Source organism: Empidonax traillii, unplaced genomic scaffold (genome assembly GCF_003031625.1).
Source record: "Empidonax traillii isolate 1590-97213 ecotype Southwest subspecies unplaced genomic scaffold, ASM303162v1 scaffold400:size839614, whole genome shotgun sequence".
In the NCBI taxonomy this organism is placed as follows: domain Eukaryota; kingdom Metazoa; phylum Chordata; class Aves; order Passeriformes; family Tyrannidae; genus Empidonax; species Empidonax traillii.
The window spans coordinates 698,084-759,031 of NW_020955593.1; the positions used below are offsets into that span (position 1 = coordinate 698,084).

At 44.8% G+C, this 60,948-nt stretch overlaps 2 protein-coding genes across 12 annotated transcripts in view; both read right to left on the reverse strand.

Annotated features, from left to right (window-relative positions):
* The window catches only part of YEATS2 (YEATS domain containing 2), a 68,528-nt gene extending 40,293 nt beyond the window's left edge, over nucleotides 1-28,235 (reverse strand). For 5 of the 7 annotated variants that reach the window (XR_003572354.1, XM_027893656.1, XM_027893657.1 and 2 more), the window contains exons 1-17: nucleotides 28,196-28,235; nucleotides 27,318-27,430; nucleotides 24,205-24,302; nucleotides 24,008-24,100; nucleotides 21,084-21,326; nucleotides 18,815-18,930; nucleotides 17,468-17,629; nucleotides 15,683-15,794; nucleotides 14,190-14,234; nucleotides 12,996-13,182; nucleotides 11,099-11,338; nucleotides 9,088-9,246; nucleotides 6,715-6,818; nucleotides 4,255-4,362; nucleotides 3,041-3,211; nucleotides 1,600-1,858; nucleotides 661-822 (exon numbers count right to left, since the gene is read on the reverse strand). Coding sequence is in view for 6 of the 7 variants with exons in the window: in XM_027893656.1 (XP_027749457.1) it covers nucleotides 661-822; nucleotides 1,600-1,858; nucleotides 3,041-3,211; nucleotides 4,255-4,362; nucleotides 6,715-6,818; nucleotides 9,088-9,246; nucleotides 11,099-11,338; nucleotides 12,996-13,182; nucleotides 14,190-14,234; nucleotides 15,683-15,794; nucleotides 17,468-17,629; nucleotides 18,815-18,930; nucleotides 21,084-21,326; nucleotides 24,008-24,100; nucleotides 24,205-24,302; nucleotides 27,318-27,417 (2,359 nt within the window). In the remaining variant the exon portion in view is untranslated. The remainder of the gene's footprint in view (nucleotides 1-660; nucleotides 823-1,599; nucleotides 1,859-3,040; nucleotides 3,212-4,254; nucleotides 4,363-6,714; nucleotides 6,819-9,087; nucleotides 9,247-11,098; nucleotides 11,339-12,995; nucleotides 13,183-14,189; nucleotides 14,235-15,682; nucleotides 15,795-17,467; nucleotides 17,630-18,814; nucleotides 18,931-21,083; nucleotides 21,327-24,007; nucleotides 24,101-24,204; nucleotides 24,303-27,317; nucleotides 27,431-28,195) is intronic. The other 2 variants (XM_027893658.1, XM_027893659.1) reach the window with 2 other exon arrangements.
* A 5,096-nt stretch (nucleotides 28,236-33,331) lies between these two features.
* Nucleotides 33,332-59,124, reverse strand: KLHL24 (kelch like family member 24). Of its 5 annotated transcripts, none has more exons than XM_027893664.1 (8): nucleotides 53,607-53,695; nucleotides 53,408-53,503; nucleotides 45,591-46,578; nucleotides 40,525-40,709; nucleotides 39,436-39,554; nucleotides 38,196-38,384; nucleotides 37,601-37,789; nucleotides 33,332-36,450 (listed from the first exon to the last, which is right to left on the reverse strand). In XM_027893664.1, the coding sequence occupies exons 3-8, from the start codon at nucleotides 46,508-46,510 to the stop codon at nucleotides 36,250-36,252; spliced, it is 1,803 nt and encodes a 600-aa protein (XP_027749465.1). In that variant the 5' UTR covers nucleotides 46,511-46,578; nucleotides 53,408-53,503; nucleotides 53,607-53,695; the 3' UTR covers nucleotides 33,332-36,249. The 5 variants fall into 5 exon arrangements, with proteins under 5 accessions (XP_027749465.1, XP_027749462.1, XP_027749463.1 ...); XM_027893661.1 differs by lacking the exons at nucleotides 53,408-53,503; nucleotides 53,607-53,695 and adding exons at nucleotides 50,053-50,146; nucleotides 53,002-53,219; XM_027893662.1 differs by lacking the exons at nucleotides 53,408-53,503; nucleotides 53,607-53,695 and adding exons at nucleotides 50,053-50,146; nucleotides 52,060-52,142.
* Nucleotides 59,125-60,948: the final 1,824 nt, after the last annotated feature.

Genomic DNA, 60,948 nt, shown 5'->3' on the forward strand with positions numbered 1-60,948 from the left:
AGCTGGACTGATCCAGCTGCCTCTCTAAATCTCAACCAAAGAGGCTCCCACCACAAGCCCAAAAATATCTACAGCAAGAATATCTGCTTCTTCAGTGACTCTATCGTTGGGTTGCTGATATTTCCAACCCTATATAAGAAACTGAACAATACCTGAGGGAGGCCAAATCAGAACTTGGAGCAAAAAAAATTACATCCAATCCATCTCTCATCCCAAACCCAGTCCCAAGAAGAGCATGGAGGAGAAGCTTCATGATCAATCTTTTCATCTACAGAGTCCAGAGTTTTCCTTCCCTACAGCAACACCTCATTATAAACAAAGCACTGCCCCTCAGAACTATTTCAGCATGTTATTCTCCAGTATTTCACAGCGAGTTTGATTCACAAGCATATTAACAAAAAAAATGTTTCTGCTTTGAGAACACTGCATGAAAAGCAGTTTCATCAAAAACAAAACCCACTTGTGAGATCTCAGCCTTAAAAAACACCTCATATGGGTTGTTGTGAACAAAGAAACCCCATCCCATTACTGACTGTTGTGAACAAAGAAACCCCATCCCATTACTGACTTCTACAGGATGCTTTATAGCAAAAATGCCAAACATATTAATCATGCAGTGATTACATTATTTAACTCATTACATTTCCCTGCAAGACTAACTAGCATTATTTGTGGCTCGCAGGATGGCTCCTTGGGGTATCAGAAGCAGTTTTCCTTTCCCAGAAGGATTCTTGCTGTTGGTGGTGAGATACAGCTTGGTGCCTGGTGGTAAGTTTGCCAAGTTTGCCAGGTTGGTGGCTGGTAACTGCAGTGTAGCCATCACTAGAAAGAAAGAATAAAAGAAATAAAACTGCTGCTTGCAGAAAGTAGGAAGCACTGAAATCTGCACAGGATGAAAGTACTCGGAGTGACACGCAGCTAGCCTTTGATAATCTCTACTTAGCTGGCCTAACCTCAGATTAACTTCACCACTGAAGTACAGAGAATTTTTTTAATAAGTCTGGAGAAAAATCTCTCTGTGTACAGCACCACTTATGGCTGCAGGCCAAAGCAGCACAGCCATGGGGTCTATAAGCTTCCTCCAGCCCCAGGCACCACATAGCACCTCTCCAACAGTCCAGAGCCCCAGCTGGCATGCTCAGCTAGAGCCAGCTGTGTGCAGACACAGGCAGAGTGCTTCTGCCCATGCTCCTGTACCCGTAAGCACTGGGTAAGATGTGAAAATGCAATAGGGACAATCTGGCTCTTGTTGGTTGGATTTATGGGGAGCCCTTTGAGCAGCTAAGGACGATAATGCCAGGCAAAAATGTACCTGGCTCCATGAAAGTCTACTGGGTCTCCAGCACATTCCCCCACGTATCTATCTGATCTCCACTCAAAGAGCACTGCATGTTTTAAAGCACTTGTGCTCCCTCTTCCCTATTACAGATAGTAAGTTAACATTTTCTTTAATCTCAGTCAGGCTGAACTTTCCTACAGAGCTCTCTACTCATTTTGAAGTCTTTCAACCACACATAGTTATTTTGCAGTTGAATACATCATTACAGACCCTCAAAGTCTACCCATCACAAGCTATTAAAAGGAGTAAAATTACTCTACCTGAGCCTTGAGATGTACTTTTCTGAGCACCTGTGGAAGAAACCTGTGCCTTTGTTATAGTCTGCACAGGCTGAGCAACAATTGTCCCTCCACCTCCACTCACGATGGCTTTGGCTACACCTTGAGTCACAACCTGCTTCGAACCAACAGCCTTTGCTACTGAAGAGCCAGACTTTGCCACAAGGATCTGGCCACCACTTATAGCCACCGCTTGTTTCACCGTCGACTGCAACGCAGACCCAACCGGGACACCAACAACCTGCAACAAACAAGGGTTGGGTGACGTGCTGCTGGCATGTGAATCCTGGTGCACGACCTCCATCTCCAGATATTTCAGGACACTTCATACATGTCTGGTCACGAACAGAAGCGCGTCATTCAGAAACAAAATTAAGTCGGCAAGGGGCCAATCCCAAGTAAAACGATAAACTCTTAAACACAATCAGGATTTCAGAGCACCCACAAAAGATTAAGTTGATTCAAATTACAGGGCACTTCCTCTTTTTCTGATATATAAGCAATGGCTTAGTTCCAGCTGAAGATAAAGCATGCCTTGGCAAATTACAGAGATGTAGAAATTCAGTTTCAACACGTTCATGGGAACAGATTCCCTGGGAAAAGTATGGCCTCAAAGCAGAATCCACAAAGTACTTCAGTTTTATGTGTTGACAGTAACTGCAGGGAAACATGAGTTTGCATACCTGCTCAAATAGGCAAATAAGGCAGAAAAAAGGACAAAGAACTGTTACAAATGCAAATAAGTACTTATGCAAACGTGAAAGTTCTGTATGTAATCTTTCATTCTTGGCACATCACTTGACTCTATCCACAATGGAAGCAGGCAAGAATGGAGACTATTTCTGACACATCTGTCATCTTGTCACTGCAGTGTGCCTTCTCAGAAGCTGTGTCACTCCTGACATAGCACGACTGCACTGGCACGACTCCTACAATAAAACACTGGAGTTGCCTCTCAAGTAGGACCGATTTCACCTAATGCTAATTCTGGCTCAGTCTCCACCTTGCTCCCTATTTTTCCTGTTCTCTTGTGTCACAGGCCTGCATTCTTAGGAAAGAGAATTTATCTTCTGTTCCAGAAAGACCTGGATGAGTTTCAGCAAGAGCTGATGATGGTAGTCAGCTTTCTGGGCTGACAGTTCAAAAGCACCTCTGCCACACTGTTGCAATGGGTTGGACAGAAGCATTTCCTTGTGTACATTTCCCTGTACACAAGGAAATGCAACAGTGCAGGCCCAGCCTGCTCCCTTCCCAAGAACTACATGGAAGCACAGTACCAGCCACTCTGTGCACACAGGGAAACCAGTTAACCGCAGTGCTGCCAACAGGAGCAACACGAACCCCTTGGGAGAAGCACCAAGCGTTGCAATAAAACCATAAGACAGAGCTCATGCCACTCCAGAGATGCCCGAGTGCCTCATACCTTAGACTGTACTGTCCCCTCGCCCGTGCTCACGACCGGCTTCTGTGGAGACAGGGCCAGCATGTGGCTGCCCTTGACCGTGACGTACTGCGGCACCGAGGGCTGCGCCGCGCCCGTCCCCACCGCCTGCGGCTGCTGCGGCACCTCCCCGGGCTCCTGCTTTATTATCACCTGGTAAACAGGAGAAAACAGCAGTAAGAGAAGCAAACACCTTAAATCACTGAAGAGCATTTCTGGGACAGCCCGTCAGCAGGGAAGGGCGGGCGACAGTCGTGGTTCTCACCATCACGTGGACTCGAACTCAGGGCTGCTCCCAACACACAAGCGTGTGGGGTGGTGCCTGCACTTACAAAGCATCCCACATTTGAGATGTGCTCATAGAAATCAGAGAAATTGCTAACAATATTATAGCTACTAGCCATACTGACAAGGGACTTGGCCAGACCTGACTTCTTCAGATCCTGCATCTCAGCATGAAACCACAACTCATTAAAGTTTCAAATCTATAAGCAATTTCCTGTTCAGAGTGTGTTCTGACCCTGAATTTTTTATTTCTATCTTGCAAAATTATAAGTGATATCATAGCTATAGATATTGTAAATCATTATAGCTGACATTATTCTCTAGTGTATATGTGTTATGTTTCTCTGGGATAGGCCCTACATCTCATCCCTAAGGCCAGCAATTCAAAAGAGGATGTTTTTGGGCGATGTTTGTGTTAGATTGCTACAGGCACTGTAACCAGTAGGAAACATTCTTTCACCTTTTACTTGGATCACCTAATATTGCCAGAAACAACTTTAAATTCTAGATAGTAGCATTTAAGGAAGCATAATCAGAAGTGGCCATGTCTGAGATTTAGAAATCACTGTACTAATTTTTAAGAAGCTTCTGACAGATCTACTACAGTTTACAGATCTACATATCCCAGCAAAACAGCTTTTAAAATATCAGCCTCAATACAATAGCAATTCAAAGGAAAAACAGAAAAGATGAAAGAGGCAATAACAGGAAAGACCACAGGTACAGCAGAGTCACAGGGAAAGAAAAGAATACATGACACATTTCTGAGAGGTGCTAGAGAGCTCTTGTCAGCAAGACACACTGGTTCCAGTACATTCTACAGGCACTGGAGTTATGTGGTTTGTGGCACAAGTCAGCATGAAATGAAACTATTGGGCTCCTTTTCCCAGCACAAAAGCCAGGAGAAATACCTTTGTAAAAGCTCCAAGTCCTCCAGTGACCGATTTGGGGCTTTGCACTTTGGAATGACTCCCAATGGGACAAAGGGGTGGCATGGTGGCAAAAAGAGAATCCTCCTGCTGTGAATAGGAAGACAGGGTACAAAAATCAGTGAAAATACAAGAAAAAAACCAACTGACTGCTAATAAAGGGCAGCATGGACCATATAGGCAGGCTAAATTACCTGTGCAAATGAGATATTTCCAAAATCAACACTTAAGTAAAAGGAGTCTAATTTACTTAACACAACCTACAAGCTAAATTTTATTTGGAACGTTACATTTCCAACAGCAGTACCTGTTTCTTACCATATCACACACTCAGTGGTATCCTGTGAAAGGACTGAGTCAATGGGCACAAATTGAAATACAGGAAATTATAAGAAAAATGGTGGTGGTGGCAATCAAACAAAGTAACAGGCTGCCCAGAGAGGCTGTGGACTCTCCAGCCTTGGAGATACTCAAAACCAAACTGGACATGTTCTCAAGCAACCTGCTCTATCTGACACTGCTTTGAGCAGGGGAGTTGAACTGGATGATCTCCAGAGGTCCCTGCCAACCATAGACGTTCTGTGATTCCATACACAATCTCAGAGAGAGAAGACAATGAAAGAAGAAACAAGTTATGGAGGGGAAAAATATTCTCTCAGATGAATTTATGCTCTGCGCTAACTGGGATGATGCAATGGCACGTCGTCTTTCCAGGCAGTGCTCTCCTGGAAACAACAAACTTGTGTGACTAAATAGAGCTTTAAAAAAAATTTCCACACCTGCAAAATCACGCACATGGCACTTCTGAGGCTGGTAGAGAAGTCAAATGCATTAGAGGAAGTTTGTTACAGTATAATTGTTCTCTTTTACAACCAATGTGAACTCCAAAGCCATTGTTTCACAATCATTTCGCCCATCCTTGGGTTGGATCATGACCAGAAATCAAGCCCTCACATTCCAACCTAATACTCTTGACATCTTCCTTATACTGACAGACATGGCTGAAAACACATTAATTGTCAAGCAGATTGGTTGTCTGCTCTGGTTCATCCCTGCTTGCCACCAGCTGTGCACAACTGGTAGCAGACAGAGACAGGTGTGAAGAGAAGGCTAGAGGCACAACCAGTCCTCCCAACAGCAGCTGTATATCAGGCATTTTAGACTGGATGAAGAAATGGAGCCCTTTAAAGAAACCATAAAGTTACAGCTTTTCATCAGTCAGAAGACAAACAGGAATGTATTTTGGTTTATAGAAGTACGGTTTTTATGTATTTTTAAAAACATTTAATATTTAAATATATTAATGTTATTTTAATTTATTATTTATTTACTATGGATTATTTATTAATAATTTCATTAATTTAAGTATTTTAAATAAATGTTTTGACTTTGTCCTGGAAATACAGAATTCAAGCGTTACTAATAACATGTGCCTACTTTGACTCACTGAAAACCTTTCAGAAAGAACTGTCCCAAATCAGTGAAAAATAAAGACCAATGAATGATTTTCAACACAGTTAAGTGAAATCCACCTGAGCAGACAGGCTTTTAAAAAGCTGACTAGCTGGCTGCACACCTGACACTTAAAATGCAACTGCAAACTGAAACTGCTCCAGACAACAATCGTCTTTTCCCCTAACAGAGATTGGAAGAATCTCAGTTCCAAATGTAAAGTGATTTGCTCTCTGCAGGCTGACTGGCAAACCTTCCCCCAACCACATCCTGCATTAATATTGAGGCTTGGAGACAGGGAAACGCTCCTGTTTTGAGCAGCACACCCACCAGCTGCTTTCAGAGCCTTGCTGACACCACTTCCCTGCCAGAAATATCATTCCTAGCACAAGATGTGGGAGAGATTTTATGGTGAGACAGTTCAGCTCTGTACCTTTTGGGCTTTGCAGATCAGAAGCATGAACTGTATTTATCGCTGTTCGTTTACACATCCAAATGTTACTCCACTGTTTACACAAACATTTTTCTGAAAGCAGGCAGTTGTAAAACCACTAAATGAGCTATTTTCAGGCTGCCAGGAGCAGCTGCTGTACAAAAATAACGAACAGAGTGAAGGTTTTGAGGCAGGCACCTCTGGTTTAATCACACTGTCACTAACCGAGTGAAGAAGATCAAAGTCAGCTACAGCCTTTTTGAAAGATAAGACGTTTTGGGAGCTATGCCCTCCATGGGTTTCTTTGTAGAAAAGCAAAAGAGCAGTGCCTTTAACAGATGTGTAGGCAATTCTAATTAGAGCTGCATGAAGTGACACTATCATCTTGTATAACCACCATGTTCTCATATGGCTCCATCTGTTAGACACAGGAAACCTTCACATGAAATGACAGCCAAAGGAACTCCTCTGAAATGCAGAATTTCTCATGTTAAAAAGCCCTATTTAATAGGAAGCTGGACTTCAAACGGGAAGGACGCACCTAAGGAGAACATTACCTTGACAGCTGAGGAAACAAAACTGCTCCCATGGGTCTTTGACACAGGAGATCCAGTCCCATGAGAGGCCTGGCAGACACTGCTCAGTTTGCTGGTCGGGCTCCCTGTGCACCAGGAAATAAAGCAAATGTCAGGTGAGGGCCAGGGAGTGTTGCTGCTGCACACACAAAACCTCCTCTGGCAAGAAACACAGCACTGCATTTTGACTGTACTGTCCATCAGTGGGTACATGAGTGGGAGCCAGCACAGGCACAAAACAAATCCACTACCAAATTTCCACCTGCAGAATCCGTGCCCCAGAGAAGGTACTCTCCGCCCAGAGCTCTGTGTGATGCAAGTAAAAGGTCAGGCACCCTCCTGCGTGGCTGATGATATTTGCTACAGGTGCAAACCTGTGAAATTAGGGCAGTGAGTGAGCCACTAGTCAAAACTTGCTGCTGCAGATGTGAAGTCCTGTGCTGCCCAGAAGCCCTCTGAACCTACACTAGCCTTAGACACTGTCATGGAGGAAGGCTTGGAGTGGGAAGGGAAAGGAAGGCCAGAAAAGGAGGGACACAAAGTGAGGAGTAACAAGTGGAAGGGAGAGAGTGAGTAGGATAAAGGAAGAAACAGAAATTAGGAATGAAGTCATAGGGTCTTCAGCGGAAGACTGCTCTTGCTAATCTGACAAATGGATACATGTGCCACCGCAGCCTGATGACTCCTAAGACGGATGGGGGTTCAGTAGTAAACTTACCCTGCATTTCTAGAGTGTGTACACAACACTGCAGCTCAGCAGTTTTGTTAGTGCTGCTGTTGGGTTGGTCAGTTAGTTTTGTTTGTTCGAGAGACACCAAAGTCATGGATTACATTAAAGAAAATTAATATTAGTCTCTCATACAGTTGTACTACAATCTGCACTTAAGTCTAGAAGTAAATGAGCAGCCATTTCTGAAAACCCTGGCTTCGGGAAGGCTGGCTTTCATAGAGCATGAAGATCTCACCTCTCTTTTTAAATATGATCTGCAGCCTTACCAGAAACATCACAGAGACTTTGTCTGAGGAAAACACACCACGGCCAATCCAGCCTGGCTGCTGCTGCTGCCAAAAAGCCAGTTCCATACACCCTCTTGCTCCCTCACACAGGGGCTAGTGATGAGGCTCTCTGGCAAAAAAAACCTGGCAGGCCAGTCTGTACTTACATTACATTACTGTGGTGGCACCTTTAATGGCACCAAGACTTGTATGCCCAAACCATCTGGTGCATCTACAGATGTTATCCTCTGTGTACAAACCTCTACCAGAAGAGCTCAGAAGTTACCCAAACCACAACAAACCACTCAGGCAGAGTACACAGTCAGACTGGAGGTAAAGAAACAGAAAAGAAAAAAGGCAGAACTCCCCCCCAACCAACCAAAAAAACCCAATTAATCAAACCCTACCAGTGAAACAGCTTCGGTATTACCAAGAATGCCATAAAACACACTTAAAGAAATGCAAATATGACTATGCTCCCCCTACCAATTTTCTCTGTGATGAAGTTAAAATGAACATGACAACTGAGTTCCCTCAGATAAAGGGAGGGACTGTCACTAAAAGCAGAATTTTTGCGCTTTCCAACCCCACCCAGCACACAGTTTGTGTTACATGGATGCTGCACTTCCTCACAAGGTTCCAGGCATCCTTCTGAGATGTTGGGAAGCACACACATACACAAACAAGTGTGTTTAAAAATAGCAATTCCGGGCCAAAAATCACAACAAATAAATGACTTCAGAGGGACCTTCAGCCCTGACACAAAGATTGATTCTGATGCCCATCACCTGTGTCCTGCAGTTCAGTCCTCCCCCAACCCCAGCCTTTTGTCACCACTGAGGGAATCCAGTTAGAGGAGTCCAAACTGGCTGGAACTGAACCAGATAGAAGCTGAGAGCAGTAACAAACAGCCATGGTGTGCTCATGGTAAGCACTTCAACACACCCATTGCACCCCACACTGGGACCTACAACTGATCTGCCAGGCATGTTTTTTGCCCACCTCCATGACACAGTTTCACCCAGTCACCCTGTGTGCTGTTTCTGCCTAAATCTGGGCACCACTGTCTACATCACTTTCTCCTCCTCCTTTTTCGCCAGTGAAGAGCAGGCTCTCTTTGAAGAGATGTCTGTGATTTTCTATTTGGCTGTGCTGCTTCCTAAAGGAAGTCATGCTCAAGTCTGAGATACGCTTAACCATGTCACACAGGCCAGCTGTGCAAACCAACCACGCCTTCCTCTTTCTCTGCAGAGTACTTTTCCACCTTCACAAGCTGGAATACTGCTGTTACACCGATCACTTTAAAGGGAGAATAAACTGGAGTGCTAAACCACTGCCTTCTATGATCACACTACACACCTGTGCTTGTGGCTGCTGCTCCAACCATCTGTCCAGGCTTGTCCACAATAATATACGGATTATTAATGACTGAACTAGCAGAGCCTTGCTTCATGTGCACCGGAGTGGACGTTGGGGTACGAGGTAGCGGAGATGGACTAGGGGTCGATATTGGAGAACCTTAAGAAAAAAAGTCCAATGCTTCTAGCTTGTAAATGTTGTAAGGACACAAAAGCACGGCAATAGTAGTACTTTTTAAAATGGCTTAGAAAAGGAACATTTTTTGGAGGATGCATTTCCCAGCCTGAGCAAGATCACAGGACTTGGAGAAGGAAAGAGGAGACAGAAGGAAAGGAAAAGGCATCTAAAGCACTATGGCTCATACCTACCCTGGATATGCTCTGCCTACCAGGACAAGCAGGGTTCAAAGGGAACTTGAGAAGCCATCTGGTCCACCCCTGAATCCTGAGGGTTATTACCTACATCATTCTCACTGCCAAGACCAGTGTACCCAAGGAGATGCAGGAAGAGAGTTGAGCTCTCCTTCCCTCATGCAGCCCACGGTACAGGCGCTCCGAGCCTTTTGGGAACTGAGAGGCTCACGTCAAAAGGCTGTGTGACACAGCAGCCAGCAGTCAGGCATCAGCACTCTAGTCCCTCCACTGCTCTCACTACAGCAGAAAACTTTGAAATTAAACTGCAAAATGTGCAGCTTCTGGGTAACAGGGCCAGGAGAGAGAAAGACTAGAGAGGAAAAAAGCTGCATAGAGGGGTAAACAAGAAATACAGAGAAAAGGACAGGCAAGGACGTGATCAGAGAATAGAGACAGCAGCAAGCACCAAGCTTTGACTGCCTAATCTACTTTCTTGGTAGTGATTGACAAATAAAAGAGAACATAAATGTTCATTAAATACAATTCCCATAGCTTCTAAACTGTTTTAAAATCTGAAAGGGGTAGCACTTCTCAGCAGACAGCAGAACCTCAGAAAAATATTCAGCAGAGAAACATTTAAATAGCAAAGATCAAGAGACAATAGTTCAAGGATAGAATGGCCCCTGCAATTCTTGCTTTCTGGGAAGCCTTGGGAAAAGAGGATCAAGAGAAGAGCTTATAAAGAAAGGAAGCACCACTTGGCATAGGTTCAAATGTAGGTCAATCTGAATACAGTTTTAAGATGTCAAAGACCAATACTGAAATTTAGTTTAAAAACAAACAAACAAGCTAAACATATTTTAAGAAAATTATCTGGGAGCAGATCATCAGAAATCACATATGCTGATAACTGGTTCTTCATTCTCTCTACCCTGAAGATCAGAAAATGAAGAGATGCATCAGGTCATCTTTCAGCTTCATAGCAAGGGCCATGGTGACCTGCACATTAATACTTTCTGATGTAAAACATCATCCCGTGGATGACACCATGCCCAGGCAGGGAAGGGACCACAGGTGAAATGAGCAAAACAGCACCTTGACCACGTTTGGTTCAGAAGCTGTCACACTGCTCCCTGCAGTCAGCTGGCAATTCAATCCAACACAGTGTGGACTTTTGGAAAAGGAAGACTGTCTCAGGAGATATGGCAAGCACAGGAGGGCTACTTGAGTCTACAAGTTTAAAACTATTTGCCCAATATTCAGGGAAAAAAAATTGTTAATCCATCCCAGTTTTCTGAAAGCAGGAGGGAGAAGAATGGCTTCTTCCTGCATAAAAATACTATACATGGAAGATGTGTCCTTGCCTGGGCCTTTCTGAGGGTAGAAGTCCAGCTCAAGAGCATCTATTTCATACTTAAAGCATCCACGAACAGGGAAAGAACAGCTCTTATCCTGTTTTTAATCTGCTGCAAAACATTTCACACTTGTATTTTTTTTCCTTGAGCATTAAGAAATGTTTAGCTCCTCATTCTAGAGTTTCCTACTGCCTGATGTTCAAAGATTGGCAGAAAATCAGGGGAAGGACACAAAACAAGTGCAACTGGTTCACTCTCTTGTTTTCCAGGGGGAAGCACTCAGGGAAGTAAACTAACATTCACCTGATACAATCTTGCAACTCATGGTGATAGGCTGGAAGGATTTTCCTGGTGACTCTGCAGGGCTCGGACTCTGACCTTGAGGCACTATTTTACAGCTAGCTGCAATGGGTTGAAAGGCTGAATTTCCATGAGAGCCAAAGGCAACTTTCTGTGTGGCTAACTTGGTGGGAGTCCGCTCTATCGAAGATGGCAGGGAATAAAACGCGGCATGTCTTTCGGTTTCAGCATTCCCAGAGAATCCTGATCAAAACAGGGAAAAGAACAGAAATAGTTCTTAGGCTGACACATCTAATTCCTTACTGTGCTCCTCTACAAAAACAAAACCAGGTAGGACAAACACGTTCTTGAAGGAAGGAAAGAAAAGGAACTGGTGAGAAGCACTGAACTAGGATAAAGTGGGAAAAGGGGATTCCTCCTGTGCACTGAACTTGTTGGAACAGAAGAATAAAGTGACAGCATACACAGCCTGTTGAGCTGTGGCCACTTCTTACACATCTTCTCGGAATGACCCTTCCACTGACCAAAAGCTGCTGGTAGTTTCAAGTGTCCTGGGTTAGGGCTCCACAGGACTAAGGCTGGATCTCCTTCACAGAGAATCTCACAGTGCATATTTTAGAGTAGGAGCACAAGGAGACCACCTACTGCCTTTTGAGCTGGGTTAAGGAATCCACCTTATTTGATGTAGGAGATAATCAACCTGGAACTGCCGAGAGAAGCCACTGTGCGTTACTGTAAGGAGGAGGCAAGTTTCCTTCCTTCCTGTTGGCTGTAGCACTACTCACCTAAAGGCACTGCAAATCTTCCTGTTTGAATAAAAAACCCTGTGCATTTAAAATTTGGTTGTGTTTGCCCTTTTTTTTTGGCCACAAGAAAAACAACACATTTAAACAGCAGACTCTTCTCGCTGAACCCAAACACCAGCAGTGGCATCACGGTACCTACCAGGAAATACACCATGCAAGGCACCAGCTCACAGCCATTCCTTGGGAACAGGAATGTTGGGATAAATGAAGAGAAGCATCAGGCCATGCTGCATCTCGCCTGTATTTTGAAATGTAAAGTTTCTCACACTAAGGAGTGCAAACTGTAACAGACACTCTGGTTTCTCAGCCCTGGTAGCCAAGGTCTGTCATGCAAGCCCTGACACCACGTGCTTCAGAAAATAAAGCTAAATGCCAACTAAGGTCCAGCTTTTCCTGCTTCACACAAACTACAAATCACAGCTGGGTGCCCAGGGCCAGCACCAGCTTGTTTCAGGCAATCCAAAGAATCCTAAGCCATCAATTGCTGCCCCACCACAATGGGCACTGCATTTCCTGATCTTACATATGAAGGTGAGAATGAGACCCTGACATGACATCATCCCCCAGACAAACATACACCACTCTTTCACACTTTCTTCAACACTACAGTAACTACAGCTATGTAGGGATTTTTGTTCCCCCATAGTCATCTCATGTTAGGCACCAACACATACAACTGAACACCTCACTAGACCAATTCCTTAAATGTATATATAATCTCTGAGACATTCAGAAAGCTAAAAACCTCCTTGAAAACAGTCTGCTAAGAAAAAAACCCATGTGCTATTCAACTACTTTATTTCCAAGTGCATCTGCTGTTGCTCCACATTCATTATATTTAGCAACACAGAGCCCCCAGAACAAGCCTCAGATTAAAAAAACAAACAAAAAAAAAAACCAACAAAATCCCCAAACTCAAATAATCTGCAACAATTTCCGATTTATATTTCAGAGCACATTTAGGAAACATTCATCTGGGATGAGAAAGGAGCAGGAAGCACTGGCAAGCTTTAAGGCATAAGAGCAATAAAGAAGGGATCCAGAAGAGCTGAAGTTCCAAGAACTCACACTTCACTGATACCCATTTGCTCTACCTTTGTCCACAGAAGCATCCGGGCTGGAGTCCCGCTGCTGTTTAATTGGTGAGGAAGCTTTGACTGGTGCTGGAATACTCAGTGGTAGTGATAAAGATGTAGGAACATCAGAAAGTTCAGACTCTGAAGACTGGGAGAAGAGATACTCCTCCCCAAGGGAATGTCTGTGTAGCTCCACATCCACTACCTTCCAAAAATAGGAGAAAAGACATTAGTACTTGTGGCTAGGTAAAAATATAAAAAGTGAAACCAGCTATGCCTTTTTATTTCCCTTTTTCTTTCCCCCACCTCTGCATTCATTTCAGGGACAGTTCCCAAAGGTCCAGCAGCACCTGAGCTAGGACAAAAATCTTGCAACATTTAGTCCTCAGACTAAATGTAAAACAGTACATCCTCAGTCCATGGGGAAATCTGAACAGTGAACACTGATTCCAGGATTACAGAGCCCAGCTCCAAGCATCCCACTAAGGAAAGGGCTGCACACCCCTGCAGGGACAGGCACAAAACTGCAGCTTGCCTTTTCTGGCTTTTTTGATAAGGCCTTGAGAAACACCACATGATCTACTCTCCGAAAGTGTTCTTTAATCACAGTAGACATGTCACATTAATGTTTTCACCACAGACTGAAAAGCTGAAGTAATGCAATTTCGCTATATAAATTTCCAGTACAACAAGGGCAGAACAATATCAAGACAACTTTGGGAATATAGCAAACTATGGGTTATTAATTCACTTATTTATTTTAAGAGTTCATTTTCCATTAAGGTATGAAGCTTGACAGACAGAGAAACTTAGAAGTACTTAATATACTGCAAAATTTCAGCAGGAAAGTTGAGTGATCCCTTTAAATTAAACTCTTTATGTGTGAGCTCTGCAGCACATCAGAATACAAATCATAACATTGGGTACCAAAAGCTTCAAAAAGAAATACAAATTAAAACTATAGTACAAAGCTCTTTCTGAAAGAAGAGCTGAAACAGTCTCCTCTGAACCAGGAAGGGGAAAAAATTATTATTGTCATGAGTAGTGACAAGGTGTCACAATCATTTCATCCAACAAGAGAGCAAAATCTACACTCTAGAAACTGCAAAATCCAATGGGTCTGACTCTGTGCTTAGTCCTATGTACCTGTTCTTTCTAAACATCCTTAAGGCACTCAAAGTACAACCTCCATCTCACGACCCTCAGACTCACCGTTTCTGCACCGAGTGTCTGCAGGCCTGTGTAGGTCCTGTCCAGCTGGGTAAAACAATACAATATATTAACCAGGGCAAAGCAACATATTAGGTAGAATTTACAACACAAATTGTTTGAAAGGAGTTCAAACTGTGTAAGTTGAGCAGCAGCACATCCAGTTTCTTGAGGCCACAGGGTCAGAAATCTGCATGCTGTGTTAAGTGCGCCTCTTCTGCAAAAAAAGCCAACCATGACCCAAAGCCCACACTAAAATAGGAAGGAGCAAAAAAGCTGAAGGAAAGGAGATTGTTGAGGAAATATTACTCCAATCTAAGAGGAGTCCTCAAGCAGTGTCCCTTTTTATTCCTCATCTCAATATAATGAAATAATAATGAGAAAAACTCAGAGATTGAAACTGACCAAGACGAAAGTTGTGTTTATAGTTTTTGATTAAAAACCATTCACAGAGTATCAGCTGACAAAGAGGCATGACACCCCAGAGGCATCTATTAAGACACCTATAGAGAACAGCTGGGTTTGACAAGCTGCCAGCCACAAGCAAGGCCTCAGCTCACCCATATCCACTCACAGCAGCCACAGGCTCAGATGAACAGCAAAGGTTTGCTGATTTGAGCTCGTGTGCCAAGGACTGTCTCAGTTTTCTTCTCTAGGCTGGACCTCTTTCCTGCCCATCACAGTGTTACCAATTTCTCCCCAAGTTATATCTCCCCAAATGTATTTTACTCATCATCTCCATTAAATGTCCTTAAGTTGCAGGGGAATATTTTCAACCTCCTCTACTGTCTATATTTGGAGTTGCAACGAGGTAACTACATTAGCATGAAATTCATTAATGGAGGCAGAGTTTAAATAAAAGTAATGCTGCTAAAAGAAACAGGAGACTAAACCAGCTCAGGACTTAAGTCTGCTAATGCCAGGGACTACTAATTAAGAGGAAAACAAGAGCAATGGCCTAGTTTTCCAGGACTGCTGCATACTAGAAATCCTACTGAGTGCTGCAGGAGTGAGGGGGTTGGAAAAGAAAGCTCTTTTCAAAAGGAACACGGACCAAATGGGGAATCTCAGCCCTCCCTGCCCACTCTAACAGAGATAATCACCAGCTGATATGTGCAAGTGCTGAAGAAACAGAACAGACACAGCAGTCACTTTAACAACAGAAAGACAGCCCTGCAGCCCTGTCAGGTTTCAGCCAGTGAGAGCAGGATAAAAAAATCTCAAACTGTAGGAAAAAAAAAGCAGGTAAATGCTTTGCTGCTCTCAGCAGAAACAACTCCAGCTGCTGCAAGGCTGGGTTCCCTGGCTACTGCATTGAATCCAATACAGCCAAGGTAAGAGGCTTTCCTGGATCTTTTCTGATTCTCCAGCTCAACTATTCATAATCAGCAGGACACACGCAAAGAGGCAGAAACACACATGCAAGCAGAGCCTCTTCCAGGTTATGCAGGAGAGCTCATTTAAATGCCTTTCTATAAAGTATTTTGTTCAAATACCTTCAAATTGTGTATGATATCAATCCTCTTGTTCTGGCTATCCTTGAAGTGTATCTGCACTCTCACTGGAAATTCTCCCCAGCCTCTCCTGGTCAGGTGAAACGGAGGTTCTCTGAAAAAAAATGGTGATTACATTTTGATGCAGAAGTGGTATAGATTTCATCTCCCTCTTTTTCAGAAAGCCCAAGATTGTTTTTCTAGCAGACAACTACAGCTATCTTCAGGCCTGCTATTCACCACAAAGAGAATGCAATCACAGCAATGAGAATTTTATGGCTTTGGACAGCTGAAAACATGCTTTAACTTTACACAAGGGGACAGGGAAGAAAATGGTAAAAAGTTGTTGGATGAGAGGCACGGGAAACAAGTGTCTTATTTTAAAAAGAAAAAAAGGTTGTGTTATATTCTATGTCAAATGAAAAATACTCCCTTCCAAAAACCCCAAGCCAGCTCCTAGGACACAGCTGCAAGGTGAGCTTTCAGTGCAGCATTTTGCAATCACTTCTTCCTGTTCCCCATCAGGCAGAGAAGACACATGCTTCATATAACACCCAGAGAACAACATATAGAGAGAACAAGGTAAAATTAACCACTGTCATTCTCCCAGCTGAAAAAGAGGTGTGTATTTATAGGTAACATTTACTGTTACTTTGTATTTCAGCTTGTTATTGTAAATCCCAAATGTAGTTTTGCAACAAAGCAAAACGGGAGAGGTTTATAGGTTGTTTTTAGTCCAGAACATAAATGTTCAGGAAGATGACTGGGACTCTGACAACAGAAATCAATTAACCAGACAGGATTAAACCATAGGACAAACAGCACTGACATCAGATACCAGAAACTGAGAAAAAGCACAAAAAGACAGCAGTCAAGTGTTATCTGGTTACACACGGAACACAAACGAGTTTGCTATGTCCTGCTATCACAGAATCAGCCAGGTCGGAAAAGACCTCTGAGATCATCAAGTCCAACCCTTGATCCAACCCCGCTGTGGTTCCCAGACCATGGCACTGATGCCACATCCAGTCTCATCTTAAACCTCCAGGGATGGAGGTGAATCCACTACCTCCCTGGGCAGGCCATTCCAATGGCTGATTACTCTCCCTGTAAAAAATTTCTTCCTGATATCCAACCTAAACCTCCCCTGGCACAGCTTAAGACCAAGCCCTCTTGTCCTACTGCTGGTTCCTGAGAGAAGAGACCGACCCCCACCTGGCTACAACCTCCTCTCAGGCAGTTGTAGAGTGATGAGGTCACCCCTGAGCCTCCTCTTCTCCAGGCTCAACACCCCCAGCTCCCTCAGCCTCTGCTCACAGCACTTGTGCTCCAGTCCCTTCCCCAGCCTCGTTGCTCTTCTCTGGACCCGCTCCAGCCCCTCAATGTCCTTCCTGAACTGAGGGGTCCACAGCTGGACACAGCACTCCAGGGGTGGCCTCACCAGCGCTGAGTGCAGGGGCAGAATCACTTCCCTGCTCCTGCTGCCACACTGTTCCTGATACAGGTCAGGATGCACAAACCCACAGGAATAACGTGAAATGCAACTACTGAATGATTTTTCTCAGAAAGAAATTAAAACAAAAAAATCAAAGCTGTTTGGCCCATTTTCTACAGAAAAACTTGTTTATTTTTACTACTATTTTGGAGTAAGCCCAATCAAGCTAGAGGTTAAATACAGACACGGAATACTAAACCAGGAAAAGAAGTTGCTAACTTTCCAAGAAAGTCAGCACTATAAGCCTGGCAAGCATAAAGACTGGAATAGTGACTGGAATTATTCCTTATTACCTCACTTCTACGAGGTCATTAGGTTTGTAACTGGGATGGAGGAAGAACCAAACTTTCTTGACAAAATGATTTATGCTGGGTTCTCTCCGAGAGCCTCGGACGTACACCATCCATTTATGGGTTGACTGATCATTTTCTTCTCTCTTGTCAGGGGGAATGTACCTGGCAAAGAAAGGAAAAAACAAACACAAGATAAAAATCCCAAATAGACACATACTGCAAAAAGCATTTCAGGAAAAGTTTAGGCAAAAAAATTGGGGGTAGTAAAATGCCTGTGGGGACTTTGTTCCCTGTACTGTTCTGTTTGTTCGTCCTTACTCTGACAGTTCATCCAGGAGCAGATACAGGTCCCAAAATCTGCTCTACTCTTCTAACACATTTACTCTATTTTAATGCACAATGGCCATGTGAAATTCACCCATTTAAACATTTGGTTCTTAATTGGGAAGACTTAATTTTAACATTCTACCACAGTCGGATTCCTTTTCCCATCCTATTCTGAGATATCAGGAAGCAAAACCACAGCAGAAAACATCAACAACTCTGCTACCATAAATACAATTTATACAATAAAAACAATTCTTCTCAGGAATTTCTAAGAAACTTCAGAATCAATTCTTAGTTCTGGCTACAGCCTTAGGTAGATTTTCATGATGCAAGTCTAAGACTAGGCTTTGTCACCAAATGTCTGAAACTTTCTACACAAGACTGACTTGAGTAGTGCCAGGGTGAAGGAGAGTTAAAACCTGGAATTGTCCATAGTTTCCTAAAATTAACGCCTTTCTTCACTAATTTTCTCAAAGTTCAAAAGTTATGTATATTTACCTGTCAATTTTTTAAAAAATATAAATAAAAACTGTAAAAATTAATTTATTTAGATTATTTTGGGCTGTCACAATTTTCCTCATTCTGGTGGTTTGGTGCATTGGGTTGTTTTTTTTCTGTTTAAAAAAAACCCACACTGTCCCTAGGGACACACTGAATTAGCCAACCAATTCAATTAACCAACACACTGAATTAGGACAACTTGCTTTTCCAAATTTTCATGGGAAAGCTTTGGACTTCTAACTGATCAAAAAAGGCTGAAATACTTCCCTTGAGACAAACAGATCTTAAGAACTCCCTATATATACAGACATAAATAAAACAACTACTAAAACACCTGATCTTCCCACAACAAAAACCCTCATGCAGACGCTTGAGGAGAGCTGCCTCGGCTGCAGTGTTTATTCAAGGGCAACACCTCATGTTGTGACAGCCTAGCAGTTTTATTTGCATCCTAGTTTTAACCTCCTGTTCCATTTAATCCTGAAACAAAGGACCATCCCTCAAGCTCTGGATACTAACTTGGAAACGTTGCCAACCACAATCGTTTTCTTCACATAAAGCCGTGAAGTTTCATCATTTGACAGTCCGGCATTTCGTTGTCCTGGTTTTTGAGAGCTTGAAACACCCGAACTGTCCTGAGGGTAGGGGAAGAAAAAAAAGGCAAACAAAAACCCAAACATTCCTCTTAAACATCATTTTGTTTGGTGCTAGAAATGTAAGGTGCTGTTAGGAAAAAAAAAAAACAACAGACCTGCATAAATGACAGACCAACAACAGATCATCCCTAAAAATACCTGAATTGCTGTCCAGGCACATTTAAGCAACTCAGGCATGGAACAGTTCTATCCTACCTAGCCAGGAGTGCACAGCATGGCTTAACTGAGCAGACACTGTGCGACATCACACAGATCTGAGCCATGAGTTCAGCTTGGCTTTCCAAAGCACTACCACTGCACTATCTGGAAGAAACTGGCACTGCTAGAATGGCATCATGTTGGTCATTAATCAGAAAAAAAAAAAATAAAAAAAGGTAAATCTCCCACAAGTGGGTGATGCAAATCTAAATCTTTCTCATTCCCAGACTCTGTTGTTGCTTCATGGTGAAGAGTCAAGGCTGGGCCTGAGACAGCAATTCAGTTCCAGCTCAGCAGGGGCAGCAGCAGCCACGCCACGTCACTGACATCCAAGTAAACCTGCAAATCCACCACAATCCTTGGGGCACAATACAACCAGTAATCCCGTAACACAACCTCAGCTATTACACCATGGTCAAGGCTCCCTGATATGACAATGATATGACAATGATGTACAGTGCCAACACAAGTGGAACTGCTGTTTGCACGGGAATGAGAGGCTTTTCTACAGCTCTCGGACAAAGTGGGTGTCTGGAGAATAAGGGACTGCCAACCTCTAGTGACCAACACAGCTGGTGCCGCAGCTTCCTGGAGCATACTCCACTGAGCTCTCCCCAGACAAGGGGCAGCGTGGGGAGCAGTGGATTCACCAGGAACCATTAGCCCTCCTCTGTCAAGCCAGTGATGCCCCAAAGTGGAGCAAGGAGCCAGGGAAGGCTGGGAAGGCTCCTGCTACTTAACACTCCTTCAGTCACCTCTGGGCCACAGCCTGCAGGCCGAAGATGTAGCAATATGCTACACCCAAGCAATGGAACTGCTCCATCAATGCTCTCAGTGCAAGGAACTACTTCTGTTGCTCTAGTGGTTTACAATGTAGGTGGGTCCATGTTCCATGTGATGTATCTGCCTTCTGGCACAGACCCCAGGCAGGGTTTCAGCAAACTGCAGCCCTGTTATCGGGTCTCACGCTGTTCAGTGGAGGCAGAATCACTGCTCTTTCTGCCCTGTATTACTACAACTTGCTCACCTGCAGAATGCAGCCATATTCATGAGATATAGGGGCTGTACTCCTCTCAGGCCTGACTGCTTAAATGAGGAAAGGAAATTGAAGAGTTTCACCTCACCTGCTAAGGCACATTTCACCTGCTAAGGCACATTTCACCTCCAGACAGTGAGTCAGCCTACTCAGTGGAGCTACCTGCAGTCAGCAGGTGAAGCATTTATATGGCTGCACAGAGAGCCATAGAGGGAATGGATCCAGGTCAAAATAACCCAGAAAAGAGCATGAGGGAAAAACAGCAGGTATCTTTAACCTGGGTCAGTCTGGTACAGTTGAGCAAACAGTGATATTATGATGCAAAACAGCAAGCAGCACCATAAAGTGAAAACCAACTCCAACTATGCACCCAGGCTCTACCAGCTCATGTTCCCAGGGTGAGCTACTCCACTGGTCTTACTGTTTTCACTAGAGGCTGCTGAGGAGGCAAAACCCCTGCAGTGGATCAACTGCTCTTGCAGTCCAGCACTACTTCCTAAAAACACTGCTGAGAATGACACATCTTGCTCTTTCCTCCAGGCTCTACCCTCCTGACCTGACTTCCATCCCTACAGCAAAGCCCTTTGCTCAGGCTGTAAAGCGCCTCCTAGCCCAGAGGCTACAACCAGACAGCAGAGCTGTGCTGACACCACTCTCCCTGTGGCCTACAGAGCTCACTGCTGGGCAGGGCTGAGTTAAAAGGAGTTACCCACATCACAGACACTTCAGTTGGCCTTACAGCAAAGCCAGGCTGAGGGAGTGGGAGCAAGCAGTTGGAGAGGGCAAGAAACAGATCTTCAGCAAGGTGGGTGAAAACATGAAGAGCTCCTGGTGCCAGCACCGAGTCCACAGAGCACACACCTCCAACAACTCGACCACCACTCGAGTTTTACTTTACCCGGCCAGCATTTCTGCTCTGTCTCTGGTCCAGGCTGTTTGCCAGCCGCTCCTCTGCATCCAAGTTGCCATTGTCTTTGTCCAGGAGAAAGTCATTGTGCTGAGAGAGCGAGTCGCTCTCGGAGTGGTTGGCAGAGGGAGTGTCTGAGCCCTGGTTAGCTGGAGATGAGGATCTCGAGGGCGATTCCAAGAACTTCTTGATTGAAGGGTGATTAAGAATTGTTGCGTCACATGACCTGGTGCCCTGCAGGAAAGAGGCAGATCTGGTCACTATACCCCTGAAGCCTGGATAAAAAAGGAGCTGCACCAGAAAAGAAAAAGTCAATGTATGAAGAAAGAGCAAATATTTAATCAGCTGCCCTGCAGGAAAAACACATGCTGCAGAAGATAAAAGCTTAAAATGGTTCTATACAAACAGCACCACAAATTGAATCTGTTCCCTTAGGCCTTTTGACCTCAGAAACCCATCAGGATTTGGAAAGGAGGACTGTAGCCTGCCCAAATACCTAAAAAGCTCCTTTGTAACATCATCTCTTACCATGCACACACCTCCAGTCTTACACCACACACAGGATGGCCACAGCTGCCCAGCTCTGGCAGGCAGTCAGGGTACTCAGTGCATCAGACTCTACAGCTTTGATACTCACTGGCAGTCTTGTCAACACCTGTGAGGCAAGCTACACATATGAGCACCCTGTCTGCTCCCAAGACTTAACAGAGGATAACTAATAATGTTCTTAGACAAGCTTGCAAACTTTCCTCAAAAAGGACATCTTAGAGCTAATCTTAGATCCTCCTAAACCTGCAAGGGGGAGCACAGGGCGGGCAAGTGTTTATAACTCTTTTTTTTTTTTTCTCTTCCCTAGTATGACAAAGGCCCCTTTTTTTATTCCTGAACTTGCTTTTAACCTCAGAAGTAGAAGGAAAACACCCATCACTCAAAGCAAGAGTCCCTCAGCCACTTCTTGTCCCAGCCACCAGTCCTCCCTGTCACCTTTGTTTGATGATGAACCAAGTCAGCAGAAACACCCCTCTGTCAGACAGACAGCCTTGTTCCTGTTCCTGAAGCCACAGACATACCAGAGTGACAATGACAACTTTTCTAACAGGTAGTACCAGCTTAAAGAGGTTTCTTCCCTGCCCAAACCACTTGGATCAGCCAAGCTGGCACAATTATTCATGGGGAAGGGGCAGGTCACAAAAGAAGACAAATTAAGAAACTAACTTGGGATTTATTTGTTGCTTTGCTTATTATTGTTTTGTAATTTTTATTCTTTTCCTTTGCAGGTTTATTTTTAATCCATGTGAATTCCCTGATCCAAAATTCTGCCAACAAGATGGAGAGGGTGGTAGGGGATAGACACCAGCACCACTATGGAGTGGCAGAACTGCCTTCAAGAGGTGGCAGTAGGAGTGGAATTAAACATTGTCCCACCTTGGCCTTTAAAGGATCATTTGAGAACATTCTTTCCAATTGTCCCTCACACACACAAGTGAAGCAATTACCAACTCTCAGTTATGAGAGTTATATCCATATCCACAATTAAAAACGGACAACAAAGAAAACTGAAACCAGCAACAATTTCAAAAAAAGAAAGAAGTGTTTTAGCCTGCCTGCAAATCAGGACTTTTAGAAAAAATTAGGAATGCAATTGAAGATACAGCTATTCTAGCCATAACATCATAAATACTACTGGAAAACAAAATAAAGCAAGGAGGTGACAGTAAGTTTTGTGAATACTTCAAAACAGTTGCCAAATTTGTTATTTCCAGCAAATGTGAAATTCAGCAGGGAAAAAAACCAAACACCCTGCATGGCAGAACAAGGAACAGTACAGCTCATGCAGACACATGATGGCACTGGATAAAGGCACTTTCAAAGATCAGAACTTAGCTCACATTCTTCAGCTGCCCACACAAAAATCGAGGCGGGTAGAGGGATCTCCAAGCCTCCCAATGCTTCCACAACCTTTTCCAATTCCAGTTGCTCAACCCAAGTTCATCGAGAGAAAAACAAGCTGAACTTTTTTCTTTTTACCCCACTCCAAGCCCTGTGGAAATCACAATAGGGAAACCAGGAGCAGCACTGAGAGCCACTGCTTGGAAGAGAAATTCTTATGGGACTACAGTAAAACTCATGTTTGCAGCATCCATCTGCAACTTCCAAAAATCAATTTGGATCTTTACTGGAAGTCAGAACGACTCCCTGAACTGAAAAGATGGTAATGATATCCTACACTGTGAAGGGACTACATGTCATTTGGGAGCCTGCACAAGTCATGAACATGCTGCAATCAGCAGTCATTAAGGGCAGAGTGCTCAGAACTGTGGTTTAACTAAGAAAGTTTGAGGTTCTTTTAATCTTGTGAATTTTTAATCTCCCTATGATTTATCTCCTGCTCTGCTGCTGCCATCAGTCTGTTCACCAACCCTTGGTTGCCAGGTTAAAGGGAGGATAGTTTCATGGCACTGCCCAACTCTCTAAAAATCTTAAAATCTTTTTTTTTTCCCTTTCCTGAAAAGTTCCAAAACCCATCTGCTTCCACTCTCCTCCTGTGGGATGGGAAAGCATATTCCCCATTTTTCAGGTCTTTGCAAGGTCAAACCGTGCAGTGTCTGACAAGAAAGGTGTGGTCATGCAAGAACCGATGAAAAAAAAAAAGCAGAGTATTTTAGAAATCAGAAGCAGGGGATGCTGAAGGACTTCTCAACTGCTCCCTGAAGACTCCTGTTTGCCAGGTTCCTGAGGCCCAGCCGGTGGTGCACAGCTCTCCTCTCCCACTGGCACCCCACTCGCAGTTTGCATTCCCCCATTTGGCTAAACCACATCTCAAAACCAAACACCAGCTGAATAGCCAGGGAACTCCACACACCTTCCTTGGCAAATATTCTCTCAAGTCTTATTGTTCCCAGAGTAACTTTTACCTCTCCAGCTTTAAGGAGACCGGCGGACGCGTAATAGTTGGCGACAATACAGGCACGCAGCTTGTCCATCATCCTTCTTGCTTCAATCAGGCGCTACCAAAAGAAGAGGGAACGTACAGTAAAAATAACCCCTGCAGCCATCCCCCAACCCCCAGACAACAGCATCTTAGATACTGATGGGAACAAAACCTTTATACCTGATCTATAATTTCAATTTCATGTTCTTTACTCTTCATTTCGACAGCAAACTGTTCTTTTATAATAGTCTCAATCTTCTGCACGGTAACATCTCGAGCTGCACGAGGCCGCACATGGAAAATAAAGAGGAATGAAGTATTTACATTTCTATTTTTGAGGCTCTGTTTGCAAACAGAAAGATCAGAGATCACTACGGAGTGAGAAGCGAAGCGATAATAAGTTCAGCACATACACACAAAAAGGGAAAGATGATTTTCCTGCAAAACAAAGTTATTTGCCTTAACAAAAACCACATGCATCTTTAAAAGCTGGCTTATGTGGAGAGCTAGTTTTTCCTTTTTAGGTCTGAGATGACAAATAACAGAAAAAGGGAAGAACAGGACCAGTTCGTTTACTTCTGTCTCAGTAAAGTTGTAAACAGTTAGAGGAAAACTCCAAACTGCTCCGGCCAAGCGCAGTTAGAGCTGTGATTGCGCAGGAACGAGCTGGAACACCAGGGACATTTCTCTGCTCTCCTTGGCCAGATTCACATCCAGGAAATTTACACCACATCACGCAGCAATAATGAGGCAAACGCATACTTTATATGTTCAGCACTGGCACGGAGTGCAGCCTCCTCTGGAGTGCCTACAAACCATTTATTACTCACAAAGGAAACTATATTCTCAAAAGCTGGCCTACCTCTTACAAAATCCCCTTCCAGCACAGCAGTCAAAAAAATTTAGCCTTTCAGCAGGAGTTTACTGACCTCAGTGGAAAGTATGTAGTTTAAGATTTCAAACTGTGCAAATACCTAACAGCAAATTAGTGGCTAAGAACGAAATTGGCACGTTAACGTATTTTTTCTAGGACATGTATACATGGGAAGAACTGTTCTTCTGGCTCTACACATACCACAGCCTTTAATATTGCCCTTTCTTTGTCACCTCCATTACCCCTCAAGGGGGTTCAAACAAGAACTATTTTTATCAAGTTCTAAGTAAAAATCTGGCAAAGCAGGAATTACACTTCTAGAAGAAAGCCTGCAAAAGGTGCTCCAGCTCATGCCAGAAATACGGTGACCCCACTGCAAAGCAGATCAGAGAAACTGCCTGGGCTTCTCTGGAAAAATTTCGCATTGTTTCTACATGGAATAGGAGGCAACAGCACCAAGACTTTGGCTTGAGCTTCAGAGCAAGTATATGTTTTCCTAAAAGGTATGTATCTGTTTGAAAGGGTTTCTAATATCCCAAGAGAAAGAGTAAAGAAACCAAAAGCAAGTCAAAACCTTGCTGGTACGTTCCAGACAGCACACATAATTGTACTGTCTGATAAGGTAACCACAACAGGAGTGAGGCAACTGATACCTCTATAGGCAGCAGGGGTATCCTAAATATTTTAACTTATTTCCACATACAAATATATATACATATATATATTCTAGGATCAGCAATAGTTCAAGCCCACATTAAAACAGAATTACACTGGAATCTGTATGAGTAAGGCAAAATTAAAAACCAGAGGGATATAATTTACCTCCAGCCATGCCTAGGAAATTCATATGTAAGGCTACACTTAAAATAAACCTAAACAGATTAAGCTATGAGATGTATGGTTCAGATGGGGACAACTGAATCTCTTCCCTAAAAGATGATGCCATGCCACACCAACATATGACAATTAAAGCACTTCAGGATTTGTGGTTATATTACAGAGGCTTTTAAGAACACTTTATTTTCATATTTTTCCCAGCTTAGTGTCAACTGCAGTCCCTCATTAAGACTGTGTTAGTGAAATTTGTGTCCTTCAGGAATTCTAGCATCAAAAACTGGAGATCTTCCATGAGAGGAAGAAAGACGCCAGTTTGGAGGAATCACCTGAACAGAAAGTTCAATTTGGCAAGGACAGTTATCCAGGGCCCTAAGACTTTGTCTGCTCATTATCAAGACTTTCTGAAAAAGTTGCTTCAGAAGCAGATTTAAAACCCCATCTGCAGTCCCTGGGACACTCCAGAACAGAGGGTGGTGACTTCTGGCAGCCAGGCAGGGCAGGCAGTTGGGAGTGGTGACACAGCCACACACAGCACAGCACAGCTGCACTGGGCCCCACCGTGAGGGCCCCTGCCTGACGTGGCAAACAGGACCTGACCAACAACACATTCACCTCAGAGTTCAGCCTCCTCAGACCTGACCAGCTGTACACCATCCTCAAAACATCACCCACGAAGCCATCGTCTGTCCCTCTCCAACTGGCAGCTCCGGCACCCTGCTCTATTCCTGGACTGTCTTCAGATCCCACAGCCAGCCTCGGTTTTCTCACCTCCCTGTTCGTCAGCTCTTCCCATCATGATCCTCTCACTAGCTGTGCTATGCCAAAAATCACTGGCCTACTCCCTGTCCCCGGGGCAAGAAGCTTCACTCTCATTTGCCCAGAGACGACTGCAACCTGTCCCAGGCACTCTGCCAACAGGCTGGTTTCCAAAGCATATCCAAGTGTGCCAAATGCAAACCTACTCATCCAGCTACTCTCTCCACTACACTTCTTTATCCCCATCTCCTTTAGTCAGGTTCCTCTTTCTCCTTTCTTGCATGTTTTAAGGTCCCTTCCTTCTCCCTACCTTATCCCTTCTACACTGCTCCTTTCTGCTTTTTCTGCCTGCTCTCGCAAACATTTGCTGTCTTCCAAGAGCCAGTCTGTGTACTGCAAGGTCATGGATTTTTTACCCCTCCCCAGGCTGTAATGCAACCAGCGCATCCCCCAAAACATAAACAAACTGCCAATCCTTCCAGGAGCAGACTTCAACTGCAAAACAGATACACAGGCTGCAGCATAACACAGCACGGAAAGGTGCACTGGCAAATACTTCAGCAAGCAGCAGGAAGCAAAGTACACGGCTGGGACCCTGGAGAGCTCATGCTCCAGCTGCTATCATGCACCAAAGGCTGCATCCTCACACTTTATTTATGGTTCAGGTGGCAGGTAGGGATGACTCCACATACGGCACATCTTCATTTAGCTACACAGAGGTATCACTATTTGCCTTGTTCAGTGTCTGTCCTTTGGCCCCTTAGCTCCTGCCCCAGCCCTTTCCTGAATGTTTGTGGACAGCATGCACATCCACATCAGGTCCTACCTGACTGTTCAGCTGCTTTGTGCCGCTTGTTGGGATGCGTGATGGTGATCTCCTCATAGTCGGGGTCCTTCTCTGCGATCACTCTCTTGATCCCAGACATGTTCTCTACTCCGCTGACAGGAAAAATAAAAGCACTAACGTTACCCATAGCGACCTTCTGGGCAAACTTCAACCTCTCACCTCACGTGGGGAGGCCTGTGGTGCACACCCAGGAGCGGGAGCAACTCCTTCCCCAGGGGCTAGAGATCACCCCACAGCTGCACATGGGAGCTGGCATGTTCTGCACAGCCCGGGAGCTTCAAACGCCTCCCGAGCCCTGTGGGTCCCCACAGCGCGGGTGCCCACGGCCTCGGCGGGGCTGCAGTCACGCAGAACCCCCGTGCCCGCTGCCCGTGAGGGCAAAAGGACCCTGCTCGGAATCCCGAGACTGCGGGAGAGCCTCCGCACAGGCACCCCCGCCCCTGGAAAGGAGAACACGGGCACCCCAAGCACATGGGGAGAGCCCAGGGTGTCCCAGCACCAGCAGGGCTGCCCCGCTCCCCGCCGCGGGGTCACACACCGGCCGTGCCCGGCCGAGAGCCGCCCAACGCGGGCCACGACCCTTCCCGTGAGGGGGCAGCGCGTCCCGCCGGGGCGGGAGGGGCGCGGGGCAGGACCCGCCGCCGCGAGCCCGGGCCGGGACCGCCGCGGGGCGCGCCGTGGGTGTCGGAGGTGCCCGGGGTGACGGCGGTGGCGGTGCCGCCGCGGGGCGCCGAGGGCGGAGCGCTGCCCGCGGCCGGTCCCACGTGCGGCGGCGCCGCTCCCCTCCCCCGCCGCGCACACAAAGCCGCCGCCGCGGCCGCGCTCCCGCCCCGCGCCGCTCCCGCCCCGCCGCTCACCCGCGCTCCGCCACTGCCCGGCCCCGCCGCCCGCACCGGCCGCCCCCGCCCGCCGCGCCCGCGCCGCCCCGGGCGCTCAGCGCCGGCCCCCGCCGGGCCGTCCCGCCGCCGCCGCCGCCGCCGCCATGAGCGCAGGGCCCAGCGCCGCCCTCGCCGCCGGGGCGGGCCCGCGCAGGCGGGCAGCGAGCGGGGGGCGGTGCCGGGCCGTGAGGGGCCGTGAGGGGCCGCACCTGTGGCCGCGGGCAGCGGCTGCCTCTCGGCAGGGGACAGCGCGGAGACAGCGGAGCTCCCTCAGGGCAGAGGGGTCAAGCCGGGTTCGTGGCGCTGTGGGGGTCCGGCCGCGCCAGTCCCGCCGTGGGCGAGGAGAGGGCTGTGGGCAGGGCAAGGCTCGCCTGGGGCACCGCCGCGACCGAGATGAGCGACGCGGCCGCGTTCCTGTCTGGAGGGACAGGTGCAGTGCCCTCATCCGGACTTGCTGCCTGGAACAACCGTGTTTTAATGTGTAATAGAATGTGAGGGAGACATTATTATACAAAAGATACTTCACTAAAGGATGATAAGAGCACTGAGGTGCTGGAGCGGGTCCAGACAAGGGCGACGAAGATGGTGAAAGGTCTGGAGCACAAGTCCTGTGAGGAGCGCCTGAGGGAGCTGAGGGTGTTTAGCTTGGAGAAAAAGAGGCCCAGGGGTGACCTTATCACTCTCTACAACTCCCTGACAGGAGGCTGTAGCCTGGTGGGGGTCGGGCCCTGCTCCCAGGCAACATGGGACAGGACAAAAGGACATAGTCTTAAGCTGCGCCGGGGGGGGGGGGGTAGGTTGGACATCAGGAAGAAATTCTTCACATAAATTGTGGTTAGATATTGGAACGGGCTGCCCAGAGATGTGGTGAAGTCACCGCCCCTAGAGGTGTTTAAGGAAAGACTGGATGTGACACTTAGTGCTCTCAGTGCACTCAGGTCTAGTTGACATGACAGGTTGGACAACGATCTCAGGTTTTGTCCAGCCAAAATGATTCTGTGATTATATGATTAGCAAATAACAAACAAACAAACAAACCAAACCAACCAACCAACAAAACAAAACCCAAGAAAGGATGCCAGGCTGATGAGGTGCAGGATAGCAGCAGTCCACAGCATGTGCCACCTCACAGCCAGGATAGCAGCCCTCACCTGCCCTTAAACAGGCTTCACACAAACCTTATACCATACTTACTGCTCACCATACTTCATATTCTCTCAAATCAGAGCTGAAATTGTCCAAATTAGTGCAGCGAATGCCACAGTTTGTGTTTGGTTTTGGCCAGGCAGCAATACCTGTCAGGTGCAGCTAATGGCATTGATGCTTTGCTCTGGTAGTCTCATGGTTCATGCAGGGAGCTGAGAACCAGCATAAATTAGTGCCCTGCTCACTCATGGATTTGCCAACTTATTTATGAGGCCACTAATTTGCAAGTACTTGAAGGTTCAAGGGCCACTACTAGGCCTGTTCTAAGAACATTTCAATGTTTTGGGGAAGTAAGCAAGACTAAGATTGCACAAAGGGCAAGTTCTGAGAGATCTAAAATACACATTACACAGAAGAGGAAGCCAAGAGTACAACTAGTATTCCACTAGAAAATATGTGAAAGATGGATGTAATTTGTAAAAAATGTGATATTAAATCAAATGATTGCTCTCAGTTCAGGTGTAATAGTACCTCTCCATCACAGTCTGACCTGCTTACTCTTGCCATCTGGGAGTGGGACCTTGAGATGGTCAAGTAGCTAACATTAGGAAAATAAACATTTTATATGGTTCTTTCCAACCTGTGTTATTGCCAGTCACCTTCCTAGTGTTATGTGACCTCTTCCTGATTTCCCATGCTGGTTTTGCCTTCCAAGTCCCCTCACCTTCTTTTCTCATCACAATACCCAGGACAAACCAGATTTCACATCCCACACACGTTGGTTTGGGTTGTTTGTTTTCTTTTCAGTTTCCTTTCAAGTTTACTCTTCTGCATAGCCTCCAGCTTGCCTTTATTCCCCTTGGTAGTAAGTTCTGTGTTGAGGACAGAAAGATGAGGAGGGAAAACACGTATACTGGGAGGCAGAATAAAGGATCAGTGGACAGAGACTGCACAAGGGCCAGAATCCAGCAAGTTAAATGACCCAGAAAAAACAGGAGGGAGCTTCCTCCTTGCTCCACCAAGCCCCACCCTGGAACTTCGCATAAACTAAATAAACCACAGTGAACTATTCAAAAGGCAAATGTTTATTAGGTACACTGAACTTAAAAAAACTTTCAAAGAATTATGCAAGAAATATATTTTAAATATAACAGGTGTTATTGCAATTGTGCTACATAACAAAATCACTTTTCTACTGTCAGCACAATCCGAAGACCTCAATGTTATATGTGAGACACGTTACATACGTAACGTGACTCTGGCACACAGTAAGTGGTCTGAGCTTTCCTGTTCAATCACTTGTGCTGCACCAGGCTGTTCTCCAGGACAAGATCAGCTCTTCGTGGAACTACGGCTTTTATGTTTCAGTAAATAAAGGAACTGGCAAAGAATAGCATGAACTGCTGTTTTCCTCAGCAAAAAAAAAAAAAAAGGAAAATCAAAACATGATTTCAGGCAAAGATAAAGTATCATATGAGTAACAGTTCAGGAGGTAAACTCTCCTTCTGTGGCCAAGTAGCTCCTATTTATCTGACTCCAAATTGCTACAGGTGCACCAAAGGAGAATGACTCATAGGTCCAGCATTTACACAGATGAATTAGTAATAGTACATTACATTCAAGTCTCTTGATTTGCTTATTGCCATGCTGCACCACATTATTGCTTCATATTTTGTATCTTGAACAAGAGGTTGATGACTTCAGAGAGTTCAGAAATATCACAGAGGCTACTGACTAAAACAAGAAACTGTACATGTTTAGGTCAGGAAGTCAAAGACTAAACTCAGTCCTTTGTCACTGAAACAAAAAATAGAAAAAAACAAATACTGATTTCCCTAGATTATATCTGCCATAGCACTGTATAAATGGAAGCATTCTAGGCATATTCTAAACAAGAAGTTTAACTATTCATATTAAAATGAATGGCAAAATTTATTTCTCTTAGAAGGACATCAACAGTCCAGACAGTAAGACCAATCCTAATAAAGGTACAAACTGGGAGAAGTAACCCAAGCTCTTTTTCACAATAGATAAAAATATAGGTGAATTCAAGGCACAGGTCTTTTCAAAATTAACATACATTCTTTTCTTTGAAGTTAATCATACAAAGTAAGCCATAATTACATTATTAACAAGCTGTACACAGGGGCTTTATGTGCATCACTTGTAACAGCACTACCAGAAAATGATCACAGAATTATTCACACACAGACATGAGCGTAGACTGGATCCCTACAGTAGAAAAAAAGAAATGTTCCTGTAAATAGTTTACAGTTCTCAGACAGTAATGTTACCAGGGCTGTTATACTTTGATGACCTTGTGTGTAACATTAGTTAGGGAAGACAGCAAAGGCGGCGTGCAGAGAACACACGAGTCACTGCCCGTTTGGGGCTGGCAGGAGGCTGTTGTGTGGCAATGCTCACAGCACTGACACTGTCATGATGAACTGACAGCCACATCCATTTTTTATTAATGCCATCTGAAATAATTCCACACTGAGGAAACTTGTGTGCTAAACATATTAAAAAAACAATAAAAATCACTGCTTGGCCCCCAACCAGACAGTAAATTTCTGCTTAGAAATCTCATCTTACCATGTAGACTCCTTATCTGAGTATATGTTGCTCAGATTTTTTTTCAGCCAGGCACAACAAACCATTTCACTTGTACTTTCTTGCGTGCACGAGACTACATTCAGATGAAAATATTCATTGCGCCTCACAGTGATCAAGTCTTGTGATTTTCTTAATGCTCTTGGTTTTTGCCATCTTCCGTGGAAGGCAGAACCCCCACATCTACTTGCCTAGTTGGGCAATTCAGAAAGATGACCCTTTGGCTTCTCTGAGCATTGCCACTGGCAGAGCATAACCGTATCTGCACATCTATTGCAGACACAAAATACTTTTACCACCTGAGTTTCTGCATCTGGAATTGCCAACTCGTGAGCATCCAGAACACCTTGGTTTCAGCAAGCCCCTCCTGCCACATCTCCACTCCGGGGAGTTCCTTTTGTCTCGTCTCTCTGGAGCTGGACAGAGCTCACGGCTTTGCCCCATCAGCCTCGGGCAGGAGGGGAACCTGAAGTCACAGGCAGTGAGCGGGCCCTGCTTCTCCTTCTGTCCTTGCAGCTCAAGTAAAGGAAAACCAGGATAAACTGAGTATTTCCCTAAGATAACGTGGTGAACTCAACTATTCTGAGGAAGAAGCTGGAACAGGCAGCAGTGTCCTTGCTCTCAAGCTTCCTCTGAACCTCTGTCAAAGTGAGCATTTCCTCTTCCTGCATCATTAGCCTCTATCAAAAATTTGCAGTATTAAAAATATCGTTTAAAAAGCTTCAGTAAATTATGATAAGGGTCCATATCAACATAACGTGCATTAACATCTCTGCTTCAGAGAGTACACACAAAGCAATCTTTGATGAGAACTGCACTGGTGCCAATTAAAGTAGAAAGTGCACAATCTGGACCCCTTTGTGCAGGAGTGGAAAGCACAGTGCCCAATTCCCAAAAAGCAGGCTTACAGTATAAAATGATTCACCTGATGGTAGAGATTCCACAAATTATGCCTACTTAAGCATTATCAAGGAGGCAGCCTACAGGTACAGCTACATGATTCCCAGGAAGGGTTCCGTGCTTGATGGCTGTAAAAGGGGGAATGCTTCAGCTGCTCTGTACTGCAGTACTGAAATCAGCGATTCAGAACCTTCCAGAACCCCTGCTGCAAGGAAGCATCAACTTCCTTTTCAATGAACATCACATTACTAAGAACAGGACTGGACATCAAAATGGAAAGGAAAATACTTACTCATTCGTGTTTAGTGAAGACAATACTTAAAGCTTAATTTTTAGGTGTTTCTTGGAGATACTTGGGCCCTCTTCCCGTGTGTGGTTGGACTGAAGTTATGTCTTTGTGCAGGTGCTCTACAGCTACCAAAATCACCATTTATGATGGTGATTATTTTGATTAGAGTACATGGCTTTAGTAATTTTCTCTCCTAGCTGAGACAAACCCCTTCCCCCCCTCCCCTGACTTGCTGCTCAAGCCCATAAACTACAAGCAGCTAAATATGCATAATAGTGACAGTTTAAATCTTGGAATTCATTTATACCTAAGTGAAATGCATTGGAGAACAGGTGGCTCAGGAATGCGACTTCCAAATCAACGCATCCTTCTAGAAAAATGGTTCATTTTCACTAAACCAAAGTTGAATCGTTCCTTTTCTAGAACATCTGAAAATAACTGTTGTAACAGAGCAGGCCATAAGTGCAAATTATTTACTGAGTTAACAAGCAAGAAGAAAATCTCACTGCCTGTTTTAAGGAAATCATTGCATAAATAACTGCCATTAAGCAATGCTCCACACCTGTAACTGCTCAGCACTGAATACAGGTTGTCAGGAATCGTAAGCAGAAGTCTTCTTCTGCATCTACATTTCTGCATTTACTGTTCATTAAACACTGTCATTTTCAAAATAATAGGTAACAGTAACAGTACATAAATTGTTAGAAAAGACAACTAAACTATAAAATGCATCTTCAAAACCATAGAAAGCAGTATCTTGTTATTTACAGAGTAGTGCAGTATTATTATAAACATATTAAATGACACTGTTCTACACCTACAGAAGACTGTCTAAAAACAGTTTAGCATAACAATCAACATTACAAGTCTGAATACAAACAAAGAGGAAATCAAAGGAAAGGAGAGTATTTTTCAAATTGCATCTCTAATTAAGTGCTCCTAGAATTTTTGACATTTTCATTTAAAATGATGGCACAAGCTATATACACTGTTAGTATATAGTATCAGTTACTGGGCAATTACCATTGCAATCAACAGACCTTATTCACAGGTACTGAAATTGTTTTTTCAAAGTAAAACTTGGTGAGGAGAAACAGAAGGAATTTAGAAAAGGATTAATTTATCTGACTCATTTGTCTTGCATTACCGAGGGACTTTCTTTTTAGGGCAATGTGGATGTACCTGCTCAGGGACTGATTTCCTGATCAATCACTGATATGCAGAGATTGGTATTTTATCAATATTCTTATTCAGTATATACAAAGCAGTGTTTGGTATCCAGCCAGAAACTGAAATTTGTGTCCTTTCCTGAGGTTACAAGTCAATACATCCCAAAGTGCAGCTCCCAGTGCTCTTTAAAAGTCATGACCATGTTACTGAAAACGGTGACTCCCAGTTTGGCACAGCTTCACTGAGGGTCAGAATTTCCATCTCATGCAGAAATACTCTGGGAAAACAGATGAGGAAAGTCCAGTGGAACAAACAACGTTCCAGAGATGGTGCTTATTTTCACCCTCCGAGCAAGCACAGAGACCAGAACCCCGAGGCCAGGGCTGGCTCCGCAGGGGTTTTATGGTTTTTCTTCTACCCTGGCACTGACCAACTTCCCTATTGGCTGCAGTCCTCAGAATTCCTTTAAAAGGCAGTTCCTGAGGTTTTTGGTGATTACCAGGAAATTGGTATGCAGACAATCCTATTCATTTTCCAACTCTCAAGTGCTGTTTCAGTTTTTATGAACTTTGTGCCTCAACTGTACAACTGTGTACTGGAAATAAAGAGACCTAGAACAGAAGTCTTGAGAGGACTTAAAAAAAATACCTTTCCTGAAAAAAAAAAAATTAAATGGTAGTATGTGTCAAAATACAGGTGCTTCCTCAGCTTCAAAATTATCCAAAATATGTCATATGGGAGTCACCTCATATGCCTACATGGACAGGTCCACAGATACTTTTCTGGTGACAGCAGGGACCTTCCCAGAATGTCTTTATCTATGGCCAAGCAGCTTATACAGTAGTTTAACTGTGCTGAGTAAGTGATTGTCTGAAGAAAGGCCAAGAAATACCTGGTGGATACTCTGCCATCTCTGCAGATGAGATATCCAAAAAAACAATTTATAAGCGGTAGGGCACAACCCAAATCCCTAACTCTATCCTCAGGTAATTTAAAATGTGATTCAGGTAAGTGGGAGAACCCAGAGTTCATCCTCTTTTACTTCTTAAATAGTGTAGAGATACTTGGCAGTGAGCAAAGAGAGAACCCAGTAACCTTCAGCCATACTGCTCACAAAGGTAAAAACTGGGATACAAAATTTGCTTCACAGACACACGGCCTACACTCCACTGGTTTTCCATGCCATGTAGCCTTGTACTTCTGATGGACATCTATCAACACTATGAATAAGGTCCACAGGGTTAAGGTACACAATCATCACTGCAGTGTGTTGTGGTGGCTCACAAAACAACCAGCTTCTCCTTCAGAAAAAAGCATTCCTCGAAGACTCTCATGTTTGCCCTATGTAGCTTGTTTTGTTGATGCTTTTTGGGGTTTTAATTCCAAACCATGCATGATCTGACATATAATCTGCTTGGTTAAGCCAAGTAATCTGCCTGTAGGAATGCTGCATATGAATTACAATTATTTAAACTTTTTAAATTATAGGTAATTATCTTAGATGATTCTTTGGGATCAAAGAATCTGTTTTTCCCATTAGCAGAACTGGAAACACCTTGCAGATATTGCTTCTTAGGACAGAGGCACAAAAGCTTGTGAAGGCACTTTCCCCAAAAAGCTTCCAAGATTTTAATTACTAATCACACATAGGGCAAACTTGCTGACCACTAGTACAACATACTGTTACTGCTCTTGTATCAGAGCCCACAGCAGATACAAATGAACTCTGGTTACTGGGCAGGTTTGGAGACTTGTTTTGTCAGTTAAATGAACCCTTTTTCTAAAGGCACAGGATATAATTTTCATACGACACTTAGGCAGGGAATTCCCACTTCAGGAATCTTTAAAAAGCCTGTCTTGCAGCAGACCACTGGATTCATTCATGCCGTTTTCTTCTTTTTTTCAGGAAGAAAAATTACAGTTTAAAGCCTTTTTCATTATACCTATGAATGGTCACACAGCCATGGTACGATACTGGCCTGGGCATGGCTGCTACTCCCGTGATAATGCCCGTTGCAGGGTCATAACAAAGAATAGTGTCTGTGGCTTCACCGTTTTCCCGTCTTCCACCAAGGATATAGATTTTTCCATTACATACAGACATGCCACAATTCTCCTGTTTCAAAGAAACACAAAGGAATACATGATTATCTAAAAAGCAAGACCTTGATTCGTGCATGTCTGCCCCAGTGCAGGTGGGCAGCACTGATTTCTGTTTGTAAACAGGTCTATACTATTCCCTTCTGAAAGGACCAATGCAGAAAGGACCATAATTACAGAAAGCAACAGCACAATCCTACAGAAAAGACTATTTCAGGTCTCCATAGTTCAGACGAGGGATACAATGGAATTCAGCTGAACACTGTACTCACCATTTAAAGATCTGAGATAGAGAAAGGAGAAGAGAACAAAGGTTTTCAGAAGAGGGACCACAGTAGGTACTACTAATGCAAAAGATGGAAAAAGGAGAAGCATCTTAGAGGAATAACAGATAATGAAGAGGGATGTAAATGGGAAGAGGAAAAGAGGCATGACTAAAAGGAGTGCATAAGAAAAGATTGTGCTATGTCTTACTTGAAACACGGATAGGATTTTATTTCTTCCTTGAAAGCAGGCATGGAAAAAATATTCAGTGAAATAGAGAACACAGATCAAAACAGAGGACCAAAGGGAAGGCCAGGAAAGAATGAAGTTCTGTTAAGGAAATACCACAGGGTACGTGACTGATGTTTTAAAAACATCGGGAAATGTAACTGATACACACACACACTTCACCACCAAGGTTAAGCTTTGTGTCCCATATCTGGCAGTTGCAGAGCTCTCACTACTCAAATCAGAAACTTTCTATGCTATACAAAGGGGCTTTTTCACACTGTAAAAACAGCCTTCAATATTTCTGGTTACACTGAAAGGCTTTAATCAATTTAAGGAAATTACTATCTTCAGTCTAAATTAAAACATGCAGCAGAACCTGACAGAGTTCATTTCTATACAATTAAAAAATCATCCATTACACTGTTACCCTGTTCTCCAACAGTAACTGCTCCCAAAGTGTGGAGAGGCTAATACTGATGCCCAACTAAAAAGCTACTGGTTTAGAAAATTCTTCTGTGAGGCTTTGAATTACACAGAAGAAGAGGTAAAGCAAGAACGGAATCAGAAATGCAACTGTGTCAGAGTTAAACAAGTGCATACTCATTTCAGGCTAAGATGTTAACGTCAAAAACTACATCTCAGCTGCGTACAGGTCTTTTACTGTTAATTACCTGTCTGCTGAACGTGTTCTGTACATGCATCCAGTAGTCCTCAATGGGATCATAGCAGTAGATGGCTTTGGTGAGCCCACCAGCAACGTAGATCAGGTTGTTTAAGGACACGGCCGTGATACATCTCTTGGCAATGGGGATCGTTGCACGGAGCAACCAAGAGTTGGAGTCAGGATCGTAGGACTGAACCTGAGAACAAATACAGGCCTTTCATCTTAACAGCCTGACTGAAATAACAGCCTGGCATGCCCACACAGGTTATATAAGTAGAGACAAAGAAGCAGTGCCTGGTGGGCAATACCTCACCAAGAAAACAAAGTCAGTGTAAGTCTACGTATCAATAATGTCTACACACACACACTTGTATTTGACATTATTTTCTGAACACTCAGGTTTAAGTGACAGTATCCATGAGAAAAAACACAGGAACAGTGTATCCCTGAATTAACATTTTCTATTCTGTATTTTTTGTCTTATAACACCACCATACTCCCTTCAGCAAACACAGTTAAAGCAGACATCTGCAGGATCAGGTTTTAACCCAGCAACACTGTTGCCTGTGGGCAGAAGACACAACACAACACAACTCACTGACCTTGTCAGAGCAGGTGTTGTCATCAGGCCCACCCCCGATGACAAAGAGCTTGCCCACACAGCTGGTCACAGCCGGGGAGCTCACGGCCTCCTTCAGGGGAGCCACCTCCGTCCAGCGGTTGGAGAAGGAGTCGTAACACTCCACACTGCTCAGCCGGTTCTGCCCGTCGTATCCCCCAACCACGTACACCTGTGCAGAGGGGTGAAGACTGCCATCGTTTCTTGGGTAGAGTAAGGGTTACATTTAAATATCACATTAAATTAATGTAAAGCTAATTTGCTAGGTTTGTGAAGGGATACTTTTCTCAGATTTTTAATTTATATGCAGGAGAAGAAGAATGCAGTCTGAAAATAAAGGGTAATGACTTCCTGGAGAGTTCCATTCAGTCACATGTGGAATGACACTGCAAACACATGCCAAGGCATGGTATTATTAATACTACGATAGAAACGTCCTGTTTGAATGGCATTTGTTAGAAAAGGCATTTCTCTGCATTTCTCTTTTTTTAGATGGCATTCAGCAACAGCAGCAGCAAAAGTCCATCTGAGTTTACATTTGATTTTCGGTGTTTTGCTTTTCCCTACTTACTTACAGAAATATTTCCTCATCTCAGTTTGTAAACTCTACTTTCCCTTCTCTCACACTTTAAAGGTAGAATTCATTATTTATGTCTACTTTCTTCTCTCTGTTTGCTCAGCTGCAAGTTCCATCTCTAAGAAGCCCGAGGGATACCACATGCACATCTTTCCTAAGTTTCACTAACAGAATCCCCACAGGCAGTTGATCCCAACTACCCATTTTATGTTCCGCCATATACACCTTCAAAATACAGCAAACCCTCCCGTTTCCATACTGCATGTGTTTGGTTAATTTCAACATAAAACATTAAATAAGAGAGCTGACATTCCAATCAGCACCAATTTCTGTTAATAACTGCATAACTGTTAGACCTTTGACAGCACTTTTGAAGCACAGGCTAATTCAGATGCTTCTTTGCTTCCCAAAAATTTGCTTCTTGGGAATAAGACACTTCAATGATGAAAAAAAACACAACAAAATGAATGACTGAGCAGTAAGATGATTTTCACATCCAGGGGTAGTGTCTGACTCATAAAGAGCCTGGTTTTTTTTTAAGTATTTGATACGAAATACAAGTAATACTAAAATGTTTTCTCTACTGTTTTCCTATCTACATGAAAACACCTCCACTATAAAAACAATTAAAATATACTTCTCTTACTTTACCAAGAAGAACAGCCATTTTATGTCTCCATCTTCCTTTGTTTAAGGAGGCAACTCTGATCCAAATGTTAAGTTGAGAGTTATAAATCCAGACATCCCGGCTATTGATTCTTCCACCTATAAAAACAAAAATATGCCATTTTGAATAGCTATTGTATGTGAAATGCCACTAACATGTGCCTCTACGGTGAGCAATGAAAACTTCATATCACTTTTTGAGTGAAATAAGGACCTATCAGTAGTTGTAAGTAAGACTGGAAAAGTAATTTCCAGTGGATTTCAAACACAAAAGCACACAGTGGGTTATTTTCCTTATGTCTGCCTTCCTCACTAACATGCTGAGATCGCATTAGATTATTTCTTGAGTGCATGTTAATGGCTTTGCCCATGCTCTGAATTCAGATTTCCTGTAGTGTCACTGCCTGGATGAGACACTCAAAGTCTTCTCCCCTCAAGTGTCCTATGGCACATCCCCAACCCCCGCTGTTGCTCTGTCCTGTGTGTGCACACCCCCTTTGTTTCACACTGTTCAAATGACACAGGTACCACACCCCTGAGGAGACAACTCCTTTGGCTGAACTAACAGAGTGTGGTGCCTGAACCATCAGCTGCACCCTGTAATTTTCCCTTGCTAAAGAACAGCTGAGAAAGGCCTGCTTGGGATTTTTTGCTTGTACTTTTCCCAGCTGTTGCTGCAAACAGTCTGCTGCTGTATTTTAAAGCACTGTATTGCATGAGCCAGTCTCTTTAAATACAATTGATGTCCTGGAATCAGCTGTAAAAAGCTGCAGATTCATGCCAAACAAAAACTCCAGAAAACACTTTTGTTTACAGTAAGATTGAGCTGGGGCTGGTTTTCACCATTTACATCAGAAAGTGACTTTCAGCTGAGCTTCTGGAAGTTCTCAGTACAAAGATCTGCCACACTACTTGAAAAAAAACCCCAAACAACAAATAAGAAAACAATCCCCAATCAATCACAGAATCACAGAATGGCTTGGGTTGGAAGGGACCTTGGAGATCATTTAGTAAAGAAAAGCAACCAACCACGAAGAGAAAGAAATCTTAAACTTTTAGGATTATTCACCTGAAACAAGAATATCATTCCGTAGAGCACACACCGCATACTCAGACTTGGTAAACTCTGGAAGTTTAGCCAGTGACTTCCACTCTCCTGTTACGGGATCATAGCACTCCGTGTACGGCAAATTAAACCCTCCAACTCGTTCACAGCCTCCAACAACAACTATCACCTCAGAATAACCAGTTGATCTAAAAAAGTGAACACAGAAAAAACTGAGATGTAGGAGGTATTTATTAGTATATGGAAGTCAAACAACATTGTCCTCAAAACTTCGTGAAAATCAGAATATTTACTACTTAGTGTTAACTTCTACAATAAAGAAAAAAGAGGAGTCATTTAGCAAACAGAGGTTTTACTGTTTCCAGCTGTCTCGTTACACAGCAGGTGTCACTGACAGGTGCCTGTGTAAGTGGTGGAGTTCCACTGCACAACATTATATGTAAAAATCAAATCATTAAATAACACAGAAAGCCCTTACTTTAATAGTATTTTTACTTTGTGCACATCCAGAGATCAGAAACCAAGTTCAAGCAAGACCTGTTTCACAATGAAACCAATCCTCATGTTTCACATCCCCAAGTTTTACAAAATCAATACTACTTTACATTGCTTAAATATCCAAAAAGTTTAAAAGCTGACAGAATAGAGTCACCAAAATAAGGGAAAAGAAAGAGGCCTAAGAGCCAATGCACAGTAAAGCAAAAAACAAGAGTAGTGACAGGAGGAAACAATAAAGAATGAAATAAAGATTCAAACCTAAACCAAAAATTAAAACTCAGTGTGAAAAAAAATTAAGCTTTAGACAGTCTGCAATGTACATAAACAGGTCTTTAAATTATATTCCACACACTCATTTTCCTTCTACTAACCAAATGTTTTTGTATTATACATATTCTACATTCAGAGCAATAACAAAACTTCTTATTTATTAATCCACATTTGAATGTAGAGACTCAACCATCTTTGATGTGCAAATGAAACTGTGACCACCTTTTATTCCTCCTCTTGAATTTCTAATTTCCCATCAGCATTTGTCAAACTCCTTTCTTTTCAGGGCGTTTTTAGATTAAAGCATTTTGCACTGACATATTTATTTCAAGGACTGCTGTCAATTAAGTAAAACTGAATGCAAGATTGATTTCATTTTTGATAAGCCTTTTTGTCGTGTCGTGCTCTGTACGATGATCCCAGTGTGAACAGGCATCTCACAGAAGAGGCATTAATGCCATTGCTGAGCACTGCAGTCTTCTCTCAAAAACAAAAGACTCAGAACTGCCTTTGAGGTAAAAGTTGCATGATCTGCCCCTAAAGTTCCTAATACAAACTGATGCACATATTCACCTATAAATCCTGATGAAGCTTTCCCTGTTTTGAAACACCAGCAACAAAGCTAGTTAGCCCTTTTATCTCATCACCACACACTGCAATTTAAATATACCATCCATCTTTCTACTCAGAACACAGGAAAAGGCAGTGCTAAATGGTAACATCCAACAAGATGCTATAAATGAGATGTGTCTGAGGAGCGGCACTTACGCACCTGAACCAGGTCAGAAGGAACTCTCGGCAGCTGCTCAGCTTTGCAGTCAGGCTCGTTCCTGGTTTCTATGTATTTATTGTTACTGGTTTTTGCTTTTTTGAGGAACAACTCTGAAAAGAATCTCTCAAAGGGTAAGAGAGGGGAAGTTCCTGTGCCAGCAAAGCATTACTGAGGAAAAAAACTTCCGTAAAAGCAAGACACTCATCTTGTACTTTGCCACAGAAGCAAGTCCAGATACACCAGCTAATTGTGGGAACAAAGAGGTTTGCCTGAGGATTACTTTCTAGATTAGAATCAAGGCCTCCACTCACATAGTGAAAAGCTTACTGTATTTTAAAAATAAATGAACCAAAAATCTTTGCCCAGAGAGAGCCCTTTATTAATTGTTAAGACGAAATCTTTCTCTTTAAAGAAAATATTCATTTAGCATAGTATTTCAAATCTACAGAAAACAAATAATTTCCCCAACATTTTAGTACCTTTATGACCGTACTCTTTTTTCAGTTAAGAAACATTTTCACCATTACATTTTCTTGTAGGAGTCATGCACTGTATAGGTTTTATGGTTAGCTCCTAAGATTTATTTTTGCAAATGAAAGAGAGCACATTACTTGAACACAAAAAGTAAAACTGTGGTGGAAGTATACGAAAAGAACATACAGGCAAAGGCTAATTCCAGAAAAGAACTAAGGATATATTTGAATGAAGGTTAGAAAAACCTGTGACCTCAACCAGTAGTACAGGAAGCCCTCCTTATAGCCCTCAGAAGAAACAGTGGGAACAAAATAATAGAGGCGCTAAAACAGACACTAGAGATTCCAGGAGGCACTGGAAGAGGAGCATAAAATAGAGAAGTGAGGGTGGATATGACCAGCAGTGCCATGCAGTTCCATACATTCCCAACAGCACGTTCCCTGGGGGTCCCGAGTTACACAAGGAGAGCACCAACCCGCACAGCGAGAGCAGGACAGAACTCTCGCAGCTCAGAGAGATCACATTCAAAACCATGTGAAGTTTGGAAAACAAATGGCAGAAATTCTGCCAAATCGCTCCTTTTTCCTTCCCCGCTGTTAAATCACTTTTGGGTAGTAAATGAAATAGCAGATAAAAAGTGAAGTGAAATAGAAACCCACCTCCTAGGGGGAAAAATGAGGGATTACATTAAAGCTTTCTAAAGGAAACCAAAAAGGATGTGTTAAAATGTATAAATGTAATAACTTCCAGTTAAAGAGAACGCTCATGGGATGGTAACTAGACAGCCTAAAAGAAAGTTTGACTGAAAAACTCACAGGTAGATGAAAATCTGAAGACAAATCACATAGCAGGAAGAGCCTATGTTGTCTTTTCTATGGAAATGTGTTACTGCTCACTGCCTGGTCTCAGCCTGGAGATCTGTGGTGCAACACAACCAGAGAGACTCCAAAGGAGCAGGAGAGATGGCCTCAAGATGTCACTAGTCCATAACTGAAAAGCTCTTTCAGAACCTCATTAGTCAGTGATCCCTTACTGGCAAAGAGCAATGGTTATGCCACACTTTAAACTTTAATTCCCTTCAGGTAACTCTTCCCTGGCTTCAAAAAGAAAAAAAAAAATTAACTTGTTTAAAAAACAGCTAGAACCCACTTCACCCGTAAGTGCATCCAAGCAATCACTAGTTATTTCCCAAACCTTCAACAGAAACACTGGCATGGGAATTTCTTGTCCTGCAGCCTGTCTCCTTTTGGAAACAGTTTATATAGAAAAGAAATTGGAGGAAGGCAAGAAAGAGGGAAAACAGCTTTCCAGCATCCTGTTCTCTCTTCCCCAGCCCCCTCCTGAAATGCCCAGAAAAGGTGTGGTGAAAACACAGGAGAAGGGGGACCTGGCAACTGTTTTAAAATATGATCTTTTTGCTATAGGCAACAGAAACAAACAGGCAACAGAAACAAATGACAAAGAACTATTCCATGAATGTATTATAGAAAAGGAGAAAAAATTCCTGCTGGGAGGCCAGCCAGTTTTCCTCTTTGTAAATTACTTCTCTTGTTCCTGCCTACTTGAATTCCCAGTGCAGTTTAATAAGCTCAGCAGTAAAACCAACAAAACCCCTTGGCTTCAGAAATCACCTGTGTTAGGCAGGCTACTTCATGTGCAAACTGCAGCACTACATTGGGGCTGCTCAGATTCTCAAGCACACACACACCACGCGCTGGCAAAACTGCTGGGTCTGAGTGTATTTGCCTTCTTTAGCTAATTGAGTAATAGACACAGAATAAACACCACACCAAATACCACTGCACACAGTCCCCCTCCAACTGCCTGAATTCCCATGGGCCCTCCCTCAGGCCCGGACTCAGAAACAACGATTGCACCAGTTACCAAACTGCCCTGACCCAAACACTTCCAAAGACCCTCCACCACAGCACTGTGCAGCTTAGAAAACCTGGCAGCTGCACTGCAAGGATTTCAAGAGTTTCTTCGTGGCAAGACTGAAGACTGGAAAGCCACTAATGGGGCAAACATTGCCAAGTATTCTTTTTCCCCCTTAAGGAAGCCTTTAACACCTGCCAGAAAAATAAAGGTTTCCTGAACAGTCACTGTACAGTAACCACACATGAGTAAGAGTAAGCAAAGAGGAGTAACTCCTAACACAATCTGCCTGTCTAGACCAGATCATTGCATCACCTTAATGCAACATATGATTTTATAAATACAGTTTAAATCAGCTGGAGTTAACAATAAACTATCGTGTCAACTATCGTTCACATGAGGCTGGGAGAATATTTCTCAGGAAAAAAAAGAATCATAACCACCATTGCTCATAAATGCCACTAATGGATTCTTCCTCATTTCTTCTTGCAACCTCAGTCACCTATTTGTGTAACGCATTATTAAGTGGCAGCAACTCTGAATTATTAAAATGTCATAGAATAAGCATGAAATACTTCAGGAACTGTTTCATAATTCTTTGAAAACACAGTATTTGGTTTCTTTACAGTTAAGAACCTGTTGTTCTGCTGTCTATTACGAATACATGTGCTACTCCATCTGTAAAGTATTTGTGATGCAGCAAGGAAATGCTCTGAATACATAATATCCCCATCCACATCCTCTGTGGTGTGCTGGACACTTACGTGACTTTGTTACAAAAAGAAAGGTTGAGAAATGCAGTGGTGCACTTGCCACAGAACATTAAGTTCTGTTCAACACACTGCTACTGTATGAAATACTTTGAGGTCTCCCCTAGCAAACATTAAACTTAAGAAAGTGTTTTATTTGCAAGGTAACATAACTTCACTTACCTGAAGAGTCATTTATTTCACAGCAATAAAGTGATCTGCGCAAAAAGACTCACTTAACTCACATTTTCAAGACACCTGTGAGCTTCACGGGTTGTGGGGAAGTACTGAAGAGTAACTGTAGCAGCTCCAGAATGCAAAGCAAAATAATCTGCAAGAGATCTTTCTCTGGACATGTGTATATCAAACATCTGTGCAACAAACTGTGTCCTTCTCCTACAGAAAAAAAGGAAAACCACAAAATTCCTCACCTGCGCGGCCTGGTTCTGGGAGACATCATCTCGTTTCCAAGGATATGGTATCGTCTGGCTTCGTGCAGGAGCTGATAGCACTCTGGGGAGTTCTGGATCAGCTGGTCCACCTCCACAGTCTGAACGAAGTAGTTGGGATGCAGGAGCGGGAGCCTGACGTGCGTCAGCAGTTCGTGGAGCACCGGCCGGCGCAGCTCCACGGCGCGGTACACCCAGCGCATCACGGCCTCGAACACCATCTCCTCCTTGCTGATCACCAGCTCGTCGCTGCAGATGTAATCAATGAGCTCATCCTTCCCCAGCTCCAGGAACTCTTCGTGCTGGGACACATCCTCAAATGTCTGCAGCGCAAAATTCCTGCACTTGGTGAACAGCGTCTTGAGCGAGTGCGTATCTGCGAAGCGCTGGATTCCCAGGCAGTTGCAAGGATCCAGCTGCTCTTCCAGGAACTTGGCGCAGGCGTCACGCAAGACGCTGATCTGAAAGAGACTCGACGTTTCAAAGAGATACTGCACGTTCTCCGTGGTGATTTTCACCTTGCCCGTGTACACGTACTGCAGAAAGCAATCCATGGCCTCGGCGAAGATGCCGTTGATCTCCACCAGCATCTCCCGGCTCTCCCGGTGGTCGTTGCAGAACATGGCTCTGAAGTAGCTGCTGCAGGCCGAGAGCACGGCGCGGTGGCACGGGAACTCCCGGCCCTCCACGCAGATGATCACGTCTGTGAACAGCCGGCTGTCCCGGAACTCATTGAAGATCTGCAGGATGCTTTCTGCGTGGGATGATCCCGAGGAGAAGTCAAAAAACTCAGGGCCTGACAATGACTTTGGGTCCATTTCAAAAACCTTCCGCTTGGTTGCAGGGGAGTCTCGTATCCCGCTCTCCTCTCTATTCAGTCTGCGTCCCAATATTAGTACCATTGTTACATCAGTTGGCTATAGAGTCATTGAGAAAAATTCGCAGAGTTTCTCCTTCTCAGTGCTACGATCTGAAAAATTAAAACACTTCGGTTTTCAGTCTGGCCCATCCTCAGCTTCCTCACAAGAATCAGACAAGACACTTGTTTGGTCACTCTAAGAACTGGTGCAATTGTTGGCCTTTCCTTGAGGTGGCACAATATTACAGGGTAAAGTATCACACACCCTTCACAGGGCAGTGCAGCACTATCTGCCACACTCTAAATACAAAATATACCCAGAAAATAGGTGTTCCAGATGGCAAGTTCTGCATGTCCCAGCACCACTGGCAGTGCACTATTATTCAAGACAAAACCCTCAAGATCTCAGCTCTAGCAAATCATCTGACTGGCAGAAGCCGAAGAATTCCTGAATAAAAATCCAGAGCTTGGACTTTTCACTTTTTTCAGTGTAATCCTCATTTCAGCTGGGGCCTCCAAGTACTACTATACCAGCACTAGTCAAAAATGGGAAGGGGAAAAAAGTCTGACATTCTAAAAAGGAAAATTCAGCTGAGAAGTCACCCCATTTTCATTACAAAGTCTATCATAATGAAGTCTTATAATACTTGTGTTTAATGCCATTCTGTGATCTCAACAAATAACCTTGGCCAGAAGTTTTTACCTGTTCATGCCTAACATCTAAAAATTAGTTCACTGATAATTCTATGATTCAATTGCAAAAGAATATAAACTCCTTGAACACAACATAGAATGAAAAATAAACTACATGTAACACTACTGGAAATAAGAACCGAGGCACAACTTGCTGAGAACAAGGATATTTTGTTTCCACAGTACTACTAGAAAATAATTACTAGCAAAACTTTTTGCTGAAACACCTTGCAGTTTCAAGTAGTAGTGTAAACATTCCCCTCAATGTGCACACACTCACATTATCAGAGCACTGAGGTTGCAAAAATCAAACACTGAAATGTTAGCATATGCCAACAAGTTTCTAGGTGAAGAAAATGCAGCTGACTTTGCAGATAGTGCATGTTAGAGGCAGTGAGAACAACGAATCTAGCAGCAACAGGGCTTTTTGCCTCTGCTGAACTTAAAAAATAACTGGATAAATGTCCACCAAAACGCATTTGAGGCAGCAAAAGCCTGGGCAAAACACCCTCTCAGACCTCACACTGGTACAATTCCAAATGCTTGTGATATTCACTGCGATATGTCTGCAAGGACATGCACTGAATTATCTTTAAAGTTTTCTTAAAGGGATTTTTTTTTTTTTTTTGGCTTTCCAAAGGTTAAATTCAGTTTCCCTAAATACCCAGCCAGGAAACTTCCAACTCCTCACAGCAATTTCATTTCCTGATGTGCTCGCATCCTCAGAGCTGCAATTACCCAGTTCCAGACTGGCCACGTCATCACCCAATATAGAACACAATGAATGTGCTTTTTTTAAACAGCCTTTTTACACAGCACCTTTAAAAGGCACCATCTGAACAAAGGGCAAGGAAAGAATGTGTGCTGTACCTTTACTCATTGAGAAAACAGGCTCTAAAAACTATTGTTTTCCCTGTAAATTTTTTTACACAAATTTACAACTTAGATTCTTGCTATGGCTCACTTACCCTACAAAATTTTAATTTGACTTAAAATAGGGCCAGTTGTCATTCCGATGCCTGAAAAACACTGTTGCAATGTGCCTATCCAATAACCGATTGCTTCAGAGAGACTTTAACGAGGCATAAATAGACAGTCTGATCTGTAGCTGATACTCTATCCCACGTATTGCACAATGATTTTACTCTGTGGTGACGCAGGCTGGATACAAAACAAAACCAACCACCACCAGTAGAACCTCAGCAGCAATGGTGCTAACACCCCTATCCCTTACACTGGATTTCATCTGCAACCAGCTGCACACTGCTAGCACAAGAAAGTGAACAGAAACAATGGATCAGCAGCAGAAAAGGGAAATATAACAACGAAAGAATAAATATAAACCCTAAAGGCTTGATTCCAGCATCACAGAGTTAAATCAGAAGAATTTCACAAAATGGAGCTTTTCCAAAGCAAAGTTAGCCTGAAACCTGAAACAAGACCCTGAACAATTGCATGAAAGGGGAAAACACAGCAGCTAAGTAACAAAACCTTCGAGATTAAATCTTCCTCATTATGTGAGAAGTTAAGACTTAAGACAGCACTGTATTATGCAATCACTAATAAAGGGAAACGAGCTCTGGGTGAGGACTGCACACTGAAGGAACCAATTTCTTCTTTATGCTTGGAACAACACAGAATTAGTGGTCAGCAAACGATTTATTTTTATGTCGTAATGGTTTAAAGAAATGGGGGAATAAAAAATAATCCATGGAATACAAACCAATCAAGAGGGTAAATATTGTATATTTACAAATAAGCCACTAGAAAGGAAAAAGAAATTCACTCCAGTGCAGAACTTACTGCCTTTGAATGTACTATCGTATAATTTCTGTCCAGTTAATCACTTCTGAGGTTGGCTTCAGCACAGCAATTTCACAGGCCTATCAGCAACAGCGTCACATGTTCAGCTCTATCACACATATGTGTGGCCTTCCTGCAAATCTTGCTCTGGCAGTTTTAAAATGTCACCTTGCAGCTGCCTGCCCCAAACTGGGAAAGGCAGGGGGGAACCTGTGCCTGAGGCTCAGCTGGTTAGTGAGCAAAGGGGGGAATCAAGGGGAGAAATCCCTGTCTGCACCTTCCCTGAATACAGAGGTGCCCTACCTGCCTACAGACTCTGCATTACAAAGCACCAGTCATTTAGAGAATTTGACACTTGGATCTCTTTAACAAGTTTAAACAAAACAAAAAACAAATGCATTCCTCCCAAAGGCAGTACTGGGAATTATTAGACCAAAAAGAAAAAAATAATGCAAAATGCATTGGATTGCTTGCCTGAACAAGGGTCAGACCTTAAGTCTGTCAAATCAGAGTCTGCCCATTAAAAAAAAAAAAAAAAATAAAAAAGAAAAAAAAACCAACATATCACACTTTCAATCAACAGGTTTTAAAAATGCTTTACAAACACAACCGTGTCCCTGACACAGTTGCTATGTGCACATACACACATCTCTGAATTAAGCTGGGTTCACCAGAAGTTCAAGTACCTCTGTTTCTTTCACCTATATTGTCTGTAGGTTTCTCTACACAAGATGTTCCTCAGAAACATCCTAAGAGCCCAAATCAGAGGCTGGTAAAAGAGGTCTGTAACATGTTTGCCCTGACACCTTCCAGCAGTAAATCCTCCAACGCAAGTTACTTCCATGATGCACTAAACTTCTTCCTCCACTGCAACATCCTCACGTATTTTACCCCTGTCCCTCACCCACAGCTCTGCCAACAGCTGTGGGCTGGTTTTGTCTGCCCTCTGTGTCACAAAACTCCTTTGCCCCACCAGCAGAAATGAGAGAGAGCAACAGAGGAAACACAGGGTTGGGGCGAGGCCCTTTGGTAACACCTCACCGTCAGCTGTGCCTGAGCCCTGCCCTCGGGGTGTAGTTTCGGCAGTACCTGAGGCTGAGCAGGGGTTGTGCTGCTGCCAGCGGAGGTGGCGTCCAGCCCGTGCCCACCGCTGCTCCCCTGGCGTGGCCGGAGCGGTGACCGCCTGTGGAGGGAGAAAAGGAAGCGCTGGGAAGTGCCCCGGGAAGGGCAGAGCCAGCAGCACGGCCCCGGGGCAGCCCTGCGGCTCGGTCAGGGCACGGCTGGGGCCGCACACAGGTCGTGTCTGCTGCTCCCCGGTAGTGCCAGCGACAGCACCCCCGAGGTGCCACAGCCAAGGCCGCCAACAGGAGCGGTGTTTTCCTTCCCAGGCACGGAACCTGCAACTCAGGTTTGGCCAATCCTACTTATTTTGCGATTCCAGGTAACACGATCTGCAGGCGTGCTTCATCTCAGATGGTTGGTTACCGCAAGAGTCAGAGAAAACAAACTCCCAGTGTATCGACTGCAGCTCACTGGCTAAACCGCAACACGTGCTCTTTTTGTTTTTAAAGGAAGAGAGGAAAAAAAAAAAAAAGGCAACCGTTTCCTCCAGCAAAAAACAAACACATTTATTTTCGTCTTTGAGATACATAAAAAGACCCAGAAGTTCTTGGTTTTAAAGCACTTTTTAAAAAAGAAAAAATATCGTCGTTTTCTCGTTTCACAAAAGAAATTGAGTACTTGAATGTCTAAAATAAAGTCTTAAGGAATACCGAATAACTAGTAAACAAGAATTCACAGTGGTCGAGCTGATTGACTGGTAAGGAGTTAGCTGCACTGCAGAAGTTTTTTTATTGTAATGTAAGACCAGTATTTTCTAAATATCTTCTAAAAAAGAATGCCAAAATTCAAGAGTAATCCAAGCTAATGACACACAAAACCAAGCCTTAAATGCCCTCAAAAGTCACCCAGGAAAAAAAAAAAAAAACAAAAACCAAAAAAAAAAAACCAAAACAGGAACTGATTTGGACATGAGAGTCATGGTTATTGGGTAAAAACAAAACATAAACGTGGCGAAACAGAACACTTATAAAGTGTGCAGAAATCTTCAGCTACCCTTTAGTAAGTGAAGGAGTCCCTGAGAAGGGCACACACCCACTGGAGGGGGAAGAAAGGAGGGGAGGAAAAAGCACACTGCGTAGTATTGCTCATGTATGGGGAAGAAACCGTGGAAAGCCACAATCCTTTCCCGATTTTGCTAAAACAAACTAAACCAGAAGGCGAGCCCCAGCCACGGCCCCATCCTGCTGGTGGGTTCATCAGCTGCCCTCACACCCAATCGCCGGCAGCGCCCGTCGGGCTGGAGCGCGGCCCGGGCACGGCTCACCCACGGGGGCAGGAGCGAGCAGGGAGCGCTGAAGAACGGACCTGTCCGCACATAGCCCGGGCGAGCTGCCGAGAGCACGGCTCGGTGCCGGGGCGTTCCAGCCGCTCCCGCAGGGAACAGCGCAGCCCCGAAACCGAGCCCAGTGAGCAAAGCAGGGGCCGGAGGCGGCGGCACAAAATGGCTCCTCCCGTCCCGCCCTCCAGCTCACCTTCACCCCGGGCCGCCCGGCCCCGCCCCCCCCGCGCCCCGGCCAATCCCCGGCCGCGGCCCCGCCTCCCCCGGCCCGCCCGGCCAATCGGCGGCCTCGGGGGGCTCGGGGGAGACCCGCGTTACGAAACCGCGCGGGGGCAGCGGCGACCCCCGCCCGATCCGCCCGAGCGCCGGTACCGGCCCGGCCCGGCGGCCCTGCAGCGCCCTGCCCGCTGGGCCCGCTGCGCGCAGCGGGCAACAACCACAGCACAAAACACACAGGGTGCACACACAGCCGCCGTCCCGGCGCATCCGCGCTGCCAACAGCCCTCCCCCGCCGTGCCACCCCCGCCCCGCGCTGCCCGCAGAGCCGCGGACGCACTGCCCCCGCCGCGGTGATAACGGTGCGGGCCGGCCCCGCGTCCCAGCCCCGGCTGTCCCGCGGCAGCCCCCGCGCCCTCCCCGCGGGCTCCCGGTACCGCCGCCCGAGCCCCCCGCCCCCGTCGCGGCCCCGCACTCACAGCCGGGAGCGCCCCGTCCGCGCTGCACCCGCGGGAACCGCGGCCGCCGGAGTCGGGTGGGTTCCGCTCGGTGCGAGCGCAGCGGTGCGATCCGCAGCCGTGCAGCGCTCGGGCCTCTCCGCCGCCGGTCGCGCTGCCAGCGCCGCTCAAAACAAAGGGGCCGGCGGGGCATGTGACCTCCGAGCCACCGCACATGATGTCACCGCGGCGCGGCGCTGGGAGCTGTAGTCCCGCCCGCGAACGGCGCCGGGAAACGGGGCTCGCAGTCCCGGGAGGAGCCGGGGACAGGCGGCGGGGACGGGAGGGCCCCAGCGGCAGCTTCTGTCGCTTCGAGTTCTTGCCGCCGCCTTCCCTTTGCGGGACCGGGGGCAGCACACCCTCGATGTGCCGGGACGGGGGGAGCCCATCCCCCGGTGTGTCTGGGGGAGCACATCCCGCGATGTGCCGGGGCCGGGGGAGCACACATTCCCGGGTGTGCCCAACCCGACCGGCCCCGTGAGCGGGCGGAAGGTTCAGGTGCATCGAAACAAGCGGTGCATTGGGGTGGCACCTTCCAGGGTGACAGTCGCTTGTGCCAGCTCCAGGGAACCTTACCGAACGCTTCCCAGCAAGACCTGTCTCCCAGACCAAACCCAACACCGGGGCTTGGGGTAGCTCTTCAGACTACATGACCAAACCTACGTCCTGAGGACCTCGCTGCCACCGTCCAAGCGTGCTTGGCCCCGGCAGATGAACCTCAGGATTAAAGGGTGGGCTCAGTTCCGCGCACACTGTGTCTCACCTAAAAAATCCAATGCGCAGGCTGGAAGGTGTAAAGACCTTCCCCGGTTCTTCGTTCGCGAAGAAACTGGCCATTACCATTACCATTACATGACCAAACCCGAAACTATTACATGAAAATAAAAACAAAAAACCCCAAACCAGAATAGAATCTTTGTCTACCTGCGCTACAGCTTCACCTAATTCCAAATTTCCAGTTGCTCTTCAACAGTAACACAACATGGACTGTCCCTGCAGACCACGGAAAGCCAAGGTCAGCTTTGAGCTCCTCTGTCACAGCTGGGGGTCGCAGCGGTGGCAGCCACTCAACTGCAAATATAAAAGCAGGATCCTGGTGTCATCGCCCTGCAATTTCATGAGCAGGTCTGAGCCTGTCCTGGAGCCCAAATTCACTTCATATCCAAACTATTTGGACACTGGCCCATGCTCCAATACAGAGGATGGAACATGCCTGGGAGTATGGGAATTTATTTTTGCTCTGCCCTTTAGCATAAGCAAACTTGCAAGCCCATAATGCAGAGTGGGAAGGCCAGGGCAGGGACATGCATGCTTAAATTAAGTTCATTACCTGGTACTAAATGAGGCCTTATGCAATGTGGAGCTGATGTGGGCAGGTTACTGGCTGTGTTCTCCTTCCTAGAAGGATGACCTCCCCCTCTGGCCCCTACTGCCGAGGGAAAGGGAGAAATACAAGTTCTTTTATTAGCTCCCACCTACTTTGCTCTCCTTAATGTTGGATATCACTCCGAGGCATAATATATATTTACCTTTGGTGAAACTCTTCAATCTTCCAACCCCAGGATATTCCCCCTTGGGCCCTTCCCAGGGAGCCTACCCAGCCTTGTGCTCTTGGCAGTAGCTCTGTCACTGAAACTGTAAGAAGAGCAGTGTGTGCTCAGGACTCCAGGACTGACCCCTCTGGAGCAAACTAGGCTCAGATTTTCATAGGCTGAACGGGCTCAGCTTTCCTCTGGGGTCAGGAAAATTTCAGCTTTGCAAAACAGTTAGAATTATTAATTAAAGGGCTATGTTCTGAAGATAGAGTGGAAATGTCCATTGATTTGGGTATGTAAGTCGTTTTCATAAAGATCTTAAACAATTGAAACCTTCAACCATTTTCCTGCCAAGCTAGAACTCAGAACTGCCTAACAGACTGCATTAGAAATGAGAGCATTCAGTCCATTTCTCATCCTCTGGCTGAAAAAGCAAGGAGGACCCCAAACAACATAAACAGCAAAGAGAAAATTGGCAGCAAATTCACCTTATAGAGTACAGGTGTGTTGCATTAACTTATTTCACCCACTGAATACAAAAAAAGTTAATAACCTGAAGTCTTACTTGCTACAAAGACATTAAATCTAAGATGTATATGACCTCAGGAAAATGTTTTGCTTAAAATAGATCTCTTATCTGCTATATCCTCTCGTCTGCCCTAGTCCTTTGAGTCTGTAACTCTTGGGGTCAATATGAGTATGCAGAGTTCACTTGAGAAAACATAAGCAAGATTAAAGGAATGAGTCAGAGGAAGGAAAAAATCAAAACAGCATCAAGATACCTCTGAACTGGTTTGAAGGAGCTATCTAAATGGACAATGTTTACTCCAATAAAAACTGCACGTGGCAAAAATACTTTGGGTGAAGAAGGTAAATGGAGCATTTAAAAAGAAAATACTAATTAAAAATACTCATTGAGCAATCAATCGTTTCATAATGTGCTCATGTATGCATGTGGTCACATCCAGACACTTCCAGTCTCGAAAGCCAACGTCACCGAGGATGTCTGAAATTAGGGATACTTGAGTTGCCACTACATCCTATTGCTCTTCATTCCTCTGCTAGCAGGAGCATTGGCTGTTCTTTCTCAAGCTGTGCCAAGCATTTCTCTCAAAATAAGCAGTTGCTGCCTGAGAAGCTGAAACCGATTATTAAAGATTACTCATTCCTATAAAGCTTCGTTAATACTTTTTTTAACAATGTAAAGTACTTGTAAAGCATTTAGGCCAATGTTTTCCAAAGAGGTCGGTGATTCTGGAGATTTTGAAGGCTTCTTCAGGGCACTGGAAAGGTTAAAACCTAAAATTAGAAGCCTGCGTGAAGGTTTTGGCCTGCATCCACCAGTGTTCATGTGTTTTTCTGGTGGTGTTGGATTTGAGCACCACCCCCTCCAGGCACTTTTCAGACACACTTCAACGACTCAGTGGGCCACCTAAACAGGTCTGTGCATTCTTCCAGATAGAAGCATTAACTATTTTGGGAAGCTGTGTGCCAGTACGCTCCCAAGAACTTTCCTCTGCTGTGGGGAGTGTGGTGGCCCCTTACCAGATTTTTCTAAAATGAAGGAAAACCCAGAAGGTTTTCAAGTAGTTCAGACTCACAGAAAACAAAACCAAAGAAAGTCCATGACTGTTGCTCAAGGACGCCTATGCTAACCAGTCTGGGGAAGGGCTCGGAGCTGAATGATGGAAGAGATGAAGGTGAGCAGCAATAACTGGGAGCAGGAAGATGAAGAAGAATATGAAAGGAGAGGAAAGTCCAAGCACCACTTCCCTTATCCTGATCACTGATCAGAGAGAAGAGAGCAACATTAAGCCATGAACAACATTAAAAACTCTGAAGGCAACACAGGGATGGTATCACCAGATAAAAGAGAGGTTTTAGACATTTGAGTTAGGACAGATGAGTGCAGACTGACAACTAATAAGCAGCTGAAGCAATGTTATGCAGAGCTGTACAACAAATGGAGCTGAGATGAAACAAATCCTTCAGCACCTTTCTATAAAAAAGTTTTAGTGGACAGAAAGCTTCAAAAAGAAAGAGGTGTTGTTGAGTGACATCACTGCAGAGCCTGATGCAAGTATGCGCAAAATGTAATGACAGAAGCCATTCACCAGGAGCACAAATAGTCAGTACTGAGCAAAAGGAAAGGTGATGTTAATACAAATTTGTGAGGAGAAGCAGAAGGGTGAGTTCAGTAACTATTGCAGTATTTGCTTTCTGAGAATGCCAGGAAAAAGCACTAAGGTGCAGTAAATGAAAAGGAAGACATGTATGGGTACACCATTGAAAAGAAAAGGCTGGATTAAATGAGGATGAAAGTACAGAAAAGTCTCTTTCTGTCATAAGGGGGTGATTCTTCCCCTCTGCTCTCATCAGTCCCCACCTGCAGAACTATGTACAGTTCAGGTGCCCCCAACATAAGAAAGACTTGTAAGTGTGGGAGCAAGTGCAGAGGAGGCCATGGAATTGATAAGGGGACTAGATCACCTCCCCGAGGCTGAGAAAGTGGGAGCTATTCAGTCTGGAGAAGAGATGGTGCAGAGGCACTAACACTGGTTTCCTAGAGAAAGCTGTGGTTGCCCCATCCCTGGCAGTGTCCAAGGCCAAGTTGGATAGAGCTCTGAGCAACCTGATCTAGTAGGGGGTGTCCCTGACCATGGTTAGAATGAGATGATCTTTAAGGTCCCTTTCCAACCCAAATCATTCTACAGTTCTATGATTCTATGATAAAAGTCTTCTTAAAGAAATACAGAGAACACACCAAAATTTGCTAAAATCCTCCTGTGACTCTGAACTCTTTAAACATCATCCTGCCATAAGTCCTGTGGGTCGTGTTGACTTGAGCTGGTCTATTGGATACACCCATTTAGGCTGGAAGCCAGTTTTCAAGGACCAGTCCCTTTCAGCTTCTCATCTTCTAATCATGTGTTTGAAATGGCACCTGCACCAGGAAACGTCATCTGCAACACAGATTGCTTTGCTGGTACTTGCATGGGAAGGGCCCTGGAAAACCAGTACTCCCTCTCTCCAGACACCTCCTACTCATCTTTTCCATTTTCATTACCTCCTGGCTGAATCTGTCGATCCCCCTTTCCTCTGGACCCTTGTGCTGCATGTCCTAACTCTTTGCTTAGGCCAGTAATGCTTCCTTGGGTGTCTGTCTGCAGTGGTGAGGCAGGAGGATGGGTGTCCTGCAAGGGGAATGAAATGGGATGTCCTCCACAGCCAAATGCTCTCCTCACACACTGGGGGCCAGGGCTGGTGCTGTCCCCCTGCTGCACACTCAGTGCTCACTCCTGCTCAGCCAGGGAGGCACTGGGATTACAGTGTTACTGCCCTTCTGCACAAAAACCACCTGGTAAAGCATCAGTAGCAGGTTTACATATTCAGCTCTTCCACCAGTATTGCATATCTCCCTGTACACCCTGGCCCTCACCAGGCCAACCCTTGTTCCTGTCCCATGCAAATCCTCTCACTTCCTACTCATCCCGGTAGCCATTCACTGCTGTAAGCACCTCAAAACAAGGCCCATGCCAACAGTGCAGAAAGTATGTGTCTAATTTTTTCCACCCAGTATCTCCCATGTTCCAAGACTGGGAGATGACTATGGGAGTGGAATTGCAGAGCTGAGAAGAATGAACATTGCATCACTGCTGCCATAAAACACCATAAACACTGAACTATTTCTTTTTGTACAGCACGCAGAGTATCGAGACACCATGAAACCAATGCCTAACCAGGGAGATAGAGTCTGCTAGTGTTTGTCTGGTTCTTTTCTTCAGGGAGAAATAAGAAACAAAGAAATCAAAGTCGGTTCTTGTTCGCACAGGTGACAAATTGAAGGGAGTTATTCCTGCAGAATGGCAGACACAAACACGCAATCACTAACCCAGCAAAGGAGCAGTAAGTACCTACAAAAGCAGTTCCCAGAGCTGATGTGGCGTTTTCACCGTGTTCCCACCCAGCCCTGTAACCTCAAGCCCAACCACAGCCCCACAATCGTTTGCATTAAATATTCTCTCACAACAGTACATTTTCACACATCCCTATGCCACAGGCCTCCCTCTGCACCACTCTGCCTCAGAGCACCCTCCGGCACTGCTCCAGCTCTGCCCCTCAGCCACACTTAATAGCTCTCTTCTCAAACCATTTGCCAATGCCAGGACCAATTAATAGCCAGCAGCATTGCAGCTCTTCATCTCCGAGGCCTTCAGGCGTTTCACAGGTTAAATAAATGCTTTCTCCAACCCAAGTGACCATGGAAAGCTTTGGATGACAGTGAAGTAAACAGGCAGGTTTCAAACAGTATTTTTTCCATATGCATGCCACTCTCCAGAACAGGGAATCTCAGACTTGCAAAGCTACCAGTGACCTTCCACACTTCCAGATCCCTGCCACCAGCTGCTTCTGGTACCCCTCCGGCAATAGGCTGAGGAACAGATCCTAAGTTTAGAAATCGGTTAGCTTGGACTAATACCCTTGCTATCCATAGTAGTGACAGTGGGACAGCAAGTTTCCAGCTGCACAGGAGCAGCTGTCCTGCATGCCAAGGCTCTCACACCGGTCTGTGCTGCTGTGCCTTTGGAGTTGATGTTTGGGCAAATCTCTAGATGACTTTTGCCATCTTATATTTTTTGCTACCCTTTCGTGCTGGTCATCAACAAAGCTTCATCAGGTAAAGTTAATCCAGGAAGAGTTAGTTCACCAGGAGCTCCATGACTTCTTTCTCTTGTGCTTGCAGCTAGAGCTGAATGGCCCAGCACCTGCATTCTAAGACACACTCAGCTGCTGCTCCGTTAGTGGCACAGGGGTGCAAAGTAATCTCTCTCCAAGTGGACTTGGCTCTCAAAGCACGGAGGAATCATGGATGCCAGAAGGACAATTGACAAGTCTGTCTTCAAATCCCAAGCTTCCTGCACCCAGCAGAGCAGCACAGTAAAGAAGCCTCCTGCTATCCAGAAATCACTGGTGGGACTCACCAGCCTGAATGCTGCTGCCTTGTCTGAAAGTGGTGGCTGCCTTAGGCATGGACAACCGGGGAGGGATGTAGAACAGCTGCTGTGCCAATACAGCTGCTTTGGAGCAGTATCCAAAATTCCAGCCCATATCAACACCCTGGTCACCCCTTCCTTTGTAAACAAGCTTTTGAGCACCTGCTCTGAGATCTAAAATGGGACTGTTTCTGGACCTGGCAATACTCCCATGGAAAAGAGTTGTGTGCTTCTCTAAACGAAGCTCTCAGCTCTATTCAAATGCTCAGCCAGACTAAAGCAACTTCAGATCACTGGTCCTGGATAAAGATTTGTCACACGAAGACAGGAAAGAAAATGTTAGCCAAAGTAATCCCAGGAAGAACACACGGAATGAAGGTTTGCAGATCCCAGTGCAGCAGCTAAATCAACACATTGCTTTGCCAAGGAAATATTGTGAAATCTGCGGTTTACTCTTTGATCCTGCGCCTTCCTTACCCATCTATTCATTAGCAGTGTCATTAGACAAAAACGACTGTAAAACTAAGGTTGGTTTGTTAGTGAGCTTCTGATAATAAACAGATTTGTCATGTCACAGATGGCTACTGGACTATTCTGGCATGCATCAATATGCTATTAAACCTCAGAAGAGAACGAACGATGTAAAATATGTGTGGTATGATAGGCTTTCTCGGCCTTTCTTATTAACATTTTTATGTATAGGAGACAGTATTTTGTAATTTTTAAAGGGGAGGAGACTGAAGTGAGGAACAGATCATTAGTGTAGGCAGGAAACAATACAAGGCAAATACATGTCTCATTTCTTTAGATGTGTGCTATATTCATATTATTCATATTTTCCCCCTAAAATTAAAAAAAAAATAATAATGCTCTTCTAACTCAGAAATGGACACTAACAAGAGTATGAAGTTCTGAAGAATTTCTGTCTTTCTCCAGGGCAGATACAGCACTGGAATATTAAAATTCCCCATTCTCTTTTTAATGGGAAAATTAAATATTTCTTAAATCAGTACCGATCAGCAGAAAAACTAAAGTAGCATTTCTGAAGGTAAAACTCTAAGATTTGAAGCGGCAAGCTTTTAAAAGTTACCTGCTTTCTCCAATCTAAGATGATTTTGGTCCTCTCTTTCTCCAGTGTCACACCTCCAACATGTCACGCGAAGTCAGCCGGCCCTCGGCTCCCTCCCCGATGTTCCGCAGCACTTAACTGAGCCGCCGAGCTGGGCTCCACCTCCCGGCCCTGCCAGCACGGGAGCTGTCAAGGTTTCCAAACTCGAAGCCTTGCGGTGTTCCCGAGCTCCGCGCCTGGCCTGCTGCAGCTGTCCCAATGCCCTACATTCCAGACAGCTTCCCTGATGGATTGCAGAGCCCCGGCCCTGACAGCTCCCGAGGAGCTCTCTCGGCACCTCCCTGGGCTCCTCGCCCCTGCTCAGCCGTCAAGGCCGGCACAGCGGCGCTCGGGGCTCTCCGGGTGTGTCAGCGCTGCGACAGAACTGCAGCCCGACAGCTCCTGGAAGGACATCTTGCCCGTGCTCCCGGAGCTTCCCTGCACGCTCCTGTCCCAGGAAAACCACAGCTCACGGGCAGCGTGTCACAGCCGGCACTGACCCCTCACTCCCTGCTGAAGAGACACCACGGCATGCCCGAGTCCTGGTGTGTCCAGCTGAGGAGCTTTGGGCCGTGCTCAGGTGCCTACCCACAGGGTGCCTTCCCAGTGCTGGAGACTGACCAGGGACCAGCCTGAGCAGTGGGATGGAGCCTTGGCTGCCCGGGAGCCTGCGGAGAGCAGAGCCCGGCACATGTTCTGTCTGGCCTACATTGCAGGGGAGGAGCAGGGCTGGGGCTGGAAAGCTGCACTGTGCTTTTCTGGCCGTTGCTGCTCCGACTCTGTCATGTCAGGTATGGCTGTGTTAAACTAAGAAGACTCTAATCAGCTTAAAAAACAAACTAATGCACAGGCTCCTAACAGTGTAACACCTCCAAATTTGATCCACAGGCAGTTAGAGCACATTCAGATAATTCCCTTCCTCAACAGGAAATATTACAACCTTTTCAGCACTTCCTCTTTTTCTATTTAAAATCATTGCACTTCACGCAATGCCTGTATTTGCATACAAAGTGTAACAATTCTAATTTTGGGTCATTCATAGACCAGTTACGTAAAGGGCAATAACAATTTTTGCTACTGGTAATAATTAGCAAGATGTACATTTCTGCAGCATAGTCTCTGCTCGGATTAATATTTTCCCACCTGCTCAGCTACTTAGCTAACAATCTGCCAACTCAGTTCCTCCACAGGCTGTAGGTAACTGGAAGCTGTGAAGTAGGGCTTATCCACGTTC

Bases quoted from the DNA above. Each gene is read 5' to 3' on its own strand.
- KLHL24 (XM_027893664.1), bottom strand. From the start codon at position 46,510: ATGGTACTAATATTGGGACGCAGACTGAATAGAGAGGAGAGCGGGATA. The intron at 39,555-40,524 runs GTGAATAATCCT...TTGTTTTTATAG, and splicing joins GAATGATATTCTTGTTTCAG to GTGGAAGAATCAATAGCCGG. The intron at 37,790-38,195 runs GTCAGTGAGTTG...ATTTGTTCTCAG, and splicing joins ACAACACCTGCTCTGACAAG to GTTCAGTCCTACGATCCTGA.